Genomic DNA, 72,089 nt, shown 5'->3' with positions numbered 1-72,089 from the left:
TGCATTTCTTTAAACAAGTTAAAATAGTGATGGTTCAACAGCGCAAACACACAGAGGCCAAGAAGGAAACAAGACACATACAGCGCTGTGTGTGTCTTGTCTCCTTCTTGGCCTCTGTGTGTTTGCGCTGTTGAACCATCACTATGAATCTACACCAACTAGCCCAATCTGCAGTTCTTCTACAGTTAAAATATGAATCGCTTGAGAGAGTCACTGAGAATGCCAGTAAAGAAGGGAAATGACATGCATTCCGAGAGCTGACCTTTGTTGGGCCCTTCATTACTACGCGCCGTTAGACTGCAGAGCTTCTTTTGGAGGAAAAGACAGCTTAGCTAGTAACTAAACTCGTCATGCAGTTATTTTTGCAAGTCAGATTTGCTGGCAACTCACAAACGCAGGACTGTGGCCGTCTACTTTACTATCAGTGCTCGTCTTTGTGCGCTGCAAGAACCACCATTGCGAAAGACTGCGCTCGAAAACTGAAAGAAAGACAGGAAGGCAGTAGATGGACGCTTGTTCAGAGTTCGCGACAGACATACTGTCATGCTCTGCTGCGTTTCTGAAGACAATGCTGTTCACAACAACAGGCAGGCCCTTTAACCTTAAAGAGGGTGCCTGGTCGCTTGGGATGTCCATCGAGCCGGACAGAGAATTTTGACAGCTAAAACAGAAAACCGGATGTGCGGTGGTATGGCGACTTTGTCATTGTGCTAATATGCAAAAATTAGAGAAAAATATTGGTCGCATTGAGCGGAAACTTTTTCCACGCAAAAGTTGGAGTATTCACCTTTTCGCGCACGTTGAAAAAAGTGTCCGAAATTAACCTGGAGCCCTTCATTACTACGCGCCGTTAGACTGCAGAGCTTCTTTTGGAGGAAAAGACAGCTTAGCTAGTAACTAAAGTCGTCATGCAGTTATTTTTGCAAGTCAGATTTGCTGGCAACTAGAGTGGTAATGACGTTAACGTCATCTCCTTTCAGTATATGGAAAGCTAAAACAGTACGTTGACTACTTTACGTAGTGGCTGCGATGTAAAGAAACTGGTTAGGTCCGGCAGATTACATCATGCAGAATAACGAAAGAATGAACTAACGTTTGTGGGCAGAGGAAGGTCTGTGGCCATGTTCGAGGATCGGAAAGAAGGGGGACCTCAAGAAAGTGATAGAAATAAAAAAAAAATCTATTATCAAGAGGGCTGAATACACAAGTGCTAGAACCTCTTGCGCCTAAAAAACAAGAACCCGTGCTCTCTACCGGGCCCGTTTTTGGCGTCTTGAATAACATGTTAACGTCCTTTAATAACACGCAAGAAAGCTCTTGAAGTGTTCTTTTTTATGTATTTCCTCTTCTTGATCACAGCAACTAAGTCAAACCGGAATGTGCCCTCGCCGATGAAGTCTAGCCTGTATTTCTTTATTTTGGAATATGGATATGAAATGCCCTCCCTAGGACAGTTACTGCCCCGTCTAATTTTTGAACAGAAATACATATAGTAATATGGCGATGTTCTGATATAGTTCTTTTTTTTACATATTTTTTCTGTTATTCGCAGTTTTTAACATTGAGATTATTTATTTCATACATATTCGTTTGAATGTTTTCATAATAGTATTAAACTGATGTGCATTGTCGTCTTCTCCTTTCTAAGTATCGCACATACGAGCTTTGAAGGTCGACGTAACTAAAGAGGAACAATCATTTGTGCCGTGAACTGTTATATCTTGATAGATGACAAGGTACCTGACAACGTATCGAGATATACCCTGTCAGGTATCAAGACAACCACTTTTATACGAAATGTTTTTCCTCCGATGAAGTTAAGAAAAAAGCGAAGCGGAATACGTTCAAATGTTCTGCTACGAGGGTCCACATCCATGAACATAGGCACATCATCTTTCATGCTAGATTAATTTAAGACTCACCGCAGTGTCACTGCAAAGAAATGGGGCGCAATTTTTCCGGGCGCAATTTTTCCGGTTTTCCGGTTCTATCCATATAACAGCATCCCGCATATTTTAGTCAGCCGTAGTGTTTCACATTATAAGCCCTTTCCTGCAAAATAATCAAAGCCCCGTAAAATCTGCACAGCACAGTTTTTGTCTTCTAATCTGTACACTGTAAAATATACAGTGCATTTTGAAATCTACGCTGCCTTCTTATTTATGTGTCTTGCAATTCAACTGAAAATTTTTACAGGATCTCTTCAAGCTAGCAGTTAGCTTACTGTCATAGCTTTGCTCTTTAAAACATAGTGTCCTCCTCAAATGATGGTTTTTTTAATTGATGCTACAAAGAGAACTCACAACAGTATCCAAACGGCTACACGAGACATACAATTACAACTTCGGCTTGTAAGCAGCTAGGATGCTGGAAATGAAAACTGTTTACATTAATAGGAACGTTTTATCCAAGTTCGTCTTCCTTTCTGTTGTCGTATCCTTTGCGCTAATTAAGATAAATGTGATGTCAGAATACCAGCTAGCACAACCTCTTTCGGAGGTTCCTGAGAAGGCAGTGCGTTCTTCTGGGTGTGACCGATGTGTCTGGCGAAGGTGAGCACGACGCGGTGCTCCCGAAGTGAACCTGAGGCAAGAATAGCTGCAGTGGAAGATCGCGGGTGAGGAAAGCACGACCCCGGCCTCGCGTCCAGGGGCCAGGTAAGCACTGGTGTAGCGGCGAACAGCCACCGCCACTAGTACAGCAGGCGGGATGACCGCAGAGGCAGACCAGGTATGCTCTCCCGGAGCACCTTACAGGTATCTGCCTTCCTGAATCGTTCCTGGATCTCTGCAGAGAATGTAAAATAGATGCGAGTATTAGCCACTGATCTTTCTGCGCTCTGTGCGGCAGGCATTTTTCCGCAACTGTTGGATATTGTTGTTGCAATGAAGCTTTGTATCATAAGGTGTAGGCGCTCCAAATAAAATTAATAATCACTACCCATTAGAGAACTAGTTGGGTGCAGCAAGCAAGAATCGGATTTGTTTTCCTCTCCCCAGTTCCTGAATAAAACACGTTCATCATGCAGATTCTAGAATCACTTTCTATATAGCACCAAATGTACTAACAACAAAGTCAAAAGCGTTTTTTAGCTGGGCTTGCAGCACAACGGGACATCAGACAAACACTGTACAGAAATCTAATATCTTTTTGATACCTCACGTCAAAACAGAACTAAGGCTCATCAAGCAAATAAAAAAAAGTAAAAAAAATAACTGAACAACCTCGTTCACAAGGGAGCACAAAAACACCTCCTACAGCATTAGCGATTTCTCTATTGACCGATAGGCTCAAAACCGAACTTCTAAACCAGAGATGCCAATGGTAAATTAATAAATATTGCACTCTTTTCTCTCTGGCTTCCATTACCCATCGTTATTTCGTCCTCTTCATTAAAATTTTACATTATTTTACTCTTGAAGTGTAGCGGCTGTCCGGCTTGGAGTTATAATGCTCAAGGCATCCATGAGACATCGTCCGACAATATCTTGTCAGTTTCATGAGACTGCTTTCACTCACAGGGCAATGCTAAAGCATGAACACAGTCTTTATAAAATTTAATGTTATACGGGGTTCAGTTATTTTCTGGTTTACGTTGAACTTACTGGTAGTTATGTGCTGCGTTCCCCCGTAGAAGTGTGATGTTTTTGTTTGTATAGGCCGGTAGACATATCTAAATTGCACTCACACAGACTTAAAGGTGCACTGAAGAGGATTCTGAACTTGTCTTTTTGCCGCGGGAACTCGATCTACACGTTCCTAGCATTCTTAGAAACTGCGACTTATTGCCCTGTATGGCCGATTTCCCAAATTAAATCAAATTAACGTCCGGCTCCCGCCCTTTTTTTTTTAATTCTCCCTCCTACGGTGGGCGGAGTCGACCAACGCGTGGAGTGCCTTTCAGCCAGCTCCGTGGAGGCTTTGCTTTCGCTTTATTTTGTTTTCTAGGTTTACATGAATAAATAGTTTCATTCTCAGATAATATAGCCGCAAAATAAGCCCGCAGAAATAAAAATACGCGCGGACTATTTGCTACTACGGACTACTACGTATTACTCCGCCGATGGCAGAGCGGCAAGCCGCCACGGGACTGCGTGAAAGGCACTCCACGCGTTGGTCGACTCCGCCCACCGTAGGAGGGAGAATTAAAAAAAAAAGGGTGGGAGCCGGACGTTAATTCGATTTAATTTGGGAAATCGGCCATACAGGGCAATAAGTCGCAGCTTCTAAGAATGCTAGGAACGTGTAGATCGAGTTCCCGCGGCAAAAAGACAAGTTCAGATTCCTCTTCAGTGCACCTTTAACTTGCTGTCAATGTGTCCTGTAGTGTTTTTACTGAACAGGAACTTATTGCGTTAGGGCCTTCCTCCAGATTTTCATTTCATTGCAATTTTAAAACATAGGTTAATTTGGTGGTTTGGTTTACTTTATTGGGGTTTAACATCCCAAAGCAACTCAGGCTATGAGGGACGCCGCAGTGAAGGGCTCCGGAAATTTCGACCTCTTGGCGTTCTTTAACGTCCACTGACATGGCACAGTACACGTTACGCTTCAATTTCGCCTCCATTGGAATTCAGCCACCGCGGCCGGGATCGAACCCGCGTCTTTCGGGTCAGCAGCCAAGCGTCGTAACCATGTAGGTTAATTTGTGAGCCTGTGAAATTACATTGTGCTGCAAAATGTATGACAGTAAGCTCAGGTGTATTGTCAGATTTAACTGAATAAGGAGTAGATGATATAGAGCAATGATGCTGTTGGAACCTAATTTGTGCATTAATATAGATGCAGTATGAATGACAATGTTTAATAACGACCAGAAAATGGCCTCAAAAACGATGCTTTACATAGAATATATCCTACACCTCAGTATCCTACACTCTTTTCTCTCAAGCACAGTCAACATGCAAAAATCATCCTAGTTACCTATACAGTGAATGCGGTTTTCTGAACCAGTGGAAAGGTTGTCTTTTGAGAGTTGCTAATTTTGCAGGCTCTCTCAGATCAGGAATGGCAGTTTGCCAATATCGCTCAAGAGAAAAGTCTACAACAGCTGTATCTTACCGGTACTCGCCTATGGGGCAGAAACGTGGAGGCTAACAAAGAGGGTTCCGCTTAAGTTCAGGACAACGCAGCGAGCTATGGAAAGAAAGACGATAGGTGTAACGTTAAGAGATCGGAAGCGGGCGGATTGGGTGAGGGAACAAATGCTGGTTAATGACATCCTCATCGAAATCAAGAGGAAGAAGTGGGCTTGGGCAGGGCATGTACTGCGAAGGCAAGATAACCGCTTCTCCTTAAGGGTAACGGAGTGTATTCCAAGAGAAGGCAAACGTAGCAGGGTGTGGCAGAAAGTTAGGTGGGCGGATGAGATGAAGAAGTTTGCGGGGATAGGGTTCTCGCAACTGGCAAATGACAGGGTTAACTGGAGAGACATGGGAGATGCCTTTGCACTGTAGTGGGAGTAGTCAGACTGATGATGATGATGATTATGGAGTATTATTTGTCTCCACGAATTTATAAAAGCACTGACACTGCAAAGCATTCCCCGGGGCACAGTGCCTGTGGTGTTCGGCTCAGACAACGTGAAATCGTGTCATGGTGCAGTGTTTGTTAATACACGGCGACAACATTCAATACCATCTGTGTGCATTGTGATGCGAAGGCAGACTCAAAAACATAAGGTGGTCAAATTTAGGCTGTCTACAGAAGCACCGGTCATCGCCACGAGCGGCTCCCTCAGGCTGAACAGTTAGACCAACAATACTCACAGGCTACGTAAATGAACTCGATAAAAGAAGAACTGGATGCGACACTTAAGCTCCACCTTAAGGGTGTCACGCCGTAGCGGAAGCGGGTTGACGCCCATACTCGTATATGCGGAATGGGTCGTTTTGTATTTGACATTCATAGATCGCAGGGAGTCCTCGTAGTTCTTCTGGCGCAGTGGTGTAGCGGCTAAGCGATGCGCCACGGCCCTGCGACGGCAGGTGCTTGTTGATGGCGGTGGGACTTCTGAGATCCAGATTCCTCTTCACGAGCAACCTCTCGCGACCAATCCCTAATTTAACTGTGACCTGCCACAGTGGCCAGTTCATGATGACGTCACAGGCTCCCGTGACCTAAGTGGCTCACCGTCTACCTAAGTTGCCTTTCTGGGGATGTTTCCTGGCTTTACTCTCACAGCCAACGACGGCGACTCCGTCTGTTGTGTGACACGATGCCCTTAACGCTACCACGTTAAAACTGTATGCTCAAATTATCGCACGTACTGCTGCAAGGCATTCGTATAGGCGTCTGCACTTTTTAGCATGAGTGTAGGCGTAGGCACACAGAATCGTCAGAACTTCAAAGTGAACAGGTGGACACACTTGGCTCGATCGCCCGAAGCGTTGCTGTGGGGAGAAAATAAGGTCTTTGAAAGTAGGCCATCACTTTAACTGAGCGCATCGAGCGCAGATGAACAGACATGCAGAACAAGTACGCAGCCGAACAAGCACGAGCGCCTTGCTCTAGAAAAAAGCACGTTGTTTGAAGATTTCAATTCATTCTTTCCGCAGCACGCAGCTCGAACGCTCTAGATAGGTGTGGACTCCACTCCAAAGCGCGGGGGGCATTCGAGCAGCCGGTATTTGTACAGTTTCACTCCGTGTATTTGCTCCATTGGAAAAGGACAACGCAAATCAAAGCGACGCTACCACACACACGCGCACTCTAAGACAAGGAGACCAATCGTGGGCATTTGCTAAGAAAGCCTGGAATCAGATTTTAGCAAAAGTGCTAAACTGTTTCCTTATAAATGCCCACGTTTTTCATCACCCACACAAAATGTTTAACGAAGTACTTTCCTCTAGTGGGTAGACTTTTAGCCACTTTAAATCTCCTTGCATCGCTTGCTATTCATGCGCTGCTGACTATTAGGAGTTTACCAGTTTTAGGGGCTGCGCGGGTCGTCAGACATACGCAATAGGTACTTCAGCCATCGACCGAACTTCAGTTTCAAGTTATTAAGGCAAGGGGCAAGAAGAGCACTGCCGGCCCAATTGCGTGGCTGGCTGCGTTTGCTCGGGCTCGTTTTTCTCTTTTATTTATGGATTTCTGCAGTGGAGAGCCGCCAATTTATAAACAGAGAGGCACGGTTTCGAGACCTAGTGTGAAAAGGGTTGGCTATTTTGGGGAAATATGTGGAAACAATCAAGAACGTTCCTTGGTTATTGGAAAGACACGTAGCAGCAAGAGCGCATAAGTTTTAAATAATCGCTCAGGAGCCTAAGCATTAAAACATTGTGATATCAGACGCAATAATTCTTAGATGATTATAGACGTTGTTTCACCGCAGCTTGATACAAACCCAAATATTGCACGCTGCTGCTCCTCCGTGCACGCTTTTGAGGTGCGGTGACCGGCACATCCTCTAGTGATGTCATTTTCTCCGCATCATGCTAACGAAACTCGAAACTCTCTCTCGTCCAGCGGCAGGAAATAACGTGCCCCAAGTAGGATCGCCATTTCTAGATCATCTTTTGACACCCGTACTGACCTTCGTGGTGATGCAACCATGGCGCGCCTGGCCCGTGATTTAATTGCATGGGGCTATCTCATTGAAAGGCAGAGGGGAGGTGGAAAAGGAAGGCTGCTTTAATTACTGCGCATATGCTATGTTTGTACCTCCCGTTAACAGCCGTTGGCATGACTATTGTTGTTAAAGATTGCATTTGAGCATGCGTGGCCAGGTGTATAAGTATGCGTTCCCAGGAAGAAGTAAACGCTTGTTAGTGCGCTTGTGTGTGTCTCTGTGTATTTCTTCGTGGTTTGTCCCGTGGTTGCGCAACCTACACCTTCACAATACCTCCCGTTAGCACGCCTCTTCTCGGCGACGTTCGCATCATTTTCGCCAACCACAACAATTTGCGATTTACACCGTAAATACGACATTTGCGGAGCTCCATCCGTGCCAGCCTTTAAACGTAAAGCTGCTTAAGGGGCGGTGAGTTCACATTTAAATGAATGAAATTGTAAGGGATTGCAAGCGTTAATGCCTTCTCAATCTCCTTTTTGTCTTTCTCGTTTGCGTCGTTGGTTATAGCGTGTGAGCTAACACAACATGATTTGTTCTTTTTGATCCAGTCGACGTGAACGTGCGTTCCAATATGCGGCAATCTGCGCACTAGGCATCGTATTTTCTGAGCCAACAGAGGATGGCTTCCAATGAAATTCTACGACATGGGATCATGGGTAGCTGCAGCTTTTAGTCGCAAACAGCTAGCACGTGGATTTTGTTGTGGGCGCTCCTGTAAAAGAAGAATCCATCCAGCTCACATGGGCTCTTCTGACAGGTGCTCGTACGACAGAATAAAGCCAGTTCTGTTTGGTTGAATCCTTGCTTGGGCCACTAAAAGTGAGAATACCTGAAACTGTTCCAGCGTGGGGTCTATCACCGCATTGGTGGGCATCATCTTCGATTATAGTTATCTGCGCAATGCCAAATTAATGCCTTTCCCCTTGTTATTGTATGTGGCAAAAGTACTTGGTGACCTCCCGCTCACATGCTACAAATGCGACTTATGCCTCGGTGTGTGAGAAAGAGGTAGGTGTAGATGTTTTCTCCCAATACCTTGAATGGTCTTTTTCTCTCCGTTTTCAAGATCTCACGCCTATTTATTTGGCCGTGCTTCTAGCGGTGGTTCTTGCTCTGCGCAAGATACCAAACTCTTTTTCCGCGGTAATAATAATTACTGACTCATTATCCTTGTGCATTTTTCTGTCCGCGTCTATTGAATCGCAGCCATTTTGAATACTAAAATTTCTGACCCTCCACATTTCTAATCAATTCGGTTTCTTTAGGTTCCTGGACACAGGGGCCTTCATTTAAATGAATCAGCTGATGTTTTAGCGAAGGCAGCCCTGGGTGGTCCGATCGTTGACCCCGTTTCCAACCTGTGCGTTCTTGACGGCGGCACGGTTTCGTGCAGGAAATAAATTTTTACCTCTACATGCCCGGTCTTGCGGTCTCCCCATTGTGTCCATATTGTGCTGAGCTGGAAACAGTAGAGCACTTTATTTTCTTTTGTCGTCACTATTCATCGCTAATGAGGCGACTGTTAAAGTTCCATTACAGAAACTCAGTTCGCGCCTGCCGTCTGCGGTTGTTCTATCCCTTGACGCTTCTATTCATGGACATACCGACGTGAATGTTTGCTGTGCCGTTCAAAATTTCTTCTACAATCAAAACGCCTACCATCATAAGCTTTCGAATTGCGTCTTTTACGAATTATTTTGGTATTTCCTTTTTGCTATTCGTATATGCTTCTTTCTTCTCTCTTTCTTCATTTCCTTCTGTCTTTCTTTCTCTCTATCTATCTTTCTTTCTTTCTTTCTTTCTTCCTTTCTTTCTTCCTTTCTTTCTTCCTTCCTTCCTTTCTTTCTTTCTTTCTTTCTTCCTTTTTTCCTTTCTTTGGCTATTTCTTTCTCTCGCTCTTTCTTTCTTTCATCTTTTTCTCCCTACCACTCATAAGTTTAAGCTTAATAGGCTCCCTTACCACCATCCACCCCCCCTGTCACTAAAATTGAGTTGCCCAAATTTTGAAATTTGAAATCATCCCATGCATGCCGCATGTAATTTGCAAAACAGGTGGTCAACGCCTGATTATGGCCAATCCCCCTTGTGTTGTGGGTATGCGCCATTTTATGTGGCCAGCAGCAACAACAGCAGTTCGAGCCGTCCTCGTTGAGCCAAACCTTCAGCCAGCGGTTCGAGCAAGTCTTCCCCCAAGTCTCTGATCAAGGCTTCAAACAAGGCCATGAGCAAGGCTTCAAGCAATTCTCCGATCAAGATTCTGAGCAAGGCCGCGAGAAAGACATCGACCAAGGCTCGGAGCCAGGCTTCGAGCAAAGCTTCCACCAAGGCTTCGAGCAATGAGCCAAGCAAGGCTCTCAGAAACGCTTCGCCCAATCCTCCGATGAAGCGTACAAGCAAGGCTGCCAGCAAGGCTAATATCAGTATGCCAAACAGGGCACCGAGAAAGATATGTAAGATAATACAGCGGTAAGCCATTAGTAGCTTTCTATCATAAGCGCAGCTGCCCGGGGAAGGAAACAGGGAGGAAGGGCACTAATAAGTAGTCTCTGCAGATAAAATTATACGTGTGTTTTGTGAAATGTGGACGGCAATAGCTGTGCTGCGGACTTCTCTCAGAATAAACAGCTTGGGCTCAGCGTACCGTAAAGAAAACGTCCTGTGTTTAACTGAATTTGTAAAATTAATTTTAGCTTCCCTGTAGCCATTTTATCCAGATGAAAATAACCTTTGTGAGTTATATACAGGCGCAATTTTATGATACAAATGTTGAAGATGTAGGGACGTCGGTTGTTTAAATACTACTCCTGCACTTTTCTACACCAAAAATTAAGAACGTAGCCAGTTTTTATTTTTTTTCGCCCACGTTGGCTTTGTCGTCTCGCTATGTACAACACAAGTGCATGGTTCTTGGCTTAGACGTAAAGAGCACGTATGTTCTGAGCAGACGCCTGCATTAGCATGTTATTAGAAAAATGATCCGATGCTTATTAGCACACCACAATGGACGCTGAAGGCATGAATGTTCGAAAAATAATGAGCATAAATACTTATAGACAACCCCGTTTCTGAGTGGTCCAGAGGTCATGCATTCATTCATGAGCTGTCTGCATTTTCGGTAGCAATGCCAATGAGGTCAGGACGTAGTCTCCTCCAGAATTTTTAATCCTTCCTGTTTTCGTACGCTGAATTAAAATCCTTCCAGAATCTGCGAACATTTCCTCGGTGTTTGGATATTTGTTCTCTAATAGCGGACTTAGCAAAAGCTCTTTGAGCCGCCCTGCAACATTTATTTCTTAACCACATCACTGTTTTCAGTAGGTATTGGGAGTTCATTTCAACGCCAAATATAGCGTGGCAGTTAGCTAAATAAAGAAGGAAAGACGCATATATCAAAAAAAGGCAGAGTAACGCCCTGCTCCAACTTCTGGTCTGGCTTCTGTTATAAAACGCCATGTGCACTACCTTCTTCTCTTTTGGTCTCTTCGCGAAGTCTCCTCCTTAGCTTTAAAACTGCACGACATCAAATGCGCCCTGTTTTTACGTTTATTCCTAACCATACGGTAGCATCTAAAATTCATGAGCAATTCCAGAAATGATACTATGAAAAAGCTCACAATCGCTTGAGCGCCCATTGGGTCGATCGCCGATAGGAGCGCACTGCAACGAAACGGCCACATGCGATGGCCCAAGGCAACAGCCATAAGCCGCCAAAACTGCTTCCAAGGCTCTGATCAAGGCAAGCTCAAGAGCCGGCAGTAAGGAGAGCTTCAGTGAAACCAGGTGACAACAAATCCACCAAGCCGACCGTCACCTCCAAGTTGATTGTCCAAGTCTACGTCGTCTTCGGAGCTGCGCGGTTAGTACTGCTCCGAGAAAAATAGGGGTGATGTAAAGCAGTGTTCAGGGCGAAACGAAAGAAAGTCATCGAATCACTCAGTGTGGACACCCTAATAGTTTCGAAACAGGGTCAAGGTCTGATTGCAAGGACTGAGGACAGATCTGAAGAGACTCTGTAGCTAGGAGCTTCGGCTTAATTTCGACCACATCGGCATCTTATTTGTTTGTCTGTCTGTTTGCTTGTTTGCTTGCTTGTTTGTTTGTTTGTTTCCTTGTTTGCTTGTTTGTTTGCTTGGTTGTTTGCTTATCTGGTTGTTTGTATGCTTGTTTGTATGCTTGTTTGTTTACTTGTTTGTTTGCTTGTTTGTATGTGTTTAACGTTCCAAACCGACTGAGGCTATGAGAGACGCCGTAGTGTAGGGCTCCTGAAATTTCGACCACCTGGGGTTCTTTAACGTGCACTGACATCGCACAGTACACGGGCCTCTGGAATTTCGCCTCCATCGAAAACCGGCCGCCGCAGCCGGGATCGAACCCGCGTAATCTGCGCCAGCAGCCGAGCGCTGTAACCACTGAGCCACCGCGGCGGGGCAACATCGGCTATTCATTGCACATGAACAGCATCAGCACACAGAAGCAGCACGCGTCTGGTTTAGAGCGAAAGATCTACTTCACGAGCAAAACTGCAAAAGCCGGTTCATTGCTGAAGCCTGACCTTGAAATGACCTTAAATAAATAAATAAATGAAATCGATATTGCCGCGACTGGGATTTGAACTTGTGCTGGCGCGAATAGATCAGCTTCTCTTGCCTCTGCAGGAAACAACTATGTTAAACTCAAGCACACTCTCGCACTGTACATGACACGTCGTCTTATTCATCATCTAATACTACGTACTATCGAACTAAAATCGCCGCCAGTCATGCCGACGACCCAGCAAAACAAACCCTTACCTTACCAACCATACCAATTTACATATTTTGCCTACCTGAAAATTGGACCTCTGCTGCTGGGATTAGATCCGTGGTCGTCATTCTCTATAGCAGAAAGGTGCATATACTGAGCAAATTAATAAACAACTGGCCTTGGGAGGGGAAAGTACCGCAGTATTTAATGTTCGGGATATTTCGAGGACGTCCCCTTCTATCTCATATTGAGTTTATTGTGCAGACCTGAAAATCTCCTGAGATGTCGCCGAGAATAAGCAGAAAGTAATAATGTTTCCATGATGGAAAAAAGAAACGTAGCTTTGGACAGTTACGGTATCGTACAAGCATACCTTACAACAGCATGCCTGCCTATAGCTACCACCTTCTAGAAAGAAGTCTTCTGCCCTCTTCCCCTCACGTCACCGCACTTTTCCCGATCGACCATACCATGCCATGCATTTAAACCAAAAAGCTTCAAAAGCGAAGGCCGACGGCAAGGCTTACATGCCCTGATAAGCTGTGTCCGTTAGGCGGGTCAAGGGTCAAAGTGCAGCTTGATGGCTTCAGGATAACTTCCTTCATTGGACATTGGATTGCACAGGTAGCGTTTTTTTTTCTGATAGTGCCACTTTTGTATTGCTGAGGTAGCAAGGATTCCATCGGAGCAACATAATAAATATATTTTAAAAAGTCAACTCAATAAATTTGAACATTGACCCTCAGCTGCGCACAAGAGAAGGTAGTGAACCAGCGCCAAAATTCAGCCGTGGCGTGAACTGAAAAACCTAGGCGAAAATTCGTGCAAATCTAGTTCAGCATTTCACCGTGCATTATCAGCACAAAACCTTTTTTACACAATCTCCTCCCATTTTCGTCTTTTCGAGCATACTTGCACCTTGCATTGATAAGTTTTTAATCAATTTCAACCCGCCAAGTGCTCTTCGTACAACTCACAATCTGCCCCATTTTTGTTATCCTTCGATTGAACAGTGCTTCAATACCTCGGTCTGAATAGCTAGTGCAGTGCAGGGAACAAGGTCAAAGAAGTCATGCCCCGTGCCGTCATCTGGCAAAGGATCCAAAAGCAGATTTTTAACCCGTTTCCCCTAAACATTTGACCAACACTCTTCCCACTTCGAGTTACTGATCAATTCGCTCTCGCCCTACCATAAGCTTGCCGTCCCGGTTAGCTCAATTGGTAGAGCGACTGCTCCGGTGTGGCGGTGGTTCCGGGTTCGAACCCCGGACCAGGACGAATTTTTCTTTAACTACGAAGTTTCTGAGAAAGCTGTATAGCTTTCCTTTGTAGCCGTATGGCTGCGCTTGGGTGGATGCCAATGAGTAATTACTCCCTTATTAGAAAATTACTCCACCTTGGGGGATTCCCCTAAACATTTGACCAACACTCTTCCCACTTCGAGTTACTGATCAATTCGCTCTCGCCCTACCATAAGCTTGCCGTCCCGGTTAGCTCAATTGGTAGAGCGACTGCTCCGGTGTGGCGGTGGTTCCGGGTTCGAACCCCGGACCAGGACGAATTTTTCTTTAACTACGAAGTTTCTGAGAAAGCTGTATAGCTTTCCTTTGTAGCCGTATGGCTGCGCTTGGGTGGATGCCAATGAGTAATTACTCCCTTATTAGAAAATTACTCCACCTTGGGGGATTCCCCTAAACATTTGACCAACACTCTTCCCACTTCGAGTTACTGATCAATTCGCTCTCGCCCTACCATAAGCTTGCCGTCCCGGTTAGCTCAATTGGTAGAGCGACTGCTCCGGTGTGGCGGTGGTTCCGGGTTCGAACCCCGGACCAGGACGAATTTTTCTTTAACTACGAAGTTTCTGAGAAAGCTGTATAGCTTTCCTTTGTAGCCGTATGGCTGCGCTTGGGTGGATGCCAATGAGTAATTACTCCCTTATTAGAAAATTACTCCACCTTGGGGGATTCCCCTAAACATTTGACCAACACTCTTCCCACTTCGAGTTACTGATCAATTCGCTCTCGCCCTACCATAAGCTTGCCGTCCCGGTTAGCTCAATTGGTAGAGCGACTGCTCCGGTGTGGCGGTGGTTCCGGGTTCGAACCCCGGACCAGGACGAATTTTTCTTTAACTACGAAGTTTCTGAGAAAGCTGTATAGCTTTCCTTTGTAGCCGTATGGCTGCGCTTGGGTGGATGCCAATGAGTAATTACTCCCTTATTAGAAAATTACTCCACCTTGGGGGATTCCCCTAAACATTTGACGAACACTCTTCCCACTTCGAGTTACTGATCAATTCGCTCTCGCCCTACCATAAGCTTGCCGTCCCGGTTAGCTCAATTGGTAGAGCGACTGCTCCGGTGTGGCGGTGGTTCCGGGTTCGAACCCCGGACCAGGACGAATTTTTCTTTAACTACGAAGTTTCTGAGAAAGCTGTATAGCTTTCCTTTGTAGCCGTATGGCTGCGCTTGGGTGGATGCCAATGAGTAATTACTCCCTTATTAGAAAATTACTCCACCTTGGGGGATTCCCCTAAACATTTGACCAACACTCTTCCCACTTCGAGTTACTGATCAATTCGCTCTCGCCCTACCATAAGCTTGCCGTCCCGGTTAGCTCAATTGGTAGAGCGACTGCTCCGGTGTGGCGGTGGTTCCGGGTTCGAACCCCGGACCAGGACGAATTTTTCTTTAACTACGAAGTTTCTGAGAAAGCTGTATAGCTTTCCTTTGTAGCCGTATGGCTGCGCTTGGGTGGATGCCAATGAGTAATTACTCCCTTATTAGAAAATTACTCCACCTTGGGGGATTCCCCTAAACATTTGACCAACACTCTTCCCACTTCGAGTTACTGATCAATTCGCTCTCGCCCTACCATAAGCTTGCCGTCCCGGTTAGCTCAATTGGTAGAGCGACTGCTCCGGTGTGGCGGTGGTTCCGGGTTCGAACCCCGGACCAGGACGAATTTTTCTTTAACTACGAAGTTTCTGAGAAAGCTGTATAGCTTTCCTTTGTAGCCGTATGGCTGCGCTTGGGTGGATGCCAATGAGTAATTACTCCCTTATTAGAAAATTACTCCACCTTGGGGGATTCCCCTAAACATTTGACCAACACTCTTCCCACTTCGAGTTACTGATCAATTCGCTCTCGCCCTACCATAAGCTTGCCGTCCCGGTTAGCTCAATTGGTAGAGCGACTGCTCCGGTGTGGCGGTGGTTCCGGGTTCGAACCCCGGACCAGGACGAATTTTTCTTTAACTACGAAGTTTCTGAGAAAGCTGTATAGCTTTCCTTTGTAGCCGTATGGCTGCGCTTGGGTGGATGCCAATGAGTAATTACTCCCTTATTAGAAAATTACTCCACCTTGGGGGATTCCCCTAAACATTTGACCAACACTCTTCCCACTTCGAGTTACTGATCAATTCGCTCTCGCCCTACCATAAGCTTGCCGTCCCGGTTAGCTCAATTGGTAGAGCGACTGCTCCGGTGTGGCGGTGGTTCCGGGTTCGAACCCCGGACCAGGACGAATTTTTCTTTAACTACGAAGTTTCTGAGAAAGCTGTATAGCTTTCCTTTGTAGCCGTATGGCTGCGCTTGGGTGGATGCCAATGAGTAATTACTCCCTTATTAGAAAATTACTCCACCTTGGGGGATTCCCCTAAACATTTGACCAACACTCTTCCCACTTCGAGTTACTGATCAATTCGCTCTCGCCCTACCATAAGCTTGCCGTCCCGGTTAGCTCAATTGGTAGAGCGACTGCTCCGGTGTGGCGGTGGTTCCGGGTTCGAACCCCGGACCAGGACGAATTTTTCTTTAACTACGAAGTTTCTGAGAAAGCTGTATAGCTTTCCTTTGTAGCCGTATGGCTGCGCTTGGGTGGATGCCAATGAGTAATTACTCCCTTATTAGAAAATTACTCCACCTTGGGGGATTCCCCTAAACATTTGACCAACACTCTTCCCACTTCGAGTTACTGATCAATTCGCTCTCGCCCTACCATAAGCTTGCCGTCCCGGTTAGCTCAATTGGTAGAGCGACTGCTCCGGTGTGGCGGTGGTTCCGGGTTCGAACCCCGGACCAGGACGAATTTTTCTTTAACTACGAAGTTTCTGAGAAAGCTGTATAGCTTTCCTTTGTAGCCGTATGGCTGCGCTTGGGTGGATGCCAATGAGTAATTACTCCCTTATTAGAAAATTACTCCACCTTGGGGGATTCCCCTAAACATTTGACCAACACTCTTCCCACTTCGAGTTACTGATCAATTCGCTCTCGCCCTACCATAAGCTTGCCGTCCCGGTTAGCTCAATTGGTAGAGCGACTGCTCCGGTGTGGCGGTGGTTCCGGGTTCGAACCCCGGACCAGGACGAATTTTTCTTTAACTACGAAGTTTCTGAGAAAGCTGTATAGCTTTCCTTTGTAGCCGTATGGCTGCGCTTGGGTGGATGCCAATGAGTAATTACTCCCTTATTAGAAAATTACTCCACCTTGGGGGATTCCCCTAAACATTTGACCAGTACTCTTATGGACTCGCAGGCACCCTACAGAAGTTAAAGCACAGGGAGGATCATCCCAATTGCTGCGTGCATCATTCGCAACACGCACCCACTTGCAATCCAACGCCTGTTGTGGGTGCCTGGCCATTAGGGGGTGGTGGGGAACGAGTATGCAAACACTATCGCCTGAGCGTTTTTCCCCTAGTACACTCCATGCCCTCCTCACTAACTCGCCCAATCAAACATGTTCACTGCCTGCATAAACAGAACTCAACACCGTTAACTAGTTCGCCGGAAATATCCTTCTCCGGCTAAGGTCCTTGACAAAACACAGGAAATACACTTCCGACACCTACAAACACAGATATTTCTACATCCATTAAAGTTCCATGTCATCGATCCGGACTCCATTGATCGAAAATGCCGCTTGTGTGGCGAGATCTCCAACCAATATCATATAGTGCGGGCCTGTTAAGATGGCTCTGACATGCTCGAAGCTCGAGGACCGAGTAGGCATCTCGACCGAGCATGGCCAGCAGCATCAACCAAAAGACTCCGGAACGAGGGACCCCGAACACGTCTACACCTTGCTCCTAAAGGTCTCAATAAAACATTTTCACCAGCAGCACCTTACAATACCGAAGCTCTGGATTCTACGTTGGGCCCCATAGGCTCAAGCTGCCGGTCATTTCTCTGAGCAAAATTTGGCAGAGGCTTAGCTTGGTTAAGCCCGGTAAGTTGCGAAAGCATTAGCCCTGGCTGCGCCTGGTTTGGCTGGTGGTGTGTCTTGGTAGTGCTCTTAGTAAATCTTATGTTTATGAAAGTTTTGCCCGTTTGTTTTACATGGCATTATACTCACCACACGAGGGCCCTAACGTGCTGGGAGATTTATGCGTGCCTCGGTCGCCAAAACGAGCGGCTGACGCTAACGGATGATTGTCTAGAAGCTTCCCTCTTCTTTCACTCCCACTTCCTCCCTTCCTGTACGGTGCGGTTCGGGGGTCCACCGAGATGACAGAGAATTTCCTTTCCTCGAAAAGCGTTGCGTTCAAAGGGCAAGGCATCGCGGCGAACGGGTGGTGGTGTTCCTCCCTTCCTGTGGTTCGGGTGTCCACCGAGGTGACAGAATTACTCCGCCATGCCTTGCCCTTTGAACGCACCGCTTTTTGAGGAAAGAAAATGGGCAGTAATTCTCTGTCATCTCGGTGGACACCCGAACCGACCGCTAAGCGCGCCGCGCGCGGCAGGAGCGGGAGTTAGGCCGCGCTTGGTTGCTGCGGCCTCGCTACGCGACGGCGCAAGTTGGAGCTCCGCTCTTGCAGCTGTGACGTCAGACCGGTAAGCGCGCCGCGCGTGGCAGGAGCAGGAGTTAGGCCGCGCTTGGTAGCTGCGGCCTCGCTATCCCACAGCGCGAGTTGGGCCCCTGGTTTTTGCGGCAGATGGCATGACGTCACAGCAGGGGGTCATGCTAAAGGTCATTGGTAGCTACCGGCCTCGCTACGCGACGGGCTGAAAGTGCAACTAGTATTGCTTTTGCAATAAAAATCGAAACTGTCGGTCGTGCTTACATAGAACTTTGTCGTAAGACGTTGTTTCATAGCTGGAATGATGGGTTGTCGCTCTCATTTGAGTTGGCACACATCGCCAAAATTTCGTCCTCGATCCCGGCCGCCGTGGCCTAATTTCCCGTGTACTGTGCGATGTCCCGTGCACTGTGTACACGGCCCGTGTACTGTGCGATGTCAGTGTACATTAAAAAAAAAACCCAGGTGGTCGAATTTTCCACAGCCCTTCACTACGGCGTCCCTGACAACCCGAGTCGCTTTGGGACGTCAAACAACCAAAAACAAGACCAAAATTTCGACCATTACAGTTCCCTCGGGCCATTAGGGGCTTTGCAGGCTTAAATAAATAGAGGTTCAATCAATGGGTCCATCAACTCTCGCCGTCATTTGTTTATTGCGTCCTAGACTGACCTGACTTAAGCAGCGGCCCAGAGTCAGTAAGATTGTCATCGATATGGGCATGTTTTGTGGAGGCGAGACAGTTGGCATCCTCGAGAATGCGCTATGCTTGGTCGCGTAAGCAGGCTGGGCCTCTTCGGGACGAGAACACAAGACACGACAGACAACAAGTAGAAAGAACGGAGGGCAGTCCCGGCCACTTGTTGGTCCTTGAGAACGGTGACAGTATACAGGGAGGCGGTGAGCCCTTTTGTATCGGCCGCATCATTATCGGCCCCGGGCACAGTCTACACATTGTGTGCACACTCAGCCTATTCCGGTAGAAGATTGGTGAAGCTTATGGTCTTGCACGTGCTCTGACTTCTCATTCGCGCACAAAACAATGGTTCCATCAGTCTTGTCAAGTCGCCGTCTGGGTTTTCTGCGCCGTCTCCTGTGGGCGCATGCGCAGTACACGCCCAAGAGAGCCGCCAGGGTGGCCGCTAGGCAGGAAGCCAACACGACGACACTCATGGTCAGCGTCCAGCGTCCGTGCTGCGTGGTTCTTTTGAGATCTGCAAACAAATGGAGCAACATGTCATTAGTGCCGAGGCCGAACGCAAACTTATCTCTCTTCATTTAGGGCAGTCAGCTATCTGCCGGAAACAAACAATCCGTATACTCGGCATGCTTATTGACGAGGATGGAGGAGCCAAAAGCTGGCTTCATAACACGATGCATAGCTGTCATCAGGCTTTACACCTTATGCGCCGCGTCTCTGCGCGTGGATGGAGAATCAAGGAGGTGGGGCTCCGTCAGATTACCCTAGCACTCATAACATCAAAAATCCTGTACGCATATCCGTACATGCGGCTTAACGCAACCCAACGCCTTCAGCTTGAGCGAATCAATCGCAAGGCGATGCGCCTGGTTACTGGTCTGCCGCAGTACTGCCCAGTAGTGAACCTACACGCATGCAGCAAAATCAATGCCCTGCAGGATCTGGCAGAGCTGCAATCGCTAGCCCAGCGAGTCCGTCTCTCCACAACGGCGGCTGGCCGACAGATCCTGCGGGCATTAGGCTACAACGTTGACAACTTAGAGCCACTTTCGTCCGCTGCCCCGCCATGGGAACTGATCGACTTAGTAGATGGTATGCCATTACCAAAGAATATGAGTTCGGCTAATCCTCAAAGGCGCAAAGCTGCCGCCAAACGGCACGAGAAGACATCACACAAGTTAGCCCAGGAAGGAGCCATCCAACTATACACAGACGCCGCTCAGTTTCAACACTGCGCCGCTATAGCTTGTCACGATTCTGTGTCAGATACCTATGTAGTTCAACAGCTTTCCGAGGAACACACCGTCACCAATCTCGAACTCATTGCCATACGACTTGTCATTACTCGAACAGTAGAAAGACAAGATCCGGCTCCTTGCACCTACCATGTTTACACAGATTCACAAGCAGCGTACACCGCCTGCCGCGCAGGGAGAGCTGACTATGCCGTTCTCAACACTATTCGAACAGAAGCCCTCCGCCTGCGAGAGGAGGGCTACACTGTAATTATCAAATGGATTCCTGCACACGAAGGAATCACTGGAAACGAAAAGGCACACCAGGCAGCGCGCGCAGCAGCTCTTTCCGCACCTTTGCCTGGATTCACATTCGTTTCCGCTTCTTGGCCCCCTGATGACGTTGCGCACCCGTCGTCGCCCCATATGGACAGGGCGGAGACATGGCATCGCGCACAACGCTATCGTCGCAGCATACTCCAGCACTTGGCCAAACCTGAGCAACTATATCGCCATCCACATAGCGCATTGCGGAGAGTGGAGGCAGTGCTCCTTCGCCGAGCCCAGACCGGCCAGCTTCTATCACCAGCGAAGTTGCACCTCATAAACCCGCGCTCATACCCGTCTCCTCAGTGCCCGACGTGCCCTGCCAGAGGCACGGCCGAACATCTCCTGTGGAGCTGCCCTACCTTTGACGCAGTACGGGAGAGAGCACTCAAGTCCCTGGCCGGGCTTCGACCTGGAACCCTGCAGGAATGGGTCGATCAGCCATCGCACATCGGGCCATCAGACGCACTCCGGCTCTGGCGAACTTTTCTTTCCTACTTCAAGGAAGATGAAGGGCCAGGCCATCACTTCGCGGAGCCGACCTCGGGACGACACTACCTCGAAGAAGAAGCGGACACCGGTCCCCCACCCGCACTCCGACCTTCATCCCCACCCCCATCCTCACCCCCACCCTTAACCACTCCCCCACCCCAACCTCCATGAAGCACCTTAGTTCTGCCGCAAGGCATCGGCCTACTAAATGCAGAAATAAAGACGTTAAAAAAAAACATGCCATTAGTAATAAAGCCTCGGATGGCTGTGTAGGCGTCTTCGAACGTGCTTTTCATATTTTGTTCAAGTTTGCATCTAAATAACGTCGAAAAAAATGCACATGGAAAGTTGAAAACGAAAATTGCACAGAGGTTCGGGTATGTTGACAATAAAATAAAACCGCTCTTAATCATTTTGCACGCCTATTTAACGCATTATGTCCTTCCTGCAACATCAGATCGATGCAATGACTGTGCATTAGACGTATTGTCAATATGCATGGCGGCCTTTAGCAATAACTTGGTAATAGCTGATATATGCAAAGACTGCAGGAAAAACAATGGTAATAACCGATGAATGAGAGGTGATTATTTAAAAGCAAAGCGGGCAGCCTAGTGTATTAATGCCAGCTATCTTTTACATTATTTGATGCACTCTTCCGGTTCGACGAGAATGCCTTAAGTTTCAGGAATGCTAAGGGTTTACTGAATATCAACAACCATTGTTTTACAATGCGACAACGGCTGAACACGGCTCTGTAGGCGACCTCTTTCTCTCTTTAAGTCCCACCTTCCTCCCTTCCCTTACGGCGCGGTTAAGGTGCGCGCCGAGATAAGCGAGTCAGATGCTACGGCATTTCCTTTCCTCAAAAACCAATTTACCAACCAATTTAGGCAACATGTATGCTTATACATTTTCTTGCTACTTTTTGTGAAATGCGTGCTATCGTTCAAGTCCCTCATGTCCCCTAGGATAGGAGGAATAAAGCGATGGAGACCAGTCAGCAGCCAGGTAGCTTTAGCGTCTACTGCTCCAGCCTATGCGCCATCATCTAAGTCACAATAGCAAGCCTATGTTCTGTTATTATCATTTAAGCTTGTAATCACACAAAAAGGAAATAAAAAGTAACGCATAACCAAAGGATTACCTCCTTGTTCATTGGGGGTCTGTGCTGAACGGAGGGTTCGGACGTATGTGCGGAAGCTCGCATCTGGAGGCATCCGAACCACGACCAGGTAAACGGCGGAAGGGCGAAGCCTGGTCACAAACATGGGACCCATGCCTCGGCTCCAGAAGCTGCGCTCAGAGCGGTTGCCTCTCCCCGCGTCGAACACTTCGACCCGTAGCCGCTGCTTCTCTCGGAACGTTGCCCTCGTGTCGCTGACAACAGGCGTCCAGCAGGTCAGCGAGAAGGACGTGTCCGTGCAGTTGCCCACGCTGCAAGTCAGGCCTGAAAAGCCATCGCCTGCAAGGAAGCCACCACGCGTCATCCTTTCTACTGTGCTACTAGCGGGTAATCGCCATCGTAGCGTTCAAAGCTTGCTTTGTCAGGTGTATGTGAAGCACCTTAAAGCATACAAACCAAATTTTTGTCTGAAATCTGCCTCTGTCCCGAACGGAGCGCATTGAAACAGCGTTAGTTTTGAAGCAATGTTCTGGTCTTGAAGCAAAAGCTTGAGTTCATACAGTCTTGGCATAGTACTACAGAGACCTTTCATTCTTGAGACTCTGCTGCATGAGAATTGTCACCCCAGCTTCATTTAATCCTTCACAGTCCCCTACCAACACAGGAGGATAATTTCAGTACAAAAATTCTTAAATTTTAAATTTCTTTTCGTGTATCAGTGCTTCTAGGAGAGCTCATGGATCTACTGTATCTGGATTTGTTTGTTAGAACCCAAGGAGGCAAGGAATGTCAAGAGCAGGACAATAATAGATAGAACGGGGCCAATAACAGCTCGTTTCCGAGCGATTAGCGATGGCGGCATGGACTCTCCGCCTGGAGCTAACCAAATGGTAGTATTTTATGCGTAGCATATTGCAATCACTCAGTTCAGCCCTTGGGCGCGGCCGGGCAGCCACCAAACCACGTGACGTGACGTCACGACAGCCGGATGAAAAACCGTAGGTAAAGATGATGGCTATTCTTGGTGAGAATTGCAAACACAGTGAAAAGAAAAAAGAAAAAATGAAGAAAAAAGGGAAAAAAAGAAAAAAAAAACGGGTGAGCATGGTGGCTGTTGCCACCGCCCCGTTTCAAAGGGGGCGCTCCTATCCATCCATCCATACGTCACGGAGGAAAAGCTTCTGAGAAAATCGAGTGCCGCCAAGCAATACCTCGCGCAAAAAGACCGCGCAATATGCAACGCATTCTTGGCTTAACCAAGCTAAGCATGGGCATCTTTTTTTTTTTGTCTTAAAATGGTGTTGTCGTCGAAGGATTATAAGCATAGCAAGCACTCCTCAGGGTATTTTTGCAGCAAAGCAACATTGCCACCCCCATCGCTATGTCCAAAGATGTCCTACAATGGGTACGCGGAGCCCGTTGTTATATTCATTCTGCTTTCTCGCGCTCCTGTCTGCACTAATAACATGTCCGCACAGCTCCGACGAAACTGCGGAGTGTTGAAGCGATTTTCGGCCAGTCATGATTCAATATGCGGCTTTTATTTTGCATACTTTTAATAGCATGCTCGGCCAAGTACCCGGTGCTATGAGTTTTAAAACTTTTTTTTCCATTCCATATGTAGGTTCCTCCCCCTCACCAATTTCGTTTGACGCAAGAGCCGCTGAACGTCATTGCTTGCAAACTAAAGATGATGACGTGACAGTCGACCGCCATCAGTGATAAAAGACCTGTGAACACAATCGATTGGAAAAGCACCCGTAACAAAATACGGTCGTACGGGCGTCTTTCCTGAAAAGAAAATCCTGAGTTTTTTTCGTTTGCAGGGACCAATGTATGGTTTTTGGAATCCACGTACAGTCTTTGTCAAAAGTAACCAGGCTCCATGGTTTGCCTCTCATTCGTATAACAGAGCCCGCACGGCTTCCCTAAAGATCAAGAGAAGGTCTTTGAAGGTGAGGACAGGGGTTCTTCTTACCGTACAGCGATTTAAAGCTTGAGGGCTGGCATAATAGCATTAATATAGGACTGAGAAGAGAAACCTGCAGCCTGGTTACTTTTGACGAAGACTGTACGTTGCGATCACTGTAAATGTAAAAAAAAACGCCTTGTCGAAGCACATATGTATCAGCAGCGCGAACACCACACAGGAAGAAGAAGGAGGAGAAGGTAAAGAGCGCTGAACTGTGCCAGCAACTGAATTTAGATACCCTTTCACGCACAATACAAAGGAAAAAGACTGGCTGTCTTGAAATGTTTTTTACCGCGAAGACGCATAAGACTGGATGCCCTTTGCGTGTGATTGTGTCGGAGAAGCTAACCTGGCAAAAAGAAGTCGCCAAATTTCTCCAAAGCAACCTCAAGCGACTTCCAGTCAATGACCCCTTTCTAGCAAAAAACACCGAAGAAGTTGTCAGATTCTTGCACGAAAACAGAGCAAAGTTGTTCAATGGCTTCTCCATTGACATAAAGGACCTGTTTTATTCCATTCCTCAGGATGCCCTCATACAATGTGTTCGTGATGCCATCGATAGACACGGTGTGGTGGCCTTCCAAAATGAGTGTGGCGTTTCTGCGGATGGCTTCATTGAATTGCTATGCGCTTACCTAAAATCAACAGTGGCAGAGTGGAACGGTTCGAGATTCATACAAAAGCAAGGCATATGTATAGGGTCATGCATCGCCCCCATTTTGAGCGACCTTTTCCTCGCTATGCATGACAGATCCTTGAAGGACAAGCTTGAGTCTTCAAGCGTTCTAAAAATTTTCCGGTACGTCGATGACTTCCTGGTCCTCTTAGATTGCGACACTGAAGCCTTTAAAACAGAAGCAACTCAAGTCCTCAACATTTTTTTTTCTAATACTATATCACCTCTTGAAGTAACTCATGAATTCCCAGAACAAAACGCGATGCGGTTTCTAGAGTTAAAGTTGTTTTTCGGAGAGAACCATGTGTGCTGGTTATTTGAACCAAGAGCCAATAAGCCCATCCTACCCTACGATTCAGCCCATTCAAAACTTGTAAAAAGGAACATAGTGAAGTCAACTTTTAAGAACGCACTCACAAAATCGTGTCACCACAGGTTACAGGACAGTTTTTCGAGCCAAGTGCTGAGGCTGAAGCAATCAGGATACCCGCAATCTCTCCTTTCGTCTGTTGCAAAAAAAGTCCTGATAAGTATGAAGCATGAATGTGAAGCCCCGGATGATACGCGACAGCGGAACAAAAGGGTCGCCGTTCTGCCATACCTACACCAAATCTCGCATAATCTGAAGAAAATTGGCAGAAAAGCAGGCGTAGACGTAGTCTTTTCAGCCCCTCTGCGCCTGTCAAGCCTGTGCAACAAAGTTAATAAAAAGAAAAAGAATAGTGGCTGTACAACCAGGCACCGAGATCCTTTTGTACCTTGTGCGGAGGGTGTTGTATACTCTATACCTTTAGCTTGCGGTAAGGCGTACATAGGCCAAACAGGAAGATGCTTAAACGAAAGGTTAATGGAACATAGGAACGATCTAACTGGGGCGCCGTTGAGGAACCTGCCCGCCCATTGCAGCGTATGTGACAGCCAAAAGAAGTGCATTCCTCATTTTAAGAAAGCAACCGTCTTAAAGAAACATAAAAACCAATTAACACGCGAAATCATTGAAGCTACCTACATCTCAGGGCTCAAAGAAGGTTGCGTAAGCACCCCTTCCATCTCATTATCTGAAAAAGAAATCACCTTTCTCTCTGGTTTTACCTGATTTTACCTGGTTTTTAGGGGCACCCTGCATTTTAGTTCTAGCCGTGTTAATTGTTGGCGCTCATCCCTTCGCATCGCTTACGTTGTTACCGTGTCTCGCCTTCTCATGTTTTTTTTTTTTTTTTCTTTGTTTCTTTTAGCAAAATTCGCGCCCTCAACCCTGTTTTTCCATTTTTTCCATTTGCGCACACTCAACCCTGTTTTTTACCTTTTTACCGTGTTCTTGCCTTCTCATGGATTTAGAAAAATTCGCGCCCTCAACCCTGTTTTTCCATTTTTCCATTCGCGCACACTCAGCCCTGTTTTTACATTGTCTTGTTTTTTCCGCATGTCATTCGTGCTTTTCATGGAAGTCTTTGAATAGTGTGATAGTAGTTATCATTTTGATGCCCTGGACATCGTGTTGGTCCCAATTCGATAGAACGCCTTGATTACCCCCTGGTGGGATTTTACCTGGTATGTGTATAAAAGTGCGGGTTCAATTTTTGCTCAAATAAAAGTTGGAAGTTCAGCGCTCTTTACCTTCTCCTCCTTCTTCTTCCTGTGTGGTGTTCGCGCTGCTGATACATATGGATCGCAACCAACTAGCCCGACAGATGGTGTTATTTGTCGAAGCACAAGGGCCGCCGATGTCATTTCAACGCTTCTTGTGATATTGACTCATGCCACTCTCTCCAATACAGCTTTAAATACACACTTCAATGTGTATGCAACACTACCTTGGAGTCTTATTTTTCTGCTTTTATGACACTACTATTTGTCGGGTACTATCGAAGCCTATTCCCTGATAAGACGTAAAGCATGCGATGAGGGGGGATAGGCAAAGAGAAGAAATTTACTCTTGTGAGCGAACTTGAAGCGACACGGCTTCCTCTGCGTTCCTATGGCGTTCTCAGCCCAGCATGCGAGAGTAACGTTGAAGAGAGAGGCATTGAAGATGATCTCCAGGCGGTCAGTATTTGTCACAAGTGGTCCGCGAAGCTGCTTCCCATGCGGCAGCTGTCGTTGGTCGCTTGACACCAAGGAGATCTCCGTGCCGTTCTCCGGCAGCCAGAAGTAACGCAGACCTTCGCTGGGGTCGGCTCGGACGTTGCAGGTCAGGTTGGCGGCCATACCTTCCTCCGTACTTATCGTGCGCTCCTCTGCCCTCTCACATCGGGGTGAATCTGCACGTCGTGGGAGAAACGTAGTGTAGTGCCGCATCGCATGGCCGGTCGTCATCACGAAGCTGTTTTAGAAATGTAAACAATTCATTGGACAAATTGTTTCAAAACCTTCTGTTCAGCTTTACAGAAATCCTGCAACTCTCGGGAGAATAACGTGAGGAAATGAGACCACTACAAGAAAATAAATTAAAAGATAATAATAAGGGGAACACATACATTTCAGACTACGCACACAATTTATAATACGGTCACAATGCGCGGCAAGCACATCATCATCAGCCTGACTACACCCACTGCAGAACAAATATGCCTCTCCCATATCTTTCCAATTAACCCTATATTTTGCCAGCTGCGGCCACCGTATCCCCGCAAACTTCTCAATCTCAACCGCCCAGCCAGTTTTCTGCCGCCCCCTGCTACGCTTGCCTTCTCTTGGAATACACTCCGTTGCCCTTAAGGACCAGCAGTTATCTTGTCTTCGCATTACATGCACTGCCCAAGCCCATTTCTTCCTCTTGATTTCTACTAGGATGTCATTAACCCGCGTTTGTTCACTCACCCACTCTGCGTGCTTAGGATCTCTTGATGTTACATTATTTTTCTTTCCACAGATAACAGCATTGTCCTTAGCTTAGGCTGAACCCATTTCGTTAGCCTCCACGTTTCTGCCCAACGGTGACTGCCTGTAAGATACAGCTCAGAGAAGAACCGAAAAAACTTTTGAAGACAGTACTCAAACCTTACGCAAACAGCTCTTCTCGCACTACGTACATCGCACGCGGATGTGGAGCGGCTTGCTTTCGACCTTATCGCCGCCACTTCCGGTTACGGTGCACGTGTAATTTCCGCTGTGTCTGGGATCCACCCGGCGAATCACGAGATAGCGCGACGTCACCACCGTGTCTTCGGCCGGTTCTGCGCCGAGCTGGCGTCCGTTCTGACTCCAAGTGACATCGCTGACTCTGGAAGCTGTGAAGACTGAGCACTCCATGTACACATCGGTGCCTTCGGTGATGTGACTGGCGTTCAGACCGGTGCCCAGCTTGATATTCACGTCAGGCTTATCTGCGTAATGAAAAAACGTGTGCAAAGCAAAGGATAACATGACCAGTCAGTTAAATATTACTTTTGAGCATACACGCACGGGAAGTTACTGCAGGCTATGTACTTCATGAAACGACTAAGTATGGTTTTCCTAGCCATGGTTGTAATTCAGTTCTTTTTTTGGCGCCAGTACGAAAAGAGGTTTAGGTTTCATTGTTCCACGCTCAAGGCGCCGCTATGTCATTTCAACAGGAACAAGTTCAACCATCAGTTTTTGCGTGAGTAGTTCTTTTTTTTTAGATGGTTAAAACCCCTCATGCACGCCCTAGTTAGTGCGCCACATGTACAGTACGGTCCATTGTTAAGCCTGTTTCACAAGCAATCGAAAATACTAGCGAATTCTGCCGCCGCGGCGGAAAAACCTGTTTGAGTCGTCGCTGCGATGAGCGGCGAGGTTTCAACAAGTCGGAAATTTTCGCTGCGACGCGCCGCTCAATCGCTCAGTCGCTTGCATGTGAACCGGCCTTTAAAGGGAACATGCGATAGCGTGGCCTCCGCGATTCCCGAAGCCCTTCTGCCTAGATGCGGCGAGAACAGGCGGCATCAGGCGCATGCGCGGAAAGACCAGCCGCCATGCTTACTGCGCATGCGTCTTGTGCCGACAACTCCCACAAATTCTCGGCGGTAGCGATCCGCGAAGCGCGGAGGCCATGCGATCTCATGTTCCCTTTAACAATGGACTGTACTGTACATGAAGTTATTTTTTCCTTCCCTCTTTTCACTGCTTCATTCCATCTCTCCCGATGGAGTTCGTGTACCGAAAGTTGGATACTACACCTTTCTGTCCTTCATAACCTTCTACTCCTCCACGCTCCTCATTGTTTCTCATCGTGTACAACAGAATTTACAAGCGTCGTGACCAGACGCTGAAAACTTACTTGACATATTCAGAGTAAGGTAGCGACGGACCACACCCCTATCTTCTGGTAGGTAGGCGTTGGTCGCACGACACTCAAGCTGCTTTCCTGCATGCTCTAAACCCGGCAAGAGAAGCACGCTAGCCGTAACGTTGCCCTCTGTCCGAGTGTGACTGAGGTTCTGGTCCAAAAGCCGTCCATCTAAGAACCATGTGACATTGGCTTGCGGCCGACTTCCGTTAACTTCGCATTCGAAGCTGGTGGGGGCGGGAAAATCAGCCTCCCAGTAGTTTTTAGAATCTGCGTTAGCGGGTCGGGAAGCCGCAGAAAGGACGTCCGACGCGGGTGTTCCTGTAGCTTCTGCTGTCTGAGTGGATACAAGCGTCGGAGCCTTTGTCCGAGACACAATCCCATTTGCAGAACCGGCCGTCGCAGAAGCGGCCACCATCACCCAGCCGGAAGTGTCGTTCTTGCCTTGTGGCCATCTCCAGAGCCCGACGTCCTTGGGCGCTACTGGGAAGGGCGTGTCAAAAAGAAAATGCGTAGATGTTAATGCTTAATCGCTTGTCCTGAACCTTAGAGCCTTTTGTTGCCTTTTTAGTTTTTGGCAGTAACCTAAGTACGTTAAAATGACGTGGCACCAAATAAGCCAGCGCACCAGCAAGCGTATCTTTTATCTATGATGGTTTATTGGCGTTTTAACGTACCAAAGCGACTCTGGCTATGAGGGACGCCGTAGTGAAGGGCTCCGGAACGACCACCTGGGGTTCTTTAACGTGCACTGACGTCGCACAGTACACGGTCCTCTAGAATTTCGCCTCCATCGAAATTCCGCCGCCGCGGCCGGGATCGAACTCGCGCCTTTCGGGTCAGCAGAGGAGCGCCGTAACCACTGAGCCACCGCGGCGGGTTTATCTATGATGGACCATGTGAAAGGGTATCACTGGATAAAAGTACAGGTGGCGAAAAGCTCACCCAATGCAACTACTTGGTACACTGAGGAAACACGAAGCTGAGGTATTTGATGTTCATGTACCAACTTATGCACAAATGATGTCAGAAGTAGGCTTAACTAGGATCTAAGACAGAAGTTCAGTAAAGCTGGTCATTTTAAAATATTTGAACTAGGATTCTGTTCAAGCACTCTAAACCGATAATTTTCAGAACACCGGACGCTTGCGAATATAATCATGGGTCCTCTACATTTGTCGAGAGTGTTACAATGGGAAAGACGTTTGCACGTACTTACGGAGCATGTCGAGCAGTACCGAACTCTCCACAGGGCGGGATTCTTCGCTGGTAGCTACGCAGCTGATGTTCGAAAGCAAGTCCTCTCTGTGCAGCGGGCCAATCTCAAGTATGATTTCGAGCCCGCCACCAGAGGACTCCATGGTAGCTAGTGGCTGGTTGAGTGTCTTGCCATTTCGCCGCCATTGTAATGTCACCTTGTGATCGGCTGCAGGAGCAAACACCGAGCTGGTTAAAGAAGTTTCTGTCGCAACTGTGCAGCTCTGCTAACGTCCAATAGTTTTCTCGAAAAAAACTGAAATTATGATTGTGTTTCCGTGGTTACAGTCGCCTAATCTTCGTCGAAGCCCTTAAATTGCCTAGTGCATTGCCTACATTAAACGAACCTTATGTAGCTGAGGAACATTGACGTAGCGCAGCTGCCCAGTTATGCATCCGTCTGAAAAGAATGCCAGGTGAGAGCAAAGGCTGCTTTCCTGACCCGATGTGTGTGTGCGATGTGTGTGCGAGGATGTGTGTGCGAGGAGCTTAGCAAATGTGATTGTCAATACATTCAGTTCTGTGGGAATCAGAGTTAATAACTGTGAGGGTATCGTTTAAAGTTACCGCGGAAGTTTCTCTACCAAATGGCGGGTTTTAAATATGTCTGCAAGAAGTTTCCGGCTTGGTTAAATGTTATGCTTTTTTCCTTGGTACCAGTAAAGTTACTATTAAAGCTCGATGCATGAAAAACTACTTAAACTTCAGCCCGCTTTCCGCACTACTCCACTCTGTGTCCCAGCATGGTCAGGCATGAAAAATGTCTGTAAGTATAGCGCGAAATGCAAGTATTGCTACAGCCCTACAATGCTAACCAGTGTTCGGGTGCCAAATGCTTTGTCTCCAAATATACTGATAATTCTAGAGGCGGTACTCATTACCAGTTGATAATGGGCACATTCTAAAGATTTTGTTTTGAATAAGTCACCAGGCGTCAGGGCCTCGAATATAGCCGTTATTATTAGGTGAACTAGGTTTGTCGGGATCGCACAACGGGTCTCAAGTAAATTACAGCTAACATACCCTTAATATAGCTTCATAACGAGCTATCAAGCGAGGTGTTTATCATTAATATAAGCACTCATAAATATCTGTCTCACCTGAGTTTGCAGCACACTTCAGTTTCAAGGTGTCGCCTTCAGCGTACGGCCCAGCCGTTTGGTTTAATACAGTGCCTTCATAGTCCATGATCACTGGGGGAGGCAGCGGAACTGCAAATGTGAAAAACAAACGCCAAGTATATTTTTCATAGAGTTTCTTACTATTACCTAGAGGGAAAGCTGGCATCCTGTCTATAGGAGTTTGCATGGAGACCCCTCGAGACCGCTTCAGCCACCATGGGCGCTCAAAGCATCATGGGGCGGTGAGCTACTTGTTGCGGAACTTCAACTTTTGGCCAAAAAATAAAGAAAAAATAAGCGCTATTCGATAATCAAGAATGTCCTAACATTCAATATCCTGCCTGTAAATTGCAACAAACGAGCAGAAAAGCATTTAAGTGCAAAGTTCGTCCAAAATAAGGCATGGCTAGCTCTCCTATTGGCCCAGTGATGAACACTACAAAAACTAATATTTCGTAATTAACAAGCGCACCTCTAAAAGTAAATATGTTTTTAAAAAAATCTTGTTGCTTAAACACTACAAGAGGTTTTTAATGGCATTTCAGAAAAGTGAAACCTTTTATTGGCGTCGTGTGTCGTCGCGTTTTCACTACTATGGGTTTTGCACACTGCGTTCGCGCGAAATTCGTCTGCGCACACACGAACACCGTTTTCGGAATGACACATCTTAGTAGTGCCACTTCGTGTTCCCGAAAAACTACGACTGTGCCGCAACAAGTAGCTCACCGCCCCATGATGCTTTGAGCGTCCATGGCGGCTGAAGTGCAGCGCCGCCAGCTTTCCCTCTAGGTAATAGTAAGAAACTCTATGATATTTTTAGTGCGCTAGTACTAGATGCGTCATTAGAGCAACAGCCGTAATGTGTCGATGAAGCCTTGGAGTAACTCGAGTGAGATCAGGTAAGTTCGGATGAACGTGGCGCCATCTGCACGAATAGCAAAAAGCTCAGGGATGCTCGGAGAAGCGTCGCGTCAGCTGCAGCGAGTAAGAGGAAGGAGTTGCGCCATCTGCAGCCTGTGGGAGGAGGGTGCAAAGATGAAGATAGAGATGGAGAGGATATAACGGCAAAATGAAGATAAGATAAGAGAATAAGATAAGACAAGAGATAACATAAATGAAGGTAAAGATGGAGAGAGGGTGTGAAGATGAAGAGCGAAAAACGCTGTTGCGTACGCATGGATATGCCAGAAATAAGACGGAATGGATGAAGTCGCTGGAAGAATGTGTAGTGCAGCTAACGGTAAATCATGGAAGAATCCGCTCACTTCAAGATACCGAAGCCGAACGACGTGCTCGGTGAGCTTAACAGCAACGCAAAAGTGATCGCCAACGTGAGACAACCGAGCCAATGGATATAGCGAGGCGGCCAGCCGAATCATTGCGACTGTTGGATATGATGGGGGTTCGGAGTCGCTTCTAGCGGCTCGCTTGCTGCTGCTGCTCGCTTGACGGAACCGCGGTCACGCTTCGACACCCGTTCCCACCACCAGGACAGGAGTGCCGTCGAGTCAACAAGTTGGGTGATGGGAGGAAGATTACGAGTGGGTTTATTTATGTTTTTACAAGCAAAGTGATCAGATTTGAGACCATTCGGCCGCATTCGTTGTCGACTTTTATATTCTTCTCGTTCCCTAAGTTCCCTAGGGTGAGGACGCCCACGCCGGAGTGGGAGGGGCCTAGAGCTTTCACTTGTGCACACAAACACAACACCGCACTCATGGTCACGCCCCCGTCACATGTTGAGTCTGAGGGAAAGAACGTTGCCGTCGAGGTAACGTCGACTGCGGTAGGTGGTGGTTTCTGGCGAGCCGAAGGTTCCCGCTGGTCACTGACATCTGTTCTTCATAAAATGACACCCGCCGCTCAAATCCGGAACGCGAGGTCACAAAAAGGCCAGAAAGTGGTCCCTCGTCCTTGGAGATGTTCGCGAGGGTTGGTGATGATGCCCGCCGGCTCGTCGCGGTGCTCGGCACGCCGAAGAGCCATAGGAAACGAGGCCCTTTGTTCCCCGGCACGGTCACGGCAATTGGGGAAGATAACGTCCGTCTCCCCGCAGCGGCGGCGTTCGACATGTGCAGACACTTCGGAAAGGGGGTCTGGTTTTGCTTAAACTTCAGCCCCTTCGTTTTGGTCTTGCACTCCGACCGGGTAAAACTCGGTAATTGGAATCAGCTGTCACCTGGGTCTTCTCTGTGCGGTCTATGACGGCAGGCCCGAAAGCAATCACTCTCAAGTGGCTCGGAGCAATACAGTAGAAACATGTGTGCTGGCTGCTTCCAAGCGAGACCCGCTGACGCCGATCTCAACACAACGAAGGCAGTATAACATCGCTAAACGGGGTGCGGAACGCGGAGACGACCAAGAAAGAAGAGACGAATGATAAAGTCGTTGGTGGGCTGTACAGTCTAGGAGCGTGTAAAAGCGGCGGCTGCAGAGACCACCGAACAAAGGGAATGGTGACTTGAATCGCAATGAGTAGCTCAGGTCGCGTACCGCACAAGGAAAGTCTAATGAGTCCCAGAACATTTGGGTGCAACTCGAAGATTAAAGCATATAAAAAAGCTAAACAAAGATAAAAACGAAGCTAAACAAGGGAAAACGTACTAGCTCACTTAAGTCGCATTTAGTTTAATTGAGATAATCGGGCTGCAGTTTATTTCTACAGTAAGCCAAATAAGCATTTAGCATTCTGAATCAAACTTCTTGTTGTCATTAATAATTCCCACTGGACCTGCTATCCACTATGTAGTTGCTATCTCCCATGTTTTTATCATGTGTCATATATACAATTAATAACAGGAAGTCCCCCTGACAATTTCCACTTTGAGACCTTCTTCTGTAATAATTAAATTATGTACTATCAGCAAGAAATGAAACGCGAACAAGACAACTGAACCACGGACTGCACAATAAGCAGCTCTTAGCCAGGGGAAGCTGAATACTAGCTCCTGCTTTTTTTAATTTCGAAGGCACGAAGACTCTTCTTTAGAGGTGCTATTCAACCGCGCTTGTATTTCCAATAGAGGAGCAAATACATCGGTGCTTTTTTGTTGCCACCTCAGTTTTCTTGTTCGCATTTCATTCGTTGCTGATACTACCTCATACCCGTACTTCTTTTTTCTTTTCAATAAAAACCGAAACCGAAACGTTACCGGTAACTGTACCACGCCTCGAACCCGTGAGTGCGCGGGATGGAGCAGTCGCAGCCACTCCTGCTCCCATCTCTTCTTCACGCAGCTGAAGAGCGAGTGGAAATGGAGGAGGGGGAAGGTTGAGTTCTGACTTAGAACGGTGTCAACGATATTCTTGTCTAGTGGGAGTCTCTCACGCACATGGTGCCATAAAGACTAAATGTGTGTTCACTGTCTATGCCTCCTTGCACTGCTGCTTCCTCCTTATCCTTCGTGTTTCCTATGCATTAAAGGGACCAATAAACGTGTTTTCTTTATAGCCGCCATTTAAAGCAATGCCTTTTTAAGAATACAGTTCCAGCATGCTTCTGGAATCTCCCTGGCGCAAAATCTGGGCAGAAAGCGGGCGACTGCTAGTAAAGAGTCTATAACTATATAACTCTATAACTTATATATAACTATATAATTATAGCTATATATATGATTCTACAACTTCTATAACTCGCGATGTTTTGGCCCGCTACCCATCAACCATGAGCACGTCCTTATATGCGAATAGGAAGAATAGCACACAGTGTACCAATGAAAAGTTGGTTGGCTGTACCAATTAATGAGCGTCCGAAGCGCGAGGGGTGGGGGGGGGGGGGGGGGGGGGGTGCTTTCATTTGCACTAGAAAAGTCGTCAAGAGAAAATATCAGCGCCCTAAGGAAAATGCAGTTTGTTCGCGTAAGTCACCAAAGAAGCTTACTGCGCACGGGTAATCAGAGATGGCTGGGCTGGCAGCGGACGATTATAGCAAATAACCACAATCTTCCATCCTGTACCACTGCATAGTTTTCATGGTGCACACGAACACAAGTAAAAAGTACCGAATTCTTTTCTGTGCGCATGCACTGGTGCATGTGTCCGCGTATGATACAGAACAATGCTGACGAGAAATCGCTAAAAAATACGCTTCTGGATATTACCTCACTGCTGAACTAGTCGAAGTACTCATTCAAATATTTATTTTTATACCAAGCAAGGATCGCTTTCCCGAAAGTTGCCAAGTAAGCGAAACGTTTAGTGTAAGTTTTTCGCTCGGCGACGCAGCACGGAGCGCGGTAGACGCTTTACGTTGGCAGAATAGAGTACGACAGGTAAGAGAGGTGAAAGATTTATTACCTTGCCTCCATTATTTCGCTCGTCGGCGAGCCCCAAGATATGCAAACGCTGCGCCGCACCGTGTGTTATTTCTTGTTTTATTGTTTTCCTCCCCAGCGGGCAAAAAAATGACGTTTCCTGTAGCCACACTTTCACATTGGCAAGAAATTGAGTGGACGTAGGCGGCCGGTAAATTGCTGTCACCCGAACTTCTTCTGTGTTCGACCTAAGTGCCTGTGCACTACATGCACACGTCATTTCCGGGCTCAGGCATGAACTGCGTAGCCGGAAGTACGCTGATGGACATGCCGTTCTTCGATATTATTTTCCCTACGTTTCAATGAAACTTCGGTCGAGCCTGGTTGGTACATGTTACTGGTAGGGTGAAGGTTGCGCATTCATGGGATGATCCACAACGAAGAGACACACACAGGCGCTACTAACAACTGGTTTATTCTTCTTAAGAACGCGTACTTATACATCTGACCACGCATGCACAAACACGATCTGGAACCACAACCGTCACGTCAAGGGCTATTGATGCAGACATGAGCGCAAAAAATTGATTTAAGCTGCCTACAGAGTTACGGACATGTCAGTCTACTGCTTTTTTCCATATGTGGTAGGCTTCCAAGGCCAGCCGTGCGTGGTCGTTTTTGCTTTTGCCAAGAATCACAGTCTCGTCAAATCGCGGTGCACAATTGCGGCAAGAATTAAGGTGGGACACTAGATGTGCCCCTTTGTCTGTGTTGTTCTTAACTTTATTGGCATGCTCCCTGAGTCGCTCATTTATGCGCCGCCCTGTCTGCCCGATGTACGTCCTTCCACATGAAAGAGGAAAGGAATATACCACCCCGGTGGCGCAAGGGATGTAGGAAGTCCCGTGCCTGATTAGGCAGCCACTCCTTCTATCACCGCACGTGCGGGAGCACAGCTTTGCCAGTTTATTCGGCGCGGAAAACGCCAGAGGGACACGATGCCTGCCTGCAACTCTCTTGAGGAGATGAGACACCTTATGCGGTTATGGCACCGTCACAGGCCTGAACGTTTCACGCTCACTCGTCCCCCTCATACTTGCCATATCGGTTTCGTCTTCTGTACCAGGGCCTCAGCAACCGCAGTCAAGAGCGACATATAGAAACCTGCTGCCGAAAGCCGGCAGACCTGATAGTCAAAACTTGCCTGCAATTGATGCACATACGATTTTTTTACAGCAGATTCCATGCAGGGACAAGCAATGCCTCTTTTCACAATTTTGGAGTGCTCAGATTTCTACGGCAAAAGTTCCTTTTTTTGCACGAGGTTGGTAAGACCAACATACATGCCGCATGCAGAACTCTGATTTAAGGTCCAGGAACTGAAAAACACTCCTGTGGGGTAACTCGTGAGTAAAACCAAGTCCTTGTCCGTATTGCTTAAAAACATCTAAACCTTCATCAATCGCATCTTGGTTGGAAGAATCACGCGCTAAAAACACTAAACAATCGTCAGATCGGCTTATCACCTGACACGAAACGCCTGTCCTTAAAATTTATTTTCTCAAACTAAAGGTATTTTTTGCTTTCTTGGTTTATACCATGGTCCTGAGGCAACGATTTATAAGAGGTGAAGTCGATAATTACTAGAGTTTGTTGGTAAGCCAGTGTTTTGTTGGCTGTGATCACATTTGGCTTGTGGCCCAATTACTTAGCCATACTCTAGGGTGTGAAACTTTTTTTTTCCTCCGGAGAAACATACTGGTGCTCAGGAGCTTTATGTAATATCATTGATCCTCAAATGTCATGTGTTGTTTTCTACCGTTACTTTCTCACACACTGATGGCGTTGCGATCTGCTGCAGTTCTCTTTATGCCCATACATTTCAGGCTGACTCTTAGATTATCGCAGAGAGAAAAAAAACGCAAATTAAACCCAGCTCTGCTGACGTTTGGAAACTGAAGGCTCTGTTTTTTTAGCCAGGTTCACCAACAAAAGAATAGCCCGCGACTAGTACGGGACAGCATTGAAGGAGATGAAAGAGGAAAGTCGATAATGCGTAACAATGGCTGCCGCGCATTGTGTATAAATCAGCTGGGATGACCGGCGACTGGGCTCATAAAAACGCTAAGGCTAACTCCAATAAATTTTCTTTTAGCAGAAATTGACTTATTCGCTCTTAGTGGCTATATTGATGTTTTCTTTTTGGGCTTTAAACCGCACTTTTATTGCTGCCAAAATAGGAGTTTAATCTGGAACATTTTCTTCCCCCGTTGCGATCAGAATTAGGAATGTCTGATAAATAGGACTCCGAATTACCGGTTATAAACACACTGCAACGTGACTCTACCTTAGATATTTGTAACAACAAAAAAAGATAAGAAACCGTGGACGTCGCGGCAGTTTGCCTGTAAAAACGGTCGAGGGCCGCCATTCCTGTAACTTTTTAATGCGAATGCATTTCTAGCCTCATGGATGGCGTGACCACTAGATGTGTACATGAGCTAACGATGGTAAGTGACGATAACCAGATAATTACCAAAGTAATAGTTAATGAAATAAAACAGGTAAAAATAATGACAAAATAACAAGTGATTAATAATTTAAAAATAGTGCCAACAATACTGACACTAATAATCAGTGGTAGTAATAGTGATAGCAACAGTTAGTGAAAGCCGCGACAGTAATAGTTAACTTCGGTAATAGTCAGTGAAAGCAATGTATAGTGACAGTAATTTTAATGACAGTAATAGAGGTAGCAACAATTAGTGATAGTGACGTCATCAACAAGTCACGTGATGCGACCCAACTAGTCACCTGATAGGACAATGTCTAAAGAAGTTTCCGACGAGCTGATGACCTCACAAAAGACAAAAAAGCTTGTCTAGACAAGAAGTTCCGCCGCGCCCTGTCAGTTCGTTCTTGGATGCCGACACGTGGGGTACTCTAAATGCTTTAGAATTTCCGCACCTTAGGACACTTAAGTGCACCCCTTGAATTGTCTTTTCTTTTCCTTTCGTTATGCAGTAAGCTACGTTTTCGGTGTAAGTCGCCTCTTTATCACTGGAGTGTGGTTAGAAATCGGAAGACGCGAATTTAAACTTGTAGTCTGCGTCTTCACTGAAAAATTATGAATGCGCTTTGAAATCAGTGCATTCCACCGCGGTGACTCAGTGGTTATGGTGCTCGGCTGCTGACCCGAAAGACGCGGGTTCGATCCCGGCCACAGGGGTCGAATTTCTATGGAGGCGGAATTCTAGAGGCCTGTGTACTGTTCAATGTCAGTGCACGCTAAAGAACCCCAGGTGGTAGAAATTTCCGAAGCCCTCCACTACGGCGTCCCTCATAGCCTGAGTCGCTTTGGGATGTTAAACCCCAATAAACCAGACCAACAATCCTCTGAAGACTCGAGGCTTTGGAAAAAGCACTCCTCCGTTGCCTCTTAAACGGGCTTCTAATCCTGCGGTCGAATTCTGATTGAGGCGAAATTCTAGAGGCCCGTGTACTGTGCGATGTCAGCGCACGTTAAAGAACCCCAGGTGATCGAAATTTCCGGAGCCCTCCACTACGGTGTCCCTCATAACCTGAGTCGCTTTGGGAAGTTGAACCCCAATAAACCGTACCAAACCAAACCTGCATGGATGGAAGAAGAATCAAATTACGAAAGTGCGGAAGGTGCGTGATTACAGAACAAAAGCGAGGAGAGAAACTCTTCACGGAGCACGCATTAAGGTGCCGTGCAGCAGCGCCTGTCTAAACGGTTGGACATCTGTCATAATCTCGATGGAGACGCACCGGCTGGAAATTTACCGTCTTAGCATTTCCTAGACTTACGAGACATAGGGCGCTAAATATGATTTTTTTTGTTTCTTAGCCATTTTCCAGCGCTCACTAGCGCTCATTACTTATACTTCAAAGCTTTGCTTAATATATACAGAGCAGAGCGTTAAGAGAACGATTCAAACTCCCAGGCACGACACATGCTTCAAGCTTAGGTGTGCACCAACTCAAGAAAGGCAGAGAGAATTGTGAACGCAAGTCTGGTTGAAAGGTTATGCTTTTAGGAAGAAAAGTTTGGGCGCTTGCATTTAAAGCAGCGAAAATCGTCCTGGTTATGGTTTTTATTTTTTTGTTTTGGTTCCCTTGCGTTGTGCCTTGAGACGGCGGACGAAAAACCATCACTCTTATTCTGTGTTTGCCTGTTCCATAATCACTTGATCCTCTTTTCGCATTTCCTGGGTGCTTTGTTATTTTTTCATTTCACTTGGTGCACAGGGAAAACAGTGTCCGCATTCTCTGTGCCTTCCTTCCAAGCGAATTATCTTCGACGTGAAGCGGCCGTCACGGTATTTAAGAACCCGGTCGTCTGCTTAAAGGGTCCTCAGCACTCCTCCTCTCCTTGAGGAGCGCCACATCAAGCTCGTAAGCGGCAGCCAAGTGAAACGCAAAAAGAGCTTTATTTTTTGAAACCTTGTACGAACCAATCTTGGTTAACTTTGCTTAACTTGGTTGACTTCAAGCATGATTAAAAATTTATTTTGCCGAAGGTTTTCAGGAGCAGTCTTTCATTGATTTCGCAGTAAGACGCTCAGATCGTGCGGGCTTCAGCTCGGTAACCTTTGTTTTCGTGTACATGCTTGGATGGAATAAATCTAAGTTAGACGAGGTTGAAGTGAAAATAATAGCCAGTTTTTCTGGGCCATATTTACTTATGGTCCCCACAATTGGAGGCCAACGCAAACGCTAAAAAAAATTGGCTGTGGTTTGACCAATGGCCACCGCGAGTAGAAATGCGGAAGCAACGACGTGGCAATCGCAGCGGCGGCGGCACCTCTGAGTCACCCGCGCAGCGGAGGAGTCGGCGGCTAAAAAAGGAGTCGGTGCTCCTCGCGCATGCGCAGTTGGGGCTCTCCCGGGCTCCGCGAAATCGCTCACACCTAGCGTAGTGTTGCTTCCACAGCAAAATAAAAACTGGGAAAGGCGCGGTAAGGAAAACATAAAGGGACAGAAAACGACTACATCGTCTAAGGTGCTGCTGCTTACTGAGGCTGCTCCATCGATGGTACCGGTCACGATCAAAAGGGCAGCTAAGCTGGATTCTTCTCTCTTGGGATACTCCCTATCATACGAGGCGTTCATCTGGCGTCAGTGTTCCGGTTAATTGCGGAGCTTAGTGCTTTCGCGCTCTGCCTCACGTACGGCTGGGTTTTGCTATTTCCGACACTTCTCACGCTTACGAACACGCCGCGTTTAGGCTTCCTTACTGCAGCTGATACCCCGCTTTAGCACTGCCGTGCTGAAAGAGCTGAACGCTCCATGCGACCTAAGCCGTGAGCCACAAAATAGAAGTGGCAACGGGCGCCAGAGGAATGTGCGATCTTGTCACGTGGTGTTACAGCAATACTACCGCCAGCATCAATGCTTGGCTGGAAGACGAAGCTCGCGCGATCGCCTCTCTGAGACTCAAAGTAGAAGCCGCCACAAACCCGTGTGGAACGCTAGTGCTGCGTTGTAGCTGGCTGTGTTGGACGGTGTGATGCCATTGCGGGTGAGTTCCGTGTAAGAGCTTTAAGGCGAAAGCCTTTAATGGCGTCCGTTAACAAAGCTTGTCACACGCGTTTAACTCGGGAACTGAAAAAGAAAAAAACCACTGGCTGCTTCAGATAGAGCAGGAACAAATTAACTGAGAAGCCAAGTTGAATGACTGTATATTATTTAGTTAATTAATTATAGACAAAAATGTCGAAATTGCGTCGAAATAGCGCGGACGTGGATATAGCCACGGGACTGGTGTGACGTCACACCCACCGAAAGTAGTCACGGCATAGTGAAAATTGTCACAGAATGGTCGGAAAAAAAAAACGTATTTGCGTCAAATTATATGGAAAAATGTGTAATTAAGCGTAATTAGCACTCAAGAACCCCGAAAGATGTATAAATTGGGTATCGATATGCCACAGGAACGGTGTGACATCACATCCACCGAAAGTCGTCACGTCATAGTGTCCCCGGCTTTCGCCTCTCAACCCTTTAGTTGCCAAAGAGTCCTCACAATTTTTTCGTCGGTTCAAGTTGCGTGGCGCAGCGGCGAAGCGAGAGTTAGTGTTGTGCTAGATAAATGGAATGGAAAGAACGACAGTGGATGGAACGCGATTTGCGCAGATGAGATCGGAAGCGGTGCTTAAGGTTGAAGAAGTAAGTTCTGAGAAACGGAATATAACACACGGATGCCAATCACGTTTTGGCCGGTCATAATAAAAAAATAACGCGATATAACTTATGAGTACTGAGCAGATATGATTTAGTTTGGGAACAGTCAGGAAGATCTCTGCCTCACTGTGGGATTGAGCTGGCTGATTGAACTTACAATGTTGAGAACAAGCCAGGCTCGCTTATCTCACGTAAAATAATCAGAATAGCTTTGGCGTATACTACCTCCGACTTTCCTATTCATTATTTGACACCATATTCACTGATTCGTATTCCTTAGCAGCATAGATTGTTGTGAAGTACGGAAATAATTAATGAAAAACTTTAACAATTGCATACATCATAATCTGATTACCACGCTATTCTGAAGGTGGGAGTGTTTGTGTTTATAAACAGTTTTTAAGCTCAAGCTGCTACTGGAAACCATCAGCAATAATAACATGCCACGCCGCTGTACCTGGCTTGAAAATTCAATATTGCTGAAACCAGGCTCACTCATGTCAAAAATTACAATCAGAATATATATTCAACAACAATATTCAACTAAGGAATGTTGAAGTCGCAAAATGAATGAAAAAGAGGGCGCAAATAAAGCGCGTATGAAGGCTTTGCGGAATTTTAGCCGGTTCAGCATAAAAAAAATAGGGTTTCCTGGATTAAAATCTAAAGCATGAATACAAAGGCAGTTCGAACGTAATGTAAGGAATATCAAGGTAAAAGGGCAGAATGCATTTGAAGTATAACGGGCTGATAAGCCATGCGAACTGCAAAATGTCGAGAAGAGCCTTCTTCGCCGCGCTTTGAAATTTAGTTTAAGCGTCATCGATGCTCATAGCCAGTTACCAGGCGTATACCTGGACCTTGTCAAAGATTAGAGGAGACCCGCTTTTTAAGGTGCAGCGTTGGAAAAGGTAGGGGTGGGTTGCGCATACGTGCACAAGAAGTGTGCAGGAGCTAATGCGACCTGACGTCTAATATATATTTTCTCTTCGAGGATTTCACCTAATCTGCGTCGCTTGTAGGATATTAAACCTCGGATATCCAGTGACCATCTGCTCTGTTTTTCCCGATGTATCAGTTTACTTTTTATCTCGCAGAACAAAAACGGGACTTGGCAGTGAGAGGCCATATTGAAAATTACTTCTCAGGGTAGGAAGTGGCAGATGAATGGAAGAAGCTGCACGCCTGTTTTTGCCTGCATATTAAGTAAACATCCATGGCAAGCAATACAGCGTAATGTCAAAGAACAAATAGAAACAGTTTTAGCAAGAAAATTGCGTTTTCTGCTCCGTTCATGTATAATTAGCAACTTCTATATTTACAGCTATTGAACGACAAGTTATTTGTGTCAGACTAGCCAGAAAAAGTTGCAGCTTAATATATGAGACAGCGCTCGCGACAGGAACTGCAATGGCTCGTCGCGCTCCCTTAATCCCAGAACAACTGCGCGTGCGGTGGCACTTCTTTGATGCCAGCCAAGCGCATTCACTTGACCTTTCTGGAACTCTAAGCTCTCCGTACGTAGGATGGAAAAGCGTTCCTGGAATAAATTCCGTAGAAGGGCTATTTACACAAGGGTGTGAACACTGTGAATTTGCCTTAGATTTGCCTTGACAACGGGCACTCAGCTCGGCGCTTAACATGAGTAATGGGTTATGTAATCACTCTGTCACTGACAGCACACAAGAAGTGACATCAAAAAGAAGGTCTCATAATATAGGGGAGAAACTTTTGATGCGAAAAAGTTGTATATCTGCAAATCCTCGGGTTGAGAAAGTGTTTTTGTATTCTGCTGAACCAGTGTTCCAGAGTGAACACTTTTTCATAAGAAAGAGTACGCGCTTTTTTTTTAAGTAAAGAGCCTTGTTTGATTCTTCCTCCCCAAACAAGAAATTTCAGTGAAGTCTAGGTGAAGTTAGTTGCTGGAAGTGAAGGCTAGTTGTTAATCGATTATGTGGCGCTTTGTTAACGAAATCAATTTCTCTTCACGAAACTTCGAGACTCAGAGTAATAACGGACGCCGCTGTATGTCTTTCTGTCGGGACTGCAAAGTCAGAGAACTCTCAGAAGGCAAATCAGTCATCTTGATTACGAGCTTCTGCACAGATGAGTAGATCGGCCCGATCCAGAAGGCCGTGGTTTGTCCAAGCTACTTCGAATGGCAGGTGCTTCGTTCGAACAACGCAAGCACTGCTGAAAACTGCGAATTTACCATATTCACATGTCGCTACCAGCCCTGAATGCGGCAGCCACGTTACTTGCCGCAAACACGACATGCAGACTAAAGATTTCTGATGAAGACATGGTATGTTGCGTAAGTGGTGTCGTACTGGACGTCTCCGAATTATTTTAATCCACCAGGGATTCTTTAATCATCATTGACATTTTACAGCAAACGGGTGTTTTTTGGACTTCACCTTCATCAAAATGCAGTCGCCATGGTCAGCTTGGGCTCTGCAGGTGGACACTTTTGTCGCTAAGCCACCACCTGGGGTCGTTCTTAAGACAGAGCCTAAGCTATATAGTGTCAGTGCCATGGCGTTCAGGGCAGATTTCTTTACTCGGAATGTATTGGCAATTTGATGTCTCTAACATATTTTTTTGCACACGGCCTCTAGAAGAATGCAACCCGCAAACAGAACGACGGATGTCGTTCATACTTAGTTTTGAATTCACTGGTTAGAACAGGGCTGTTAAAACATGCAGTAGTCTTTCCCTAAAACTTTCTGAGCCACTCTCACATCTGGTCATAGCTGGCTACGTTGGTTCTTCTGATTCAAAGAAGGCCACTCACCTGTGACGACCAGCTCCACGCGAGCCTCGGTGACGGGCACGCCAGAAGTTGCATTGTCGTCGTCATCGCGGTAGGTGACGTTGCAGATGTAACTTCCGGTGTCGCTACGCTCCAGCCGGTTGAGAAGCAGCGCTGGTGGGTCGCTGAGCAGCGAAAAGAAGGCCCGGCCCGACCACTGCGGCTGCTTCCAGTGGGTGCCGTCCACTAGTCCTGCGCTACCGGCTAGCACCGGGGTGGCGGGCGTGGCTGGTGCCTCTAGTGCGTAGACTTGCTTCGCTTGCCGATAGACAGATGAATTCGGAGACGAGTAATGCCTGTGGTTATTGTGGTCCGTGGCTGGAAAGTGATACCAGACAGCTGAGACAGCTCGTCGCGAGGACACGTCGACGGGACAGGGTAGAGACGTCTGTTCACCCACCAGGGCATCGAGCCGCAGCAGCGCAGAGGAAAATATGCCTGCAAAAGGAACCACGAAGCAAGTAGGAAGTGTCAGTGCATATCATGTGTAGGGCCAGCGGATAATAATGCTTACTGAACGGAAATAAAACGAAGGTATAAATATTTCCGCTTCCTCACAAGAAGTGTCATTACCTTCGGTGCAGAGCCACAACCTGATAACCGGATGCGGTTGTCGTATCTCCAATTTCATAAGGACAGCTCACTAAGTCTTTAAATTCGTGCGATCTGTCTTTGGGTTACCAGAGTAGGGAAACTCGGGCCGTAATGCACCAAACACAAGGTAATTAGAGCTAGTAATGGAATAACGTAAAAACATTAATTTAAATGCACCGTCAAATGTCGTAGCCAGAAGCATTCCTGCCCACCCGCTGGTCAATAACAATGACCTGTAGACGTGTGGGCACAGTGTATGGGTGACATTAAGTCCAAGAGGAGGAACAAGCGAGCTCGGTTCAGATGTTGCCCCCCGCTGCCTTATAATGTGATCCAAGTGTCGCAATGCGATCCAATGATGCCCTCGTGGTGTACGCGGTGAGCCGCTCATTCAGTGTTTCTGTCTGCCCGGAAGTGTAACGTCTCGAAGACTTCTTTTTTACGTGATAAAGTTGTTAAAGTCTTTATAATTATAATAGTGCTGGAATTGAGAAGAATTAGCGATGGAGAGAGTGACTGCTTTACTTTAAACGGCTTGGTAGCAGTGTGGCCTGAGAGCTCCATGGCTAATGTATTTGGCCTGCACAAGGATAGCTTAGAGAACGCCTTCTAATGCATTTAAATCCCTAGAAGGCGGGAACCAGTACAGGGGAAACTTTGTTCCGCTGAGAACTTGGCGGATTCCCAGAGGCAATGCTGATAGAGCCCGCCCCCTCCCACATACGAGGCGGATGCTGAAACCAGTAGTTCATCGTAGCGGAAACTTAGCGGCACTCTGACAGCTTTTAACCATTCTATGTGAAGAAATAGCATTGATAGATTGTCAATTGTTAAATGAAATAAAGGCGCCATACCGTAAAACCTGTCCGTTTTATTCATGCAGCGTTCGTCGCAACTCACACCTTGATACAATATAGACTGCACCACTCAAGCGGACATATAAGCAAGCCAGCATTTCTATTCCTAGACACCACCTCGTTCTGTGAGAGGCTCTGAGACGAGCTACGGTCATTTATTACGCACGGTGCCGAGCTTTTCGTAATTATCCAAGGGAAAATTAATTACAAACTTCAGGATTTAAACGAAGCATAGCGTTCACAAGGTGGTGTTGCATTGTTGTGAAGTGCGTCTTGATTCACCAAGAAAAATCGTGGTTCAGACATTCGAAAAGTCGATAAATTGCTCATCTGCACGAGAGGTACTCCATTCTGGAAAACCATATCAGGCTGGCATCTGACAAGAAGTTGTATTGCCTGCGTCGGAGTTCGTTTAAGATGCCGCTGAAGGATACAGCCTGTTTTTCTCTGGTTTAATTTATTTTCTTACTTTATATGGTTTAGTACCATTCGGCATGAAACCATGTATCTCTCATGGTGGAACTATAGTTCTCATTTCAATATTTTGTTTTGCAACTTTATATCTCACCTTGTTAACGAGGTAAAAACATCACTGCTCAGATCCGGACACTGCCCGTCTACGCAATAAAAATATTCAGGCTAGCGATATTTTATATGTTATAAACTGCCACACAAAACCAATCTTATCGGACCATTGCCTAGCAAGGAAGCAAATCTCCTTGTCACGCCGCAGCTAGCGTGCGTCGTGGTAAAGTGTGAGGAGTGTCGCCGAAAGGGAGCAGGGGAATGCGCAGACAAAAGGAGAAGGACTTAAAACGGCGTAGCGTGCGAGGGTCGCTCTTCTCGGCCCAGCGAGTGGTGAATGGTTTCTTCTAGGAAGTCGGGCCGAAACCCGAGACGACGACAGGACGGCTGGGATGCACTGGCGCTGTTCTTGTTTTCGTTCTTGCTAGCTGGCCAGAGCGGCTAACAGTGGAGCGTGTGTTGAATTGTGTTTGTTTCCTTGTATTGTAATAGTTTTTAGTTAGCCATGGCTGCTTAGAGCGAGGTGTGTGTTTTATATTGTTTACTTGTATTTTGCCTTGTGACCTCTTACTTCTAAACGACGGCGGGAAAGTCGTCGATTGGCTAAGAAGTAGGTTTTGGCGGGAGGATTGTTTATTGGCGGAGGATGGAGTTTTGGCGCGAATGTGACGAGATGGGTGCGCGCGAAGGAGAGCGCCGAGGTTGGGTGTGTGGCAGCCGGACAGATCGGTCGTGTGTGGCCGGTGGTGGTCCCGGGGCCGTGAGCGTAGAGTTGGAGAGGCGAGTTAGTTGAGCGGCGGCCGGACGGGTTGGCCGTGTGTTGGCCGGCGGTGGTCCGGAGTCGTGGAAGTTTTGAAGTTTTATATTTAGTTAAAGTGGAGAGGCCGAAATCATTCGGCATATGTAAATAAGTTGTATATACATGTGTAATAAATAATTTCTTGAAGAAAGCCTTCCAAGTGCATCACCATCCGAAGACCTGCACACCTGTCTAAACCCACCAGTCGCAAAGTACGTCCCCCAGGTCACTCACGAGACCCGCCCTCTACGACTCCGCATCAACATCAAGGAGAACAACATCAACAACGACAGAGCAGAGAGAGGGAAAAATTCGTGACTGGCGCAGCCGACAGGATTCGCAAGGGACCGCTGCTTTGCGACAGGAACGAAGAAAGACAGAGGCAACGCAGGTTGAGAAGACGACGAGCTGGTCACCCCACAAGGAACGCTTGCCCTTGGGTGGCGAAGAGGGGTGGAAAGCCGGACTTCAAGAAAGAAGAACAGCAGCACAAGAGACAGCAGAAGAATCTTCACCGATCATCACCGATCATCGCAGCTTCGACACCGATGTAGGCGGGGAGAGGAATCGTGGACTCCAACAAAGCAAACGAGGACGGACCTAAATTGAAGGCGACTTGAGAGTGCGGCGGCGTTGCGTAACGGGACTTGTGGCGTGTCAGCGTGAAGTTGATTGTGAGAGAACTCTGGAACTTGGTTTGATTGACGACCTTTGAAGAGAAGGCGGCGAAAGAAAAACGGTGAGCGAACAGCGCTGCTCTCAGACTTCGTGCTTTATGCTTACGAGGGGAAAGAGTAAACTACTGTCGCCAGAGATGGATAGTAACATGACTGGGGAAATGAGCGAGACAAGCACGGAAAACGGCCAATCTGGACCCAATAGGCAAATTGATATAGAAATTGAGAAAATGAGGCTAGAGAGGGCCAAAATTGAATTTGAGACAGAGAAATTACGCAGGCAAGGCACAGCTGATCTGTCAGAGGGGAAAGAAGCAGTAAAATACTCCACAATGCTGAGCAGTGTACTACCTCGAATGCCGAAAGATGAGTCGCTTATTCCGGGGTGGTTTGATTCTGTGGAGATGCTGTTTCACTCCTTCAGAGTACCGGAAAGCGTGCAATCTATCACCCTGATTCCATACCTCACTGACCGCATGCGATCGATGGCGATGCAAAGTGGAACAAAGGAGATACTTGAGTACAAACTGCTAAAGGAGGTAATTTTGAGGGAGTTGCGATTAAGCCCGGCGGAATATAAAAGAATGTTTGACACAGCTAAGAAAGGACCGCAAGAATCGTGGCGCCAATTCGGCTACCGACTACGCAGTTATTACTCTTATTATATCAGCAGCAGAAAAGTGACCGAAATTGAGGAGCTGATGGAGCTGGTAGTGGTCGATAAAATGAAAGAGGTCTTGTCTAACGACGCGCTCCGACAGATAGCTCTTCAAGAAAACAAAAATTGGCTTAAAATCGACGGACTTACAGAAGTAGTCGAGGCGGTGGAGAGCAGCCGAGGGAAAGCATTTGGGGCTGGCGTTGCGCGCATGAGTACGGCCCGCGGCGAAGGATGTAGGAAAGAGGGGGAGGCCCGGGCGTCGCAACCCCGTGGGGAAGAACCCATGGGGGTGAAGTATGCGCCATTTAGAGCACATACGATGACACGCCAGTGTTACCGTTGTGGCCGACTAGGTCACATGTCTAGGGAGTGTCGGGAAACTGAGGTAAAGATCGGAAACAGAGATATGGGTGTCCGCAATGTTGCTACGGAGGGGCATTCTGCCGGCAGGGAATGGGAGCAGGATAGGGGAAAGAACCCAGCGTCACCCCTCTGTTACCGCTGTGGCCGTTTAGGGCATATGGCCCGAGAATGCCAAGAGACGGAGGTCAGGAAGATTACAGCCAGAGTGATAGAAGTAACCCCTCACAGCGCTGAAATTCTGTGCCAGGACCGGGAGCCAAAAGCCAGCACTCAGTTGACGGAGACGCATAAGGTGGGCGATGTCTCCCTCTGTTCGGGGGAATCAATAATCTTTGCACGAGTAGATTCAGGCGCGGACATCACAGTGGTCAGGAGGTCACTACTGCCGCAGGAAAGGGTAGATCCACGAGGCAAAGTCGCATTGAAGGGTGCCTTCGGACATCAGATTGAGGCTGAGCTGGCGTATGTGCCACTAAGAATTGATCGGAGGGGCTCACATGTTGCCATCTTGTGCGCATTGACAGAGGAATTGGCGAATGAAATTAATTGTTTGTTATCAGTGAGCGACTATAATGAACTGGTCAAGCAGAAAGAAAACGAACAGATCGAGGACCACTGTAATTTAGGGAACCCACGCGCTACTGTGGCGGCGGTTGTCGCACAGCCAATTGAAAACGAACAGCTGGAAGAAGCAACGTCATTGAACTTTAGGGCACTACAGCTGGAGGATGAAAGCTTAAAAACCTCATGGCAACAGGCGAAGGCAGGCACCCATGGTATGCAGGTAACCAATGGCCTGCTATATCATTCAGATAAGATAAACGGGAGGATGATGAAACAGCTGATTCTGCCGAAATGCAAGAGGCAGGCGGTGTTACAGGTAGCCCATGACAGAGAAGTTGGTGGGCATCTTGCGGCAAAGAAAACAAGGCAGCGCATAAAGAATTCATTCTTTTGGCCGAACATGAACACCAGGATTCTAAGGTATTGTCAGGCATGTCCACAGTGTCAAAAGAATGCTATACAAAGGAAGTCGGACAGAGTACCGATAGCACCCCTGACAAGACCAGCAAGCCCATTTCAGGTGATAGTTATGGACTGTGTAGGTCCAATAGAACCCCCGTCGTCAAAAGGCCACAGGTATGCTCTGTGTTTGATGGACGTATGCTCTCGGTGGCCAGAGGTAGTCTGTTTGAAATCGTTGACAGCCCGAGCAGTGTGCGACGCCCTTGTGGAAATATTCTCTAGGGTTGGGGTGCCGGAAATGGTCTGCTCGGACCAGGGGACAAACTTTACGGCAAAGGTAACCCAAGAACTGTTGGCCCGTCTCGGGGCATCGCCTAGATTTTCAACCCCTGGTCATCCGGAAAGCAATGGTCTTGTTGAAAGATGGAATGGGACATTCAAAAGAATGCTGCGGCATGTGATTGGAGAACATGGACGGGGGTGGGACCGACTGGTCCCGTGCCTTTTGTGGGCATATCGCGAAGTGCCCAATGAAACGACCGGAGTGTCGCCATTTGAGCTCCTTTATGGGCGCACGCCTACAGGGCCATTAGCAATACTAGAGAAGTCTTGGACCGGAAACTGGACCCTTCCGATTACACTGAATGAGTCGGCAGAAAAGTATTTACTGGAACTACGTCAGCGGCTGGCTGCCATGTCGGAGGTGGTGGGGCAAAATGCAGCCGATAACCAAAGAGCATACGCGACACGGTATAATCTGAGAGCACGGTCGAAGAAGTTTAATTGCGACGATCTCGTTCTAGTCAGGAATGAGGATACGTCTAAGGGGCAGTACGCCTGGAAGGGGCCGGTAAAGGTAGTTGAGAGGAAGCGAAAGGATAGCTACGGGGTGCAGATGGAGGATGGATCCCGAAAGTGGATACATGCAAATAATTTGAAACCGTTTACGGTCGGGGTAAGGACAGTCGGGGTCGTATTTGAGGATGAAGAGTTCGGAAAGGTGGAGGAGGTACCGGTAGTATCTGTTCGCATGAGCGAAGCAGAAGTAGAAGACTCTCATATCCAGGAAGTTGTCCGTCGGCACAGTGAGGTGTTTTCGGGAAAGCCGGGGAAAAGTAGGGCAGGTAAGCACACGATCCGCATAATGGCCAACGCACGTCCTGCTCCTCGTCACCAGTACCGGGTGCCGCTAAAGATGAGAGTCGAGGTTGAGAGACAAGTGCAGGAGCTAGTGGCAGAGGGAATGATCTATCCCACCGAATCCCCTTACGCCCACCCTGTGGTGTGTGTGGCGAAAAGCGACGGGAGTGTGAGGCTCTGTGTTGATTACAGATTCCTCAACTCCATTACAGAGGTAGACGCCTTTCCGATGAAAAAGGTAGACGACCTCCTGGCGACTGTGGCAAAGGCATGCTGCATAACAATTCTGGATTTGACACGCGGGTACTGGCAAATTCCGCTAGACGAGCAGAGCCAAAGATTAACCGCATTCGCGACCGACAGTGGACAGTACTCCTGGACAGTGATGCCGTATGGACTAAGAAATTCCGCGGCCACTTTCCAGCGGATTATGAATGAAATTCTCTATGAGCATAGAGCGTATGCGTGCGCTTACATCGATGACATCGCAGTTTTTTCTGAAAACATGAGCGAACATGCCCAACATCTCGATGCGGTGTTGGAGACACTCAAATCTGTGGGGCTCAAGGTAAATGCTGAAAAATGCAAATTTGCACAGGGGAGCGTAAAGTACCTGGGGCACATAGTCGGTTCTGGAACGCATTGTCCCGATCCTGAGAGGGTTCGAGCGATAGAGGCAATGCAGCCACCACGAACAAAGGCGGAACTCAGAAGCGTACTAGGGGTAATGAACTATTACCGCAACTACATAAAAGAGTACTCGCGGGTAGTGCTGCCTCTCACAAACTTAACGAAGGGTCGTCGAAACGGCCCGATCAGCTGGCAGAGTGAACAAGAGCAAGCATTCCAAGAGGTGAAGAGTGCGCTGGCAACTCTAGCTGTTCTGTGGCCACCAGACATGTCCAAGCCTTTTATTCTATCAACCGACGCGTCCCAAGAGGCAATCGGAGCATGTCTGGCGCAGAATGCAGACGGAAGAGAATACCCAATTGCATTCTTGAGCAAAAAGTTGAGCGAATCTCAAGTGAAGTGGTCGACGATTGAAAAAGAAGCGTTCGCTGTGGTATGGGCATTGGATCAGGTGAGCACATGGGTACTGGGAGCGGAAGTGCATGTCAGGACGGATCACAACCCTCTGCAGTATGTGGCCACTGCGGCATCGAGCAGTGCACGGCTCACGAGGTGGGCGCTGTCGCTACAGAAATACAACATCACGGTCCAGCATATCAAGGGGGGCCACAACGTGCTTGCGGACGCGCTTTCCCGCATTCAAACCTAACATGAGAGAGAGAGAGAAAAAAAAAGAGGAACCCCTGAGCACAGAGCACGAGAGCAGCGATGTTCGAGACTCGCCTTGGTGGACTGTTGTGGTTGCTCTTCCTTTTTATTTGTATGCATGGTGTTTGTATGATTTACTTTCACTTGAAACATGTCATCCTGTAGCGTATGGTGCGTTGTGCAGAAGTGTACTTTGTTTTCATGTACTTGCATGCCTGTATTCTTTTTCGGAGTGTATCTCGGAGTGTATCTCGGAGTTTATCTCGGGGGGAAGCTTTAGTGCTTTCTCGCACTAGAGAGAGAGGCGGCGGCTTGAGGCAGCCTAAAGGAGGAGCATGCTTTGTTCGGAACTGGCGGAAAAAAAAAAAAAAAAAGGTTCGGGGGAAAGAATTGAGAAAAAGGGGGGAGGTGTCACGCCGCAGCTAGCGTGCGTCGTGGTAAAGTGTGAGGAGTGTCGCCGAAAGGGAGCAGGGGAATGCGCAGACAAAAGGAGAAGGACTTAAAACGGCGTAGCGTGCGAGGGTCGCTCTTCTCGGCCCAGCGAGTGGTGAATGGTTTCTTCTAGGAAGTCGGGCCGAAACCCGAGACGACGACAGGACGGCTGGGATGCACTGGCGCTGTTCTTGTTTTCGTTCTTGCTAGCTGGCCAGAGCGGCTAACAGTGGAGCGTGTGTTGAATTGTGTTTGTTTCCTTGTATTGTAATAGTTTTTAGTTAGCCATGGCTGCTTAGAGCGAGGTGTGTGTTTTATATTGTTTACTTGTATTTCGCCTTGTGACCTCTTACTTCTAAACGACGGCGGGAAAGTCGTCGATTGGCTAAGAAGTAGGTTTTGGCGGGAGGATTGTTTATTGGCGGAGGATGGAGTTTTGGCGCGAATGTGACGAGATGGGTGCGCGCGAAGGAGAGCGCCGAGGTTGGGTGTGTGGCAGCCGGACAGATCGGTCGTGTGTGGCCGGTGGTGGTCCCGGGGCCGTGAGCGTAGAGTTGGAGAGGCGAGTTAGTTGAGCGGCGGCCGGACGGGTTGGCCGTGTGTTGGCCGGCGGTGGTCCGGAGTCGTGGAAGTTTTGAAGTTTTATATTTAGTTAAAGTGGAGAGGCCGAAATCATTCGGCATATGTAAATAAGTTGTATATACATGTGTAATAAATAATTTCTTGAAGAAAGCCTTCCAAGTGCATCACCATCCGAAGACCTGCACACCTGTCTAAACCCACCAGTCGCAAAGTACGTCCCCCAGGTCACTCACGAGACCCGCCCTCTACGACTCCGCATCAACATCAAGGAGAACAACATCAACAACGACAGAGCAGAGAGAGGGAAAAATTCGTGACTCTCCTTATTATAGGTAAAGTTAAATTTAGAGTCCCGATAACAAAACCATCCTGAAACGAAGAACGACTGATCACAAAAGCAGGACGTGCTATCAAAAAAGGGAGGTAACAACGCTAAAAATAAAAAGAAGAGAGGTATATCAGCACGCTTGAATAGGTTCTCGTAAGTCAGTGCTCGATCTGTTCTGGCGGCGAATGGAAAATGTTTACTTGCGACAGTTCGCACTCTTTTCAATATTTTTACTTTCCTTTTACTCCCGCGGTAATCTGCTTCTGGACACGGTGTGCAGACCAAAGGCGCAATAAAGCTGGAATCACTGCTAGGCTTGAGCAGTTTCTTAAAAGCGGAAAATGGAGCCCAGTTAGTGGAACATGGCTTCTTACTGCACACTACAGACATTGCGATAAAGTAAGAATAAGTCAGAAAGGGCTTGCGCTCTGTGTGCTGTAACACAAAACGCAAGCAGAGAACTGTTCATTTATTCATGAATAATCTTTTTTAGAGACTAGAAAAATTTAAAGAAAGAAAAAAAGAAAGAATTCAAGAGAAAGAAAATGAATTGGAAGCTCTCTGAGCCCCGGCCAATACCCCTTCGTGGGTATGCGCCATGATGTCGCATAGGAAACAACAACAATAAAGGAAACTGCGCAATCCATGCGTAATTACCGTAATATCACCGTATTTCATTCGCATTCTGACACTGATAACAGAGCAACTGGTAATATCAAAGAGTGCTCAGTGAAACAGGAGCGCCGACACTTTTTTTTCTTGCTTTGTTTCTTCTTATTTCTGTGTTTTGGCGCAGCTTTCTGTTTCAGCGGTAGCAGATCAAGAAGTGCATGTTGTTTGAAGAGACTTAAAGAACTGAAGTTAATGAAGATAACCAGCTACATGTTATATATAACGCGCCTGTCAATATAATAAGGGCCCTATGCTAAGCCATCTTGAGAAACGCTTTATGCCGGCTTGCTTGCTCGGACTGTATAGCCACTCTGAGAAGAACAGCGCTGGCAGACAACGGGCGAGGATGAGGGAGACAGACAACCTTGTCCTTGTCCCCATCCGTTGCCTCCCAGCGCCATTCAGACCTTGCTCTATAACCAACCTTTTCTTGCCACTCTTATAACCTGGTTGAAATTGCATCTGTCAGCTTCGCTTAGCGCGCGGCCATCTATGTATAGTTAGTCATTATGGAAACACCAAACGTCTCCTCTAATAGCTCTGTGCTGCGTGCGATTATTTGTAATTTTGATCTAATTATTTCAAAAGTTTTTTATGGGTAAAATAATTTCGCTGGAGGTGGTCGCAGAAGGTATTACGTTACTGTGGAACTGGAAGTACTAGTGCTTTTTTGAAGAACATCCGCAGCTTTAAAAAGCTGACCATTATCACAGCGCCAGTGCTTGGCTTCTATTTCACGCATGGAGGCACTCGGAGCTTAGCCCAAGGCCATCACCATCACCCCCTAAAGGCCTTTCAATTACAAACCTAACTTCTTGTAACTGGGGCTACATTTTTGACGGAAATAGTCGCATCCGAGAATTTGAAGGCAGCCAAGAAATAAGGGGTTTACTATTGCAGGCACTATATTAATCATATAGAGACGAAATAACTTTTTTTGATGACAACAGGAACGATGTATACAGATTAGAATTTTGCAAGAATAATGTACACCATCATTAATTAGGGAAATTACAGAATATGAATTTTTTATCAGCAAAAATCAGTACACTGCCCCTGTTGGCAACATCTCTCCACCAGCTCCAGAAAAGCATGCTCACGTAGGCCAGTTCCGAAAGTACGTCAGAATTAAAACCGCAAAATTTCTAAACATGCTTCCTTTCGTAGGAGAGAGACACGTGCATCTGACCATTATGCGTATCTTGACAAATTTTACAAAACCAAGTCGGCCTGCGCCGGACAATCGCGTAATTCTAGCTTTAAAGAAACTATATTCTATAAAATTAATGCAGTTTGCTTGTGGGCACTGTTATCTTCTATCTCTCGCATAGTCTGTTGTTTTCATATTCCTGGCAACGAAGACGACACAAAGATGACTGCAGGTGCCACGATCGCCGCTTTCCAACGATACTCCTCTTTTAAAACTTTTGGCATTTAAAAAACAACAAAGCCAATGCTGAGAAAACATGCAGCGAACAAACAATATTTTCTGCTCATTACCTTCATGTTGGACCTCCTCGTCATTGGCGCTCCCGTTTGTCTTGCGTAGGAGAAACACCATCACAATCACCAAGCATCGCATGGAAAAGTGCACTACCAGACGAGTTTCCGACTTCATCTTTTTATAATCCGGAAGTAATTCGTATCTCAGACAAACCGAAAAACAGTGCACAACAATGTCCCCAAGATGAAACCACTAGCGTAACGCAAGTTCGCAAGCACTCACGCTTGCTTAGAAAAGAATAATGAAAGAGCGGACGATAGCGCAGACTTCACTCGCACGCGCACCGCCGTGAAGTGCCCGAGGAGCTTGAGCGTCCGAAACGCGAATGAGGAAACGGGAACGCTATAGGAATCCACCACGAAAAGCGAAGGGAAACAGGGAGCTGCTGAACGGGTGACGTGAGCTGCTACTACGCGACGTCAGCGCCCTCTCTCGCGAATGCGCACAACACCACTGGAGACGGCTAACCGTTCGCGCCCCGCCGCGCCGCGATACCACGGCAGCAAACTGCGGCAGTCGATAATCAGGCGTCTCGAAGGCGCGTTTGCTGAAGCTGTTAAGTTGGGCTCAAACCAGTAGGAGTTAGAGTGAAAAAGGATGACGCTTAGGACGAGTGTTAAAACCCTCACGCCATATTGTGTGACGGCTTAGGGGTGGTGTAACTTAAACAAACGAAAGTAAAAGTATAATAGGGGAGTAACTGGGCGCTTAACGTCCCAAAGCGACTCAGGCTGTGAGGGACGCCGTAGTGAGGGGCTCCGCAAATTTATACCACCTGGGGTTCTTTAACGTGCATTGACGTCGCACAGTACACGGGCCTCTAGAATTCCGCCTCCATCAAAATTAAGCCGCAGCGGCCGGGATCGAACCCGCGTCTTTCAGGTGAGCAGCCGAGCGCCATAACCACTGAGCCACCGCGGCGTCCTAATAGGGGAATAATTGTTCATTGACATCCACCCAAGCGAAGCCATACTGCTACAAAGGAAAGCTACCTAGCTTTCTAAGAAACTTCGTAGTTAAAGAAAAATTCTTCCTGGTCCGGGGTTCAAACCCGGGGCCAGCGCTTCAGAGGAGAAGCCGCTCTACCAGCTTATCTAAGCGGGACGGCTAGCATATGGTAGGGCGGTACAGCAAGACTGTTACGCACTGCTTGTTCTAGCTGCACTACATGCACAAGCTCGCTTATGGGTTAGCAGTTCAGTCTATCGAAAATTAACATGGGTCGCGGTTTTAAGGGGTTTGCCGCAGCCCTAAAACCCGAAAACTCTGGAAGGGTGCGCCTAATAGTTCCTCTTAATTGGACACATTATCAGGGTCACAGAATCAAAAAATAGTTGGTTTGTTGTTTGATTCGTTACTTTATGAGGTTTAACGTTTGAAAGCGACTGAGGCTATGAGGGTAGCCGTAGTGGAGGGCTTCAGTTAACTTCAACCACCTGGAATTCTTTAATGCGCATTAACATCGCTCAGTAGACACGCCTCTACTATTTCGCCTCCATTGAAATGAGGCCATAGCGGCCGGTTGCGACCCGCGTCTTTCGGGTCAACAGCCGGGCACCATAACCACTGAGCCACAGCGGCGGCAGACGCAGAATAAAGCGTGCGGCGCGGTCGACGGGTAAAATGTGTCGCATGTGTTTTTTGTACAGGATGTGCATGTAAAATCTCTTCTCAGTTGTGCTTGCTGCTCCCAGGTGCCTAGATCTTCGTTATGGAGCAGTGAAAGTACATTGCCGAAATGGAAATGCATGCCATTTAGACGGGAGATGTACGAACAATGCTTGTCGGTTCGCGTGGTATTTTAGCGAGCTTCCACGAGCAGAGTGACGCCTAGAGATGATACTTAAAGTTACTCACAAGCTGCAGATTGCAATGGATCCTCATTTATCCATTCCAAGGAGTGTGCTGTGGGCAGATCGGAATAGAATTTTTTTCTCCACTTTTCCCTTTGGAGTCACGTGTTTTTTGACAAGAAGCTCCTTATGATTTTATGCATTTATTTTGTGCGTCCTACGTGTCAAAATACCGCAGTGATTCCTACTTTACTGATCGCGAAATCGCTTTCTGATGAAGGAACAATCTCAGACTCGAATTTTCGTTAGCGCCTGTACTGTGCTTTGCTATTCGAACCCCAAGAGTCAGGTTTAAAACAACCTCCCAGATAAAAGTATATCGCAAGGATAATAAGAATAGTGCAGGCGCGGTAAACGTCGTGTTTTTTCTCAAGGGCTACGTCGACAATTTTGTGGGTCCTTCGGACTTTTTGGGGGTGGGTGTGGGCCAACTTCCAAAAGATATGACATGTTCTTCTTTAAAAATGTGGTTGAGAAATCCTGCATGCTTTTAAATGCACGAATCCACACGGGGACATGCACGAAGTTTTCATAGCAATACTTTGCCTCCCCTCTTACTAAGCTTTGGTTTTGGTGTTCCTCTCACCGTGATTTCTTCATTTCGGTGTATGTGGCCATTTATCTTTAAACTTAGCTCCCACCTCACACATGCATCACACGGTTCAAGTTCGTGTTCGCACAATGCAATTTACTTTCAGACACTGATGTTTAGTCAATCACTCAAATTAAGGCGATGCCTATAAGGTGTCAGTTCCGAGTGAAATCGTCAATAACTCCTCTGTTTGGCCTGGTTTGTTTTATTTGTTCATACTATCGATCCTAACTCGGCGTCTGATTTAATTCGCTAATTACGAATCGGTTTGCTTCGAAGAATTTTAACTGACCGTTTTTAAAAGATTTTAACGTACAAGCTGCGGCGATGAGTCGTTGAGTAATTACGAGCAGCTGGAATATTTAACATGCACTTACCTGGCTCTATCTTATACGAATGAGCACAAAATGTAGGACCAATTAATTTCTAAGAACCAATGCTGGCCCTGTGAACAAACGAACAACAGGAACTCTAGGGCTGAATATCGATCGAAGTCAGAAGTCAGCAGTTCCTCGCAGCGAATTCCGCATCGAATATCGAAACTTCTTGGTTGAGGAAACATGAGAATAAAGGTAGAGGCAATATTTATTGTACTAAACTGGCGATCAAGACTTCTCACTCTTGATAGAAGTACCCTATAAGCAATCAGTTGGTAGGCCTGAGAATACCTATTTTTACTGCTGAAATGACGCCCTGAGCCCATTGAAAGCATTATCACGAAATAAACCAGCGTACCTGTTTACTGAACCGCACACATCGTGTGAACCATGATGTGCAGTGGATGAGTCAGAACCGAATGCCAGCGATGCTTTGTCAGAGTGTAACCAACATCTAAAAGTTTTCTATCAAAGCTGCCTTCCTAGCTATAACCCCATAGCAGTGCAACCTGGCATTTGAAATATTAAAGATGGTAATGGCAACCGAAAACGCCAGGCCGGAACATTGGCCACCTGGTGGAAAACTCTCAGCACTTGCACTAAGGAAAGTAGTCGGCCAGATTTTATCAATGTTCGGGAATCGAGATTTTTTCGGTGGCTCAGTGAAGAAGGTGTCCAGCTATTGAGCCCGAGGAGCCGGTCTGATCCCGGCCTCGTTTCGATGCCGGCACGACTCAAAAGTCGTCCTTGCAATGTCAGTGCGCGGTGGTTGATAGTATTCCGGAGCCCTCCCTTATGGCACCTCTTCTCTCTTTTTCCTTCACTCGCTCCTTCATCGCTTCTTCCCTAGATGCACGGTTTAGGTGTCCATGGGGAAGTGAGACTGTTACAGTGGCCTTTCTTTTACTCAAAAACATTTGTTTCGAGAAGAAATGTCAGCACCTACAGGCAAGTCGTATATCAACGCACTGACGCCCTTTTACATCTGTCTAATGCTTTTAACGGCCACACAATAAAAAGGGGGAGGTGGGGAGAGATGGCGCAGTAAGATCAAAAACAAAAGGGCAATTCGAGATTCTTTATGTTCAAACGCAAATTAACCTACTTCTCTGTTTTACTTTAGGAGTTTGCATTGATATTTGCAGGTTCGGAAATTTGTTGCAGGGAAAAGCACTCTTTACGTAGCTAGCCTGAAGGAGCCTGACGATGGCATCACAGAAGTAGAGGACAGTAAGCGATATAGCTCGAAAAGAAAGGGATAATTAACCCTCTTAAAGGATCGAACAAGATTTCTTGATATGGGCATTCTGACGTCCAGAAGCGCTGCAATATTTACTAGCTCAAGATGGCCGTTTATCAGATTTTATAGATTAGAAAATTACGCGACTAATGTCACCCACCTTTTTTTATAAGCAAAAGAATTAGTGATTACAGAGTTCACGAAGGAAGAAATAAGCACCTTTAAATCAAATATCCACACTGCTGTGCACACTGTGGTCACGGTTGTCTTACTAGACTCGAATGATAAATTCCCCATACGGGATTTAACCTTGATTATTACAAAAATTCAGGCGGGCACTTTGTTGACCTACAGTGAGCTGAGGCGAAAGCCTTAAGCGCGGTGTTGCTGCTTATGTCAGTTTTGTATGGTTAAGATGTTAGGCTTCGCCTCTAAGAGTGGAACGCGACAGCGTCTTGCAACACTGCCAGGGAGTCCACAGAACGACATCGCCCGTTCGGCTCTACGCCTTGCTCGTCGGTAAATTGATTTTTTGAGGAAAGGAAACGTATCTGTCTCGCATATCTTGGTGTACCCCTGAACTTCGCCGTAAGGGAAGGGAGGAAGATGGGAGTGAATGAAGACACCGTGTTCACTGGACGCGCCTTTGTTCATTCCGAACCACTGAGCTGGCATGGCGGAGCGGTTAGCATGCTCGTCTCGCACTCCGGAGACCCTGGTTCGATTCCCAACTCGAGCAATTTCCTACTCGACTTTATTTATTGCTCTGGTCTGACTAGAAAGGTTAATTTGGCTAATTGGTTAATTAACTACTTAAGTGAACTCAATCCCACTTACTTGGAGCATTACTATGCCGTCCCTTTAATTGGTTGCATGGTTACTACCCGAAGTACCACTGGGCCCCGTTTGAAATTCGTGCAATGTGACGTCACGGCCATTTCGACCAATTGAAAAGCGTGGCATTTCTGTCGACAACTCCTGCTTACAACGATCAGGCATTAAAGGCTTCTGTCTTAATAAGCAATTTGACCTGTCAGCTGTTTGGGCAGTGCTTTAGGAAGTTGCCGAGCCATGAAGCAAGTTATATTTCATCAAACATGCATGTCGTAAAGTGTGCAAGGAGGAGATAAAATACGACATAAATCAGCGCTGTCCCAAGTGCATTTATTGCTTCTTTTTCCAATAAATTGCTTTTCTTTAATTGCGCGAAGATTTTTGTGCATCTGTCAGAATGCAGGCTCTGTGGTCATCCCATCGTGTTTTGTCAACCAAAATTTGTTAATGAGCAGATGTGGAAATGGGTGACTTTCATCCGGATTGTTTATTAGTGTATTTACTTATTCATTTATGTCCTTAATCAGGGTCAATGGTCCACGAATACAATACACGAAGAAACTGGTACATTTTAAAGTAAGTGAAAAGCCCCATTCATATTTGTGGGAGCCGCTGCGCTGTCTCAGTGGTTATGGCGCTCGGCTGCTAACCCGAAAGACGCAGGTTCGATCCGGACCGCGGCAGTCGAGTTTCGCTGAAGGCTAAATTCTAGAGGCCCATGTACTGTGCGATGTGAGTGCATGTTGAAGAAGCCCAGGTGGTCGAAATTTCCGAGGTCCTTCAGTACTGCGTCCCTCATAACCTGATTCGTTTTGGCACGTTAAACCCCGAGAAACCATATTTGCAGAAATCATGCATCATACCGCGATTTTTAAATCCTGTTCTCGTGAATTGGCGCTTCAAGTTTGATGTACTGAAATGTAGATTTGTTGCACGAAATTTAGCATGACAATAAGATGTTTTATACATAACTCCACATAAAACGCTCGTGTTTGTCTTTCGTTTTATAGAACACTGTCCACAAAAGTTCGTCAGCGAGGGACGGGTGGCGCAGGTGGAGTTACAAAGTATCAATGAGCGCGTCTTGTCAGCACAGTGTTATCGACTTGTGTCAGAAGCATTGCGGCGCGCTGGAATGGGCGCTCCTGCCTATCTTACACCGTATAGGGACATACCACGCTGAAGCCAGTCATCCGTCACACGACTATGGCTGTATGAGAGAAATTGTTTGAGATGTTCTCAAAGGCTAACGAATTTCGACAAGCTGCTTATCAACGCGCTATAAACAGGGCTTAAAAGATGCGGTTCAAAGCTGGCTGATGCAACCCCAGCCAACCGAAGATTGCAGTCCGGCATTCATCCTTGCCAAACAACTCTCCACTCGAAGTTAGCGAGTGTCCCAACCCTTCCATGGAAAAGGAACGAGTGGTGCCTCGTTGCAGCCTATTAGCTCGGTCTCTGGCCTCCGTATGCTGCCTAATTGGGAAAGGGGGGGGGGGGGGGGGGGGGGGGCGCTGTTTACGTGAGGGATTTCTGCGAACTCGTCGGTGTCGAAGGAAGGTCGATGCTCCCGAGCCGTTTCGTGGCCACTACCAAACAAGAGGTGCCAGGCGCAGACGTATGCGAGCACTCGATATTTGATGAACTGTATTTGCCGAAGCAGACCTAAAAGACTCCTTTCTAAAGATGATCCTGTGGTTAAGAGAGCGCTCCAATAAAGAGATAATGGACGGTATAGAGCAAGCACTGTTCTGGTGGGTCAAAGATAAGCGCAATCTTCGAGGGAGTCGAACACCGCTGCAAAAGGCTAGACAGCAACAGAGAGTTAACAACGTTTGCTGCAGTTTATCAAACTCTGAAAACGCACCATTACGCCTAACTGTCGCTAGGTTTGCTGAACTTGTTTTCATTCAGCGTGCTTATGTATTCCTGCTATGTTATGATTCTATTTTTATTTTCTAATGCAACTTACTGCCACTTTAGCTGCACAGTTCTGCAAAGCATGTTTGTTGCTTGGTGCTCTAGTTTCTTTACTCATGCGAAGTTGTGGCTGAAGATAGGATTTCAGAAGCCTGTATTTTTGTTACATCGCATTGTGGGTGCTTGCTTTTAGATGTATGGAGCAAAAGTTAGGTGAATAACTAGAGTCTTATCAATGTCTTCGACAATGCTCACAATTTCCTCCTTCAAACGTGAGCGCTTAGAGAAAAGTACATGTCCAGCAATTTTGAATTAAAATTTTCAAAATTGAATTATTGTAAGCTACTTTAACGGAAAGGTTGAAGGCAGTGGTTTTTTCTTCTCATATATAGCAAAATCTTTCCTTTAACTTGTTTCCATCGATTGCATCGAGCAGTTTAGACTCCTATATAAATAGCCAGTGGGGAACGCTACTCACGATGGCAAAAACGTTAATAGAAAAAAAAAATTCAAGACTGCCGTCGGGTGACCTCTATATATATTGATTGTTATAGTGAAATCTTATTTTGTATGAAAAAAATTACGTTCGTAAAAGGTTTCCCGCTCAAAAATGCTTTTGTCCAGAATTTTTGTCCAGAAATGTTGCTGAATTTGTCCAGAATTGTTGTATATGATTTATCATCATTATTGAAGCTGCCTTTCTTTGAATTCTTTCGCATTTTGATATGTTTTGGCTCATTTTCAGGCACTGGAATACTGGAATACTTTCGTGACCTGATGCAGGGCCTTTGTAGTCAACTGTTGCTCAAAATGTTTATTTTCCATTACTCTCGTCACTCAGGCCATAGCCCGTAGGAGCTAGGTGTGTAAGCAGAACATAAAAATTTATGACCACTCAGAGCGCATGTGCTCGAATACCTATTGATAGAAGAGCCTCGGGAATGAAATGCAATATTCGGTGATATTGATGAAAGCAATACTATATCGTCTGCATCTAGAGATGGTGAGCGGTGCACAAAATTTCACTTTTGAAGCATGTATAGGCCTCTGACTGTATACCGAAAATTAATGTACATAGAAACACACCCATCGCCTAATCACCTGCTGTAACTCACTAGAAAAAAATGTTTCTTTCTCACTACCATCACCAACGACAATGGCCCTCAAAAAATTTCGATCAGGTAACCCCAACTGATTTACTGTTGATAATCATTTGACGAGATTGTATTACTTGGTGCCAAAGTTACTATGTGCTGACAAGCTACAAGCAAGTTCATATAAAAATCTCTGGGAACATCGCACAGCCTCAGGTGAGTAACAAATAAATGATATCATTTGCAGGTCTGTAGCCCAAGAATTTTTAGCGAACGTGCGGTTCGTTCTCGTCGAGTACGAGCGATCGCTCAAGCTCGAAAGCGTCTGCCGGTTTTTTCGTTGCCAGTTTACTCACAATCCCGGTATTTGTGTAAGTTTCTGTTGCTACGACACTTTATTGAAATACACCATTATCTAGTCCTTGTTTTCACCGTTCAAGGCTGTCTCCAGTGGCTGCAGGTACTAATTTTAACCCATAAACAAGTATGTGGCGGTTGCCGGCTTCTGTGATCTAACTTTTTACAGCAATGCATTCCCAAGCTAAACCTATGTTACCTTCTAGGATATCGCTTTAAGCTCCCGTGGACATTATTTGGAATTAATCTGAATTGTCAAACGTAACCTGCAATTCATGATTGCGTCTCAGCTAAAACTTCATCGGCGCGAAAGTTGTTAATGAAGACACAAATTTATTAACATCTAATTCCTGGAGCATAAACAGATTACTAGACCGTTGAGAATGACTAAGTGTGTATTCTTCTGAGCTGAACTACCTATCTATATAAAAACTCAAAGTCTTGGTCTTAGTGCAAATGGGTGTTTCAGGGCAGGCTAGGGTAAATCGCCCCATAAAAACTGCGCAGCGATAACTTAATGGCTCTGCGCAATAATCAGCGAGTAAAAACCACAAAAGCACATTATATAGCACGCAAGGGAAGGGGAATGAGGGGCTCGTTATAAATATGAAAGAAGCCAACAGCCACAGAAACCAAGAAAAAAAAATCCCCCTGTGCCCCTTGGTTTCTGTGGCTGTTGGCTTCTTTCATATTTATAACGAGCCCCTCATTCCCCTTCCCTTGTTTGCTTAATTGCTTAGCGAGGGCCTCGGTTCTGGCAGCCTTGACGCCATAGGAAGCATAAGAGGGTTCTCACGCAGCTTCCACCCTCTCCGTTCGATGACGTTCTACGTCACACCTGCAGTAACTCAGGACGTTCTACGTCCGCCGCTTATGAACGTGGGTGGCGCTGATGAACACTCTCAAGGTTAGGTTACTTGTAAACATAAATACCCCCGAAAACAGAAGATTTCACAGCCGTCGCCGTAGCTCAGAGGTAGAGCACCGGACGCGTAATTCGGAGGTCGTGGGTTCGGATCCCACCGGCGGCATGTGGTTGTTTTTTCTTCTTCTTTTCTAATCAGTTAGCTTTAAGCGATAACATATTCAGCAATGTTCTAAATTGATCAACACCACAAAATAAATAAATCAATTTAAAAAAAAAAATATCCCCCTGTGCCCCTTGGTTTCTGTGGCTGTTGGCTTCTTTCATATTTATAACGAGCCCCTCATTCCCCTTCCCTTGTTTGCTTAATTGCTTAGCGAGGGCCTCGGTTCTGGCAGCCTTGACGCCATAGGAAGCATAAGAGGGTTCTCACGCAGCTTCCACCCTCTCCGTTCGATGACGTTCTACGTCACACCTGCGGTAACTCAGGACGTTCTACGTCCGCCGCTTATGAACGTGGGTGGCGCTGATGAACACTCTCAAGGTTAGGTTACTTGTAAACATAAATACCCCCGAAAACAGAAGATTTCACAGCCGTCGCCGTAGCTCAGAGGTAGAGCACCGGACGCGTAATTTGGAGGTCGTGGGTTCGGATCCCACCGGCGGCATGTGGTTGTTTTTTCTTCTTCTTTTCTAATCAGTTAGCTTTAAGCGATAACATATTCAGCAATGTTCTAAATTGATCAACACCACAAAATAAATAAATCAATTAAAAAAAAAATCCCCCTGTGCCCCTTGGTTTCTGTGGCTGTTGGCTTCTTTCATCATTATATAGCACGGATATATACGGCTATAATGCACGCAAGTTTCCGCATAAAATCAACTATAGGGTTGGGAAGAGCACGGTGTTTTTTTCATGCCCGTTGCATTCCAAAGGTGTGGTTTCAAGTGGCAATTTCTCGCGTTCTGCAAGAGCTGAAATATTGAGTTCCTTATCGCACGCATCTGCACTCACATTTGAGCGCAGGCAGCCGAGGACGGGGTTCAAGAGCGCGAAAAAGCTCACCTAAAAATACATAACAGCTCATTCTCTTTACACAGAAATTGAGGGAGAATGATGCTCCGGGATGCTCGCTATAAAAGGGCACAGAACCAGGCTACAAAATATTGAAGAGGGACGCCAGCTAAGTTGCGCCTTTTTCTGATCTCATCTCATTTCTGTTGCATCCAATCTACAAAAGTGGTAGTCAGTGGCTGGTCATGGCCATTTCCACACGTGGATATGCGCTATTATATTTAGAGAACAACTACCTGCCGTAGTTGTTTTGGCTACGCTTCTGCCAGTCTCATGCACTACATGTAATTCTAGTGTATAAATAAATATGTTACATTATTTTTTTGGAGGTGCAGCCTCCTCGCTCGTTCCAATACGGCATTGTACAGCGGCCTTCATTTTCCAAGTTCTACAGCCATGTCGAACGACGGGGACGCTGTGCCTACGTTCGCCGCCCCTGCGGTCGCCATTTCGCACCCGCGAGATCCTGGTAGGTTCTCCGGCACAGCGACCACACAAGGACTCGGCATGTGAGCAGGAATAAGAGGTAGAATCCTACTTGAATGCTCGCTAACGTCATATTCTACGTGAAGGGCACAGCTCGGGTGTGATTCGATGCGCACGAAAAACTTACGAGCTGGGATGTCTGTAAGCCGAAGCTTCCTGACTTGTTTTGAAAGCCAACTCGCTGCGAAAAAAGTGCTTGCTGACGGTGCGCAAACTCCCACGAAGTCATGCCTTTTCTACATTCAAGACTTTCTGACTCTGTGCATCAAAGTTGACGGCCACGCGTCCGAAACCGATAAGGGTGGGCACATCCTCAAAGGCATCGCCGACAATAACTTAAAACACCTCGTTTGCAGGAACTGCGCGACGATTGGGATCGTCATAAAGGAATGATCAGGCTTCAAAGAGTTGAAGAGCCATCGCATTAGAGGTGAAGTGGGCTTGGGGAGGGCATGTAATGCGAAAGCAAGATAACGGCTGATTCTGAAGGGTAACGGAGTGGATTCCAATAGAAGGCAAGCGTAGCAGGGGGCGGCAGAAAGTTAGGGGGGCGGATGAAATAAGTTTGTGGACATACGGTGCCGGCCGCTGGCAAAGGACAGGATTAATTGGACAGACAGGAAAAAAGCATTTGCCCTGCAGTGGGCGTAGTCAGGCTGATAGTGATGATGATTATGATGCTACCGAAGACCGAGCACTGAAGGAAGATGTTGTTAATGACTCATTTTAGAGCAGGTCGTGACGGAAACATCGAAGTAAGACATTGTTGTTTAACGGTCGCAGCCTAAAGTCTTATTATCAGGTGAGTGATTTGTCGAGATTCGTTGTTTTAGATGCGTATACTGAACATGTTTTTTTTTTTCAAATAATTTATTCAGCCTTGACGGAATCGATAACCAGAATTGCTAAGTTGGCCTTGTAAGTTTGGCGCCACGGGTGGACCGTAGCTCTCCGGCAGTGGTGCAGAAGGGTCGAGGCACATTCCAGCAGAGAGGCTACCTCTCTCTGCATAGCAGCGACAACGGGGCCGGCATTGCGGTGGATTTCCGTACGGAATGCACTGTCAAGGGCCAACAGAAAAGGGAAGGCGTTGAACTTAAAATACAACACTGAAACTTGAAACTCTTAACTGTACTTCCAAAGAAAAAAAATAAACGATTAATTTCCTTCAACTCCAGCGCTTATGTTTCAGGAGCTTTTCAAATGCTATACTGTGAGCCTAGGGTCGATCATTTTACGGCGTTCATGACTCAGCAAAAATCTAAGGCGTTTTAATTAAGATTCAGGTTTTAGTTTTCGACAATCACTGGAATGGACTTTTATTGGCTCACAGCACAGTTTATTCAAAGTAGTGAAATCGCCTTCAATATGGAAGCAGTTTTTATGATTCGTGAATATGTTCATTTTTCAGCCAATTTATGCATGTTGGTAGTATTCTCTGTAATATGCATATGCAAACGCACGAAATGCTATCGGTGGAGACGGAGTATCCTAGGGAGATATGCTACGTTCCTTATTGCTACCCGATGCGCTTTTCTACTTCGCAAGGGCTTAGCTACCTCAACTGTGCGTACAATCATTGCATCCGACGGCTGTTCTCTGCAGATCTATTGGCTCATCATGTTTAGCAGCACTCTACTCCAGCCTATGCAGCCCAGATATGGAAATTTTTTTTATTTCATCTATTTATTGCTATTTTCCTCAATAATTACAGAATAATTTTCTACTTACAACACACCAAGCACTTTTTGATCATACTATCTGTGCAGAGCCAACCCTTGGTGCTAACACTTCTTCTCCTAAATCGAGAATTGAGAAATGTAACAAAATTGAAAATGTGTGGACGTATTTGCTGGAAGCGTTTCCTGATTATACAATGACGGCAGGCTGATTTCGTGCCGTTACACCGGACTTTCTTAAAAAGATCACGCTCAGACGAGACGCAGTTAAGATCTCTAATAGAATCCCTAATAAGAGCCCTAATAGGACGAGCAAACGTGATCAATGACTTTTTTTGCCACGACTGAGATTTCCCATTCATTTTTTATCTCTATACGCATGGTGTATATCCGGCTGCAAGTGCTCTGGGGTAGCTTAATACGCCATGTTGAGAGTATGGCCAATATTTACGAATATTACTGGGTAGCCACCGTTATTCTTATTACTTTCCCAGATGTGGTCAATGGAGAATGCTACTTGAACCTGCTCGATGACGAATGCGGTCAGCGTGAACTCCAACTCTATGCCACAATATATGGCACTTCAAGAACTGCATGCTCCTGCATGCAGGGCATCTGATAGAAACTTCGTGCTGAGAGTTAAGCTTCAAGAGTGAAGAGAATTTTACGTTTAGTCCTATGTCGATAAGTTCACCACTCTATCCAAATGCTTGACCAGGGGCTCTAATCTATAAATATCCATTTATTTTAATTACACTTAACTCTTTGCTGCTACTTGCCGCTTCTATTGCCGTAGGGCATTTGTGCAGATGTCACGCTGGTATTGACGGAAGCATGCTCATGATACCAACTGCTTGCATAAATGCGTCTCGAGCCCTCGTCGCGTTCACCGACCGGCGCCGACGCCCACGTTTGACCCGCTGGTCGAGCTTTCAATTCAATCTCAGCTAAGAATCCGAGTTTTGCTTATTTCACCAAGTTGCACAGCGTAGTCTATGTGAGTCAGTCAGACTGGATGTGGCTGCACGAGACTGGCTAGGGGCGGCGATGTGACCAGACCGGCTGTGTCTGCGCTAAAACTTTTGGTTTTCTGTCAGCTGTTGCTTTCATAATATTGGCGTCATGGCCAAATTAAATGGAAAACGAAATGTATCCTTACATAATACGACCCCTCGTTCCTAATGAATATGTAGAATGCAGTAAGTGCCAATGGACTGCTTGCTTAGCAGCTAGGGTTCTTTGAAGAGCGACTTGTATGTGGAAAATACAAAGCAAAATATATTCCGCCTCGTGCATTTTCCTGCTATAATTGAAATATGTAGTGTGCTAGAGAATGACTTTTCATTTTCTCTTCAAGGGCAGAAAAATAAAAGGGGATCGTACGACTCTGAGGCATCGGTAATGCAGAGCCATGAGAGCGTCCATAGTGCCAGCCCTGAAATTAAAGCAGAGAAGCATCAGTGAGATACGGTAGTAAATATTTATATCAGAAGACGAGCAAGCTAACTACAGACACAAAAATTGAACTCCGTCTGTATTTACACTTTCATGCAAAAATAAATATCTGACACCAAATTTATCGGAATTTCAAGTGCATTCATGAATCCAAAGCTAGCTTGCCAGCTCCCAGGCACTATATCCCGCAAAATAATTAGCGGGCTATCACCGCGGCGCTTTAATCATCAACGGTGGTGAACTTGTACGTGTAGTCTTTTTTGTACACAGTGAAAAGGAAGATTGAAATTTGTCTTCCAATTTCCAAGTGTACGGTTCTTTTTACCTTAACGGCCGAAGTGGCATAGGCTGCTCATGGTCAGGCGCAGAACTCCGAGATGGTCTGCTTAGCGAAGTGCTTGCATGACTCCGAGCTGCCTCATCGAGGAGTCATAATTACAACCTGCAAACTGCTACAAAGGCTACAAACTGCTAGTACAACTGCAGGGACCTATGAAGGATAGACGGTATAATTTAAGAGGCGAAATTCTCTGTTAGGTGCAATCACAAGTTCCTCCCAGATATGAAGTCCAGTCGGCAAGCAGCTCAGCCGGTTTCTATGGGCAGTGATCGCCCGTTCAGCAACCTCCCAAAGCAGGTTCATAGCTGGGTGCGCAAATAATTGGCGCACTTCGGTAAATCCGTTACAATGCGGATGGCTTCACGGCTAAGCTACTCAAAGTTGTCTAAATGCTTTCTTGTTATGACATGAAATGGTAGTCATAGTATGCGGAAGCCAAGAAGGGCTGTAACTAGGTGGCTGATCCCTTCCTCCCGTCTACCCAACTGAAGACATGTTGCTCCGCTAGTAAGGCAAAGCAGCGGCTTCTGTTGGACCTTGCTTTTCTGACCCACGTTGTGGCTTTTCCGTCTTGGTCAAGATTTGCTCCCAGAATTCGCTTGCAATGTTAGCGTCTAATGAGCTGGCCAGACATGTATACGCTGATTAGACTTCAGTCGGTCCCGAATTCCTTTGCGGACCAATAAGAATCATGATATCAGGGAAAACATCTACTTAGAAACGGCAGTTTCCGCTGACACCGAGCGCGAGCCAGAAATAGTTAGGATAATAAGATTGGGTGGAGTGCAAAGTGCAGGTACCCTCATGTCCTGAATAGCCACTTACCAGTAACCCTCAAGAAGAATGTATAAAAGAGTTGTATGTTTCCAGTGCTGACCTATGAGTCAATGCTAACTAGAAGGCTTGAAATTAAGCTCAGTACAGCTCAGCGATGTATTGAAAGAAGTAATAGGTGTAACGCTCACAGACATGAAGAAGGAAGAAAAATAAGCTAATGAATTTCTGGTTGAAATCAAGACGATGAAATGGTCCTCCCCAAGGCATGCAATGCAGAGGGAAAATAACAGATGGCCCCTTAGGGTTACGGAATGGATTGAAAGAGAAGGCAAGAGTAGCGGGGGACGGCAGATAGATGGGCTGATGATGACGAGGAAGAGCTGCAAAGAAAAGCTGCATATTGTGATTTTAAGGCTCAAGACGAAACAGGTATCTCATTCAGCTTCTGCTGGAAATAATACTTGACTGAACTATTTGCCCAGTACCCAGAAACATACAGCCATACTAGTACCAATTTTACAAGTTCTTTCTTGCCATTTTGTCCTCTGGCGTTCTCGTTGATCTATTCTGAATTTGCCCCAGCAAGACACAGGTCCACACCTCGCAGCCATACCACAGTGCAGAAAGATGAGGATGTCCCAGATACCTTTGATATCATCGAAATATCACAAGCTCATAACTGTGGCCATGTTCACATCACTGTAAATAGCCCCTGACCTTCGAGAAATGGTGAAGATGGTAATCCGGAAATGTGCCTTTCTCGCAATTCATTATTTTTTGTGCACACGCTATCGACGCAGTTAAATGAGCCATAGAAATATTACAATCAACTATGCAGACACTTATGACAAATTTTGTTGGAGCCAGTTGCTTTAAAAGAGAATAAATCTCGTGAAGAACTGATTTATGAGGTTATTTGCAAACCTAAGTGCTGATGTCTTGTGCGTACACCGAGTGTCATGATTTTTCGAACACAGCATGTGAAAGGTGCCGCTGTCTAGCAAATATGTGAAAACACGTGGCTGAACCAGGCTTTCAAAGTGTTTAACCATGACCAGAAGACGGCGTTCGAAATAACCGCACACAAGTGAAGAAAGAGCGCTGCATTCCTGCCATTCCCGGTCGCCACTTGGTTTGCAAACGAGGCTGTTCTTGCGCACTAATGGGGGTGTAGTATCCGAGCTCTTAAGTTTGTTCAAAAATATTTCGGCATAAGAG

At 46.6% G+C, this 72,089-nt stretch overlaps 1 protein-coding gene across 1 annotated transcript; it reads right to left on the bottom strand.

Moving 5' to 3' along the window:
• Positions 1–19,085: 19,085 nt before the first annotated feature.
• On the bottom strand, positions 19,086–56,160 carry LOC149336842 (uncharacterized). Its single transcript, XM_089554253.1, has 9 exons — positions 55,924–56,160; positions 44,532–44,987; positions 31,257–31,367; positions 30,119–30,325; positions 28,891–29,382; positions 27,680–27,973; positions 26,582–26,908; positions 22,021–22,338; positions 19,086–19,333 (listed from the first exon to the last, which is right to left on the bottom strand). Exons 1-9 carry the CDS (start codon positions 56,039–56,041, stop codon positions 19,086–19,088), a joined length of 2,571 nt encoding a protein of 856 aa, XP_089410379.1. The 5' UTR covers positions 56,042–56,160.
• Between the last annotated feature and the right edge of the window lie 15,929 nt (positions 56,161–72,089).

This window comes from Amblyomma mixtum, chromosome 7 (genome assembly GCF_055824585.1).
Source record: "Amblyomma mixtum isolate Tamu chromosome 7, ASM5582458v1, whole genome shotgun sequence".
NCBI classification, from domain to species: domain Eukaryota; kingdom Metazoa; phylum Arthropoda; class Arachnida; order Ixodida; family Ixodidae; genus Amblyomma; species Amblyomma mixtum.
Note: the sequence above shows the minus strand (reverse complement) of the source record. Positions and strands in the feature narration are given on the sequence as shown.

Excerpts from the sequence above, each read along its gene's own strand:
- LOC149336842 (XM_089554253.1), bottom strand. The coding sequence starts at position 56,041 with ATGAAGTCGGAAACTCGTCTGGTAGTGCACTTTTCCATGCGATGCTTG. Across the intron at positions 27,974-28,890 it reads CCTTACTCTGAATATGTCAA|ATAAGCCTGACGTGAATATC; the intron begins GTAAGTTTTCAG and ends TTCATTACGCAG. Across the intron at positions 26,909-27,679 it reads GCTCCACATCCGCGTGCGAT|ATTCACCCCGATGTGAGAGG; the intron begins GTACGTAGTGCG and ends CACGACGTGCAG.